The sequence below is a fragment of the Andrographis paniculata genome, unplaced genomic scaffold (genome assembly GCF_009805555.1).
Source record: "Andrographis paniculata isolate CXL003 unplaced genomic scaffold, ASM980555v1 Contig54END, whole genome shotgun sequence".
NCBI classification, from domain to species: domain Eukaryota; kingdom Viridiplantae; phylum Streptophyta; class Magnoliopsida; order Lamiales; family Acanthaceae; genus Andrographis; species Andrographis paniculata.
Window position 1 is genome coordinate 417,626 of NW_026137589.1, and position 72,089 is coordinate 489,714.

Genomic DNA, 72,089 nt, shown 5'->3' on the forward strand with positions numbered 1-72,089 from the left:
TTTTCATCATTTAAAGTCTGATTTTGCTTTAAACAGGGCATTTCATTCTCATTAAATGCTACATCTCGACTAACAAAAGTTTTGAAACCTGGTTTAGTGTTTAACCATAGCCTATATCCCTTAACACCCTCGGGATACCCTAGGAACACACACTTCTCAGCCCTAGGTTCAAGTTTATCATTGAAAACACGTTTGAAAGCAGAACATCCAAATACTTTCAGGTTTGAAAAATCAATTTTCTTTCCACTCCACCTAAATTCGGGACATTCACCCTTTAAAGGCACTGAAGGTGATCTATTAATCAAATAGGCTGTTGTAACTACAGCCTCACCCCAAAAGCTCTTGGATAAACCCGAAGAAGCAAGCAAGCTTCGAACTCTTTCTAATAGAGTTCGGTTCATCCGCTCAGCCACCCCATTTTGTTAAGGTGTATAAGGGGCTGTTTTATGTCGCTTTATTCCATTTTCAATGCAAAAGCTATCAAACCAAGTGTTGCAATATTCTAAGCCATTTTCAGTTCTCAAACACTTAATCTTTTTACCCATTTGATTTTCAATAGAAATTTTCCAATTTTTAAAAATTTCAAACACATCAAACTTCTGTTTCATTAAAAATACCCAAACTTTCCTTGAAAAATCATCAATTATAGTCAAAAAATATCTTCTACCACCATGTGTGGGTTCACTAGACGGTCCTCACACATCTGAGTGAAGATATTCAAGGATATCTTTTGAAAAAATCCTACTTTCAGTGGGTTTTTTAGGAAAAGTAACTCTATGATGCTTTCTATATATGAAATTGTCACAAAATGACACATTTGAGAAATTTTCAGCACCTAAACAACCAGTTTTATGCAAAATCTCCAATCCTCTATTACTTAAATGACCTAATCTCCTATGCCACAACTCAGTGCTGTCATGGACAGCATTCACACAAGCATCAGAATCATAAATAGGCACAACAGTCACAATATAGAGATTATTTCTCAAATCAGTCTTGAAAACTTCTAAAGAACCCTTAGTTATTTTCGTAAAATCCATTCCCCATTTTCCTTCTAGTCCTAAAGAAGATAAACCAGCACAAGAAAGCAAGTTATTCGACAGATTAGGGACATGTCTCACATTGCACAGCTTTAAAACATTTCTAGATTTAAATCTCAGCATAACAGTCCCTATTCCTTTAACACTGTAAACCCTATTATCAGCCATAGTCACATTACAATTTAAAAGGGTTTTATAATCACTGAAAAATTCCTTAAAAGGGGTCATATGATAGGTACAAGCTGAATCTAATAACCATTCATTCTTATTAAAAGCAGTCACATTAGAACATTCAGCAGTAACAACAAACATTTCACCTAAGCCATCATCATGAGAAATCAAATTTACTTGTTAATTTGAAGAAGTATTAATAGGGGCTGTTTCATTTCTATAGTTATTGTTGTTGTTATTCAAGTTTCTATTTTTCTTAGGACAATTCCTAATGAAATGTGAAGTGTTACCACAATTAAAACACCGTTTAACATACTTTGAAGGGGTTTGAGATCTATTCCTAGACTTACTTCTAGACTTCTTCTTATGTTGACTATTGTAGAAGTTATTCCATTGCTTATAGTTATTGGAAAAAGAGCCATTCTTATGCGGTCTATAGGGAGATCTACCCCTAACATGCATCACCTCACCATGTGACTGTTTATTAGCTTACTTAGTTTCAAATGCACTTCTTTACTTTTTAAACCATTTACCACAACATCTAGAGTAATCACATCTCTACCATACTTTATAGCTGATTTTACATCTGAATATGTACTAGGGATTGCATTTAACATGACAATAGAGCTGTAATCATCTATGTTTTTATCCCCTGTAAGTTTTATATCTTGAATTAACTTGGAAAAAATATCTAAATTTTCATCTATTGTCTTTGAAAGGTCTAAGTTGAAGCTAAAGAATTGCTCTAAGAGATGTATCATATTTGGAAGAGAAGTTTTAGTATACATGTTATTTAATTTGTCCCACAAATCCTCAGCTGAACCATAAGATCCTATTTTCCTAATTACATGGTTAGCTAGGTTTAAAATAATGCACGAAGACGTAAGTTCATCCAGCTCAAACCTTTCTTCAAGAGAAAGGTCGGCTGCTTGATCAGGTTCCACGGCTTTTATCAATCTTTGAGTTACAAGGACACTTCTCATCTTTTGTTTCCAAATTGCAAAATCAAATTTTCCATCATAAGGCTGTATGTTAAAATATGCTTGACCAGCCATGATTTTAAAAGGAAAAACAATCTGTTTTATTATTTTTCAAAAAATCACTAGAAAAACATATTGATGGTTTATAAAATCTCAACAAAAAGAACCACCAGATAAGAATGCACCAAGAACAGAGAAAAAAACTGAATATTAACTAATCCAAGGATTAGTTTCTTGATAAAACTAACTTAGGAGCAGTTAATATTACCCAACACACAATCAAATTTGCACAAACTGCTCTAACTAACACTTTAAATGTCACAACAACCTCAAACAGCCACACTTAGCACATAAACAGCGACTTAGCAGACTAAAATTGCCACACTTAGCCACCCCAAAACTGAAATCTCACAAAAACACACAACAAGGTTAGGAATGTTACCCACTCCAAGCTCCGCAACTATTCTTTGACTTTCTTTTCGTAATTCAAAGCCTCCAACTTGTAAAATCCTTGCAACTACGCACTTAATACACAAATTAGTAAAGTTTGGACGAATCAACAACAAGGAACTACACAAATCAACCAAACAAGGATGATTTCAAGTCTTAATCTCCTACAGGGCCTATCTTAGTCGTAATTAAGGAGATCTAAACTTTACAGAAGTGAAAAACACCTTTAAAGATCAGTTTTCACTTTGACAGAAAAGTAAACAACCAAGATTTCGAAAAAACTTGAGATTATTTACACAAAACCTTCGAATTTTAAAGAGAGAACTAGGTGTTCACTCCAGGAACTCGAAAATCACAATTCCAGTAAACTAACAAGCCCTAATAGCTCTGACACCACTTGTAGATGTAATAAAGGACCTAATACTTGTAGTTTATAATTAATCAAACACATATGAAACAAGAAACATCGAATTTTTTATATACTTTCAAAATCGAAGGAGTTCGGACTCAGTTTACCCAACATTCCAACTGTGTAGCAACATATACACACAACCACGACCCAAACCCTATCGACATCCACGGAAACGCACAATCAGCACGAATCTAAACCCAATCGAAAGAAATCTCAAGATTTTAAGCCTAAATCATCGCAGACAACCAAATAACACCACGAACAGTACATTAAGGCAAAATCAAAAAATCAAACCGAAGAACAGCCTTAGAACAGGCTGAATCACAACCACGGGGGACGAATCTCAAGCTTCGATGGCCAATCTCGCCGGAAAGACCAAGCACAGATTGATCGCGATGCGTCGGGGAGGTTAGGGCTTCAGAGAGTATCGCGAGGTGAAGGAATGAAAGAATGAATCACGCTGTCAACCGAACCGGGGAAACACTCATTTATATGAAGACTCCAAACCGGTTCGGGGCGGTCCATTACGGGTCGAATCGCGGGTACAGATTCCAGGTTTCGAAGAGTTGGGTCGGGTTGAAATGTATTATGCACAAAACATCACAAATCTCCACTTTTTTGGGCATTGAAGAAAGTGCTTAAAAGGGTGTCATCCCTGTCCGAGCTCCAACGATTTCAGTCTTTTAACCTGCGGACTTATTATTACAGTTAATGTTCTCAAGTTTTAACAAAACAACCATAAAAAACAAATCAACTGCAAAACTAAACAAAAACAGCCACACAAACAACTACATGATTAAATATATCATGCTGAAAACAGAATGTTAAAACTCAAAAGATACAAGCCTTCAAGTTTCAAGTTTCAAAGATTCTCCTAATCAAAACTATCTATATACACTGTTTTCTTACACAAATTGAATTTTGTTATTGATAAAACTTTAGTTCCCGTGTCCACAGGATTATATTCAGAAGGTATTTTTTCTAGTTTTAAAAAACCCTTAGACACTATATCACGAATGAAACGAAACCTAACATCTATATGTTTGGTTCGATTATGAAAGACTGGGTTTTTACAAAGCTGGATTCCGGATTGACTATCTGAAAAAACTGTTACTTCATTTTTCAAGTAGCCTACTTCATTTAATAAACCTTTTAACCACATACCTTCCTTTAGTGCTTCAGTTATGGCCACATATTCAGATTCTGTCGTAGAAAGACTGGGTTTATTTTTTGTAATTGTACTATGTATCTGACATTACAAATATCCTTCCAATTTACAATATATTACACAAATGTCATTACATTTATATCATACAATACCAATAAGGTTAGTTTAGTCTCTTTACTTTTATTTCTACTACATCTCAATATAATACTAATATGTTTAAAACTTCGTGCAAAAAAATTGATAGATAGATATGAGACCGAGGGAATATATCACAATAATAGCTCTACGTCATCCTGTAAAAGATGACCTGGTGGTGTGGGGAGTGACTTCTGACCGTGAGGTCATAGGTTCAAACCTTGACGCTTCAAGGTCCACCTGCCACACATGGATAACGACTGCGAATTTAAAAATGAATCTGAGTTGATACGATAGTTTGAATATAAATTAATTTTTAATATAATAAAAGATAAATATTTAATTTGGTATATTTTTAAAAAATAATAATTAAATAGTAAAATATTTTGAAAAAAAAAAACGCACAAAAGAGAGCATAGTGGTAGTATAGTTTTGGAATATGATGTATTATAGTACATTTAAATCAAATAAATTGATGCAGGTTGTGTTTGTTTCGCAGATTTCATAAGAATTCTATTGTACACCACTGTTTTACTAAATTAATTGAAAATCCCTACCCTATAACCTATATCCTATAGTCCTGCTCCTCTCGTCAGAAGTTGTCGACGCATTCACGTGTTTCAATTAGGTGGACGAACGTATGGCCAAGGCCATTAAAATCCCTCGTAAGCATTTTCCCCCTTAGGAGTTCGTAATCGGTGAGTTTCATTGGATGGAGGGGTTAAAGAATTCCACGGCGAACATCTGTCAAAGATTTGTTCCATCGGCGTTCTTCCTCTTTCAATTATGTGCCAAAATTTACGGATGGAAATCGGACCTCCTACCTCTTCCGGCAACGAGACTCCTCAGCCATGTCTCGGAGACCGGAATACTTGTGTGGTAGCACTAACCGGGAGGAGATGCGACGGTGCTGAACGGATTTTGATCCGAAGGCAGCAATAGAAAACTCGCGGAGAAATAAATTTAAAAACAGAAATGAAAAGGAGGAGTAAGGGGAGATGAAGAAAAACAAGAAGGAAAGATAAAAGAGAAAGGGAAAATGAAAAGGAGAACCAACAGCAATAAATGTGATTTTTCTTTTTTCTCTTTTTTTTTATTTTAAAATTTTGGTAAGATAATTGTAATAAAGATATTATTAATTGAAAAAATTATTTTTATATATTTATATTTAATATTATATAACATAAAATATCGATAATTCAAAAAATTACAGGTAAATTTTTTATTAAAATAATATTTTAATTAAATATCTTTTAAAAAAACTAATTTTCTTTTTTGGAACATCGAATTATAATATTAAAACTTGTATAGAAATTTAGAAAGGAATCGATAGTTTTTGTAAGTTTCAAAATTTTAATTATTAAATAAATAAATTTGAATTAAATTTTTTTATTAATACAAAATATTTATTATTCAAACATCATATCAAACTTTCAACTCAATTAATTTAAAAATAATATTTTCCAACATAATCATTACAAAATTCAAACCTTCAAACAAACACAATTTAAAAATTCTTATTTCAAAATCTTAAAAAATTCAAACTCAAAATCCAAACCCCTAAACAAAGACACCCGTAGTAAATTGTTTTTAAAACTACATGCTAGTAAAAATATATAATATGTATGTTATTTTATATAAAATAAAATTTTATATAATTGTTATAAAAATATATGAAAGGATCTAAACTTTTATTAACGAAATCGAGTAAAACAAACAAAAATTTTGAACTAGTTTTGATTTTAAAACGCTCAGCCCCAAACCAACCCGGAAACACTAAATCTACACAAAATACAACCAAACTCGCAACGAACACACAAAAAACCAGCCCTAAACCACGACACAAGCCAACTATCCCCCCCACAAGAAAAACAAGGCACAAATAGAACAAAGAAGTGCCTTCAACATTGTAAAGAGCCCTTTGCAGCTCTGAAAAACCATACAGGGGATGAAAAACGTGCTAAGGAACTCTACAGAGGGGAGGAAAGCACCGCCGAGGACCGCCGGAGGAGTAATCGTCGGAGCAGTAGGTTAGAGAGGGAGAGGAGAGGCAGGTTAGAGAGGAAAAACGTTGTATATATAGAGAGAGATTATGATATTATGTCTCGCTTTCTCTCTCTACACAAATATATATATAGGTCAAATATGGATGAACGGCTCAGATCATAACCTTTGATCGGACGGCTAGAGCTCATTCTCAAAATAGACGCGGATCCAAAACAGGTGGGTCGGGTTGAAGGTTCGCGGGCACGTATCAGGGCCGTGGGTCAAGGGCTGGTGTGGATATGCCGTTCTTGGGTGGGGAATTGGGGCCCGACCTTGTGGCAATGGAAGACACAGAGGCGGGCAATATGGCACACTTGGATGGGATAACATCAGATGGCGGTTTGGAAATCATTATTGACAGTTTATATCTTGCATTAACTAAAGACGAAAGTGCTACACACGCTTCTTATAATAACATGTAATATCTTTTTTGTATTAGTTGGATCCTCGAAGAAGAAATAGGGAAGGGGGGCAGCGAGAATGCCACATGGATGGGAAAAAGATCACAAGATGCTTGTATTTACATCGTCGGATGGAAAAAGCATTGTTGGACCTGACGTAAACGAGTACAAGACCGCTATTGGGGTGATTGCGCGCAATCGAGCTCGACTTCCTCTGCATTACCCGATGTTTTCTGAAATACCGGAGACAAAGAGACAGGGTGCATGGATGAGGTTCAGGTGATGTAACCTTCGTTAATTATAAATTCCTTCGATTTATTTAGAGTTCTATTTACTCTCATACTATCTTGTCTGGATGGGGTGATAACCGCCCCACATGTCCTACCAGAGCAACAACGGATTACCAAACTCAGCAGAGAAAGTGGTCTTGGCTGACTTACGGGAGGTTTGGAGGCATTGGAAATACAGCATCAAATCAACTTACTTCAACCCAATCCAGGATGACAACGAAGCATTGAAGAAGGTTCCTTCAAGCCAGATTGTGGCCGATCAATGGACGAAGTTGGTCGAGTTCCGGCAGGACGAAAAGGTTAAGGTATGGAATAGAGACGAACAATAATTTCAATATTATATTGACAGAGTCCTATTTGAGATCTATATAATTTGTATATATGTAGCTGCAATCCAAGAAAAATGCATCTAACGTACAGAAAAGAAGCTTCCCGCATCGTACTGGGCGGAAGTCCTTTACGACTTTCGCTGAGGAGGTACCTTTTATTACAATTAAGAAATCAATCCAAATTTCTTTGTTTCTATGTTATGCTCTATCCGTACGTTTTCCTTTTGTATAGTTGATGGATTTTTCAATGACGCAATGCCTTGTGTTGATGCAGATCAAGGCGAAGGGGAAGGACCCCGACAGTTTAGAGATATGGATATCCAATCGGACACAAGGCAAGGGAACAAACAATCAACAAACCGAAGAGATATTGGTATAATAAATTCATTCCCTACGTTAATACAATTTAGACATTAACTACCTCTATAACTATACGTGCAAGGTCGGCTTCCCTTGATTCTTTTCTTGTAGACATATTTGCAGAATAAGCTAAACAAGATTCCACCCGAAGGGCGGACTCCGGCTGTTCGGGAGACTCTTTACCAACGGGCTCTTGGGGGAAAGACCAAAAAACGCTCAAAGGTTTACAGTGCCGCCAGTTCAGCTCATCCCCGCAGTGAGGCAACTGGTTTAACAGATACTGTAGCATTCTAGCAAGGGTGGGAAGAAATGCAGAGCGGACTTGCAGAGTTGAAGGAAATGATGGCTGAGTTCAAAACCATCAAGGTTGATGTGTATGCATTCATGCAAAGAAACTCCGGAGCAGTTAGTGGCCCATCTGTAAGTATTCTTAATATTCATACTTTCTTTAATTGCATCCCACGAGCTTTGAATGGCTAAAAAATTCACTACAATCCGTTTACTCTTCATAGGCCACAACTCGAATTGATACGGTCTATGTGCTTCTTAGGCCCGTCTCTGAATCACCTATGACGGTATAATTTTGTGAAACCCTAAAGTTAACTAAGTGTCAACTTTAGGCTAACCTTCATTTCCAACCTGTATGCTTCCAACTCTTCTGGAATCTCTATTGTAGGTTGGCACCCGTGTGCTTATATTATCTTGTACCGCAGAGAAGAAAGTTGTTGTTGAGGGACTTCTGCTCAGGTGCCTTTTCTATTCTTTTGAATCCTTCAATATGATGTTCATACTGCATTGTTGATGTTGTGACCGTATAGGTCTCATAGTGCAGTTGATTATGGTTTTATTAAGTATGGACATCTTTAATTTGACATATGTGGCAGTTAAAGTATTGTGTATATATAGGCTGTTATTGTAGGGACAGTGGCCATGTTGGTGTAATGCTGATTCTGTGCTGATCTTATATTTTTGATCGCTGACATGACATTGTTTATGGCTATGCTGTTATTATACTATTTAGGCATACACTATAGTCCCAACACCGATGAATGAATGTTTTATTATTAAGTATTTGTGTAGTCCCGACCTACACACAATAGGTTTTTATGTGATGAAGATCACTAACATATATTTTGATTTATCAGTGGTCGTTACTCTGAACTTGAACTCATCTGCGGGGGTCTGCTTATATTTAGCGCATAAATGATAATTAATCTCCAATGGCATGATACTACAACACATACATGGAGCAGCCCGGGTTTGGGGGTAACCGTAAGGAATTATTAATTATTGAAATTATTATTTTAATATTGTACATGATCAACTGCGTTACGTAGGTTTTATTTGTGGATGGCTGGTTTATAGTTCAAGTTGCAAATGAATTGAAAATTAGAAAGTAGTGTAGTTTGTTGCCTAATTAATGGGTCAAATATCATGTATCGTAGTACATGTCCGAATGTACATACTCGTGGTATATAAGTTGGGAAATATACACTTCAAATAATTTATGACATCCTCCACTACAGTTTAATGTGTTGATATATACGGTGAACTACATACTTTTAAATTGCTCTTGTGAATGTTGTAGGTGACACACTTTCCCTGGTCAAGGTTTTCGTTACATCCGCCGTAGTCCCGGACACACCCCTTATTTTGCCAACAATTGCTGGCGCAACTACCTTTCGCGAGGTGGTCGGTTAAGATCTTATTGAGTGGAACTATAAGGATGTATGGACCGACTTTCACAACTTTCACATATGGCTTCCAAAATTAAAATAATTATTACTTAAACTAAACCTTATTTTGTTTGTAATTGCAGCTCATGCGCCACCCCTGAAGCATATCGACCGGTTCCTTTATGTTTTGTCTCTATTTGCATTATCAATTGCATGTCGTGGATGTGCTTGGATGGTAGGTTCTTATGACTATATGAAATACCTATGGAATAGATGCATAGACATTTGGATGTATCTTTTGTGTGGTAAGAATTGTTGCTATGGATTGATGGATCTCACCACTTGCTTATTACTAGGTTGGATGTTTGAAATGCTTGTGTTTGACGGAACATAATGTCGAAGTGGAGATGTTGCTAGCCTTGTTCGATTGGTTAATTTACTTTGTTGTTTGCTGGAGGACATCGACTAGTAAATATTGTTATGTTAATATCCTATGTTGGGATTTCCTTATAGTGTTTATTGTTTGCAATTATGGCCGATCGTAATATTTATAGCATGGTTGTATAAGAAAGATCATAGCAGGTTTATTTGTTACGCACAAATTCAACTGTTCCACAACAACTTGTTTTTATGAGACGCTATTTTTTCATAACAAAAATGAGAAATGACGTAACAAAATGTTTGTTTTGGTGTTTGTTGTTACAACCGGTTCTGTGACCATAAGAATGGATATTTTTGTTAAGGGTTCAATGACGTAATAAAAAAATGAAATGTTGTAACAAAATGTTGTTCTTTGACGTAACAAATATGAAGGGATATTTTTGTTACGTCCGGTTTCGTCACCATAGGAGAATATATTGTTTATTACGGCTTCAATAACGTAACAAAAAATCGTAACAAAAAGCGTACTCTGACAAGGGATTAGGGTAAAATGTTTTGGTAACGCGAGGCATTGTTGTAACAAATATCGTGACTAAAAGACCTGGCACACGCGTGGGAAGCTCGACTTTTTATTACGAGGAAAAATTTGTAACTAATATTGTAACAAAAAGCTTGCCATAAGAATCGTTGACCAAGAGTAGTAGTTACGAAAATGTGCGTGGCAAAAAACATTCATTTCGCGAGTACACATTACGGATAAAAGTCATCACTAATGCGTAGCAAATACGCAAATTGCACAAAAATTGGCTTTTTGTTACGAATTTCCGGCTGTAGCAGAAAACTGTTTTTTTGGTAGTGTGATGTGTGGGCTGCTAGTTTGGATGTATAGTGTCAAATGGGGTGGACTTAATTTGGATAAAAAAATCCAACAAATCCTCCACTTGATTTTTCGTCCGAGTGGTTGGGGTACATCATCGCCCATATATTACCTGCATAAAAGAAAAGGCATAATGTTAGTCAAAAATATTAACTTAGCCTATCTACTACTCTAAGTAGTACAAGACTAATCAAAAGTATCACAATGTACGTATTTCATACAAAATACAAACTTGTTTGCAGGCAAAACTTTAGTACCCATATCAGATGGATTATACTCAGAAGGAATCTTTTCTAATTTTAAAATTCCTTTAGGTACAATATCACGTATGAAATGAAAACACACGTCAATATGTTTGGTTCTATCATGAAATACAGGGTTTTTACATAATTAGATTCCTAACTGACTATTCGAAAAAAACAGTAAAAACATGTTGTAAATAACCTAATTCACTGATTAATCCTTTTAACCACAATGCTTCTTTTAAAGCTTCAGTTATTGCCACATATTCAGATTTTGTAGTGGATAGTGCTACAATGTGTTGCAATTGAGATTTTCAACTTATACAAGTTCTACACAAAATAAAAACATAGGAAGTAGTACTTTTCCTACCATCTCTATCATTTGCATAATTTTAATCCAAACACAAGACCAAACACAAGACCAACATTTATTATACCAAGTATCTAAAAACTCATTTCAATGCATGTCAATGTTCTGAACCAGGGTTCGACATATACCTACTTAAACAACTAATAGCATAAGCTAAATCTGGCCTAGTGCTAACCGTTAAGTACATTGTAGAACCTATTGCATTAGAATATGGTACATGTTTCATATATTCAAAATCAAATTCCGACTTGGGACATTGATCCCTACTTAACACAAAATTAGAAGCTATAGGAACAGAAACAGATTTAGCATCACTTATAGAAAACTTCTTAAGAATTTTCGAAATATAAGTAGATTGATTCAAAAATAGTCTCAAATGCTTTTTATCCCTAGTGATACACATGCCTAAAATCACTTTGGCATCACCCAACAGTTTCATGTCAAAATTATCACATAAACACTTAGGCACGTGATCAATAAGCTTTAAACATGGACTAATAATAAACATATCATGAACATAAATGAGAAGAAAAACATGTTGGTTTTTAGCAGTCTTAAAATACAAACAATAATCAAATTTGCTTTTAATAAAGTCAATATTTTTCATACAATTATCAAATTTGATATTCCATTGTCTAGGTGATTGTTTTAAACCATACAAAGATTTATTTAACAAACAAACATGATTCATTTTGTTTTTATCAACAAAACCTTTATGTTGTTTCATATAAATCTTCTCATTTAATTCATCATGCAAAAAAGTTGTTTTAACATCAAATTGTTTTAGCTCCCAATCATAAAATGAAACTAGAGCTAACATGACTTTAACAGTGGTAAATTTGACAATAGGGGCAAAAATTTCATTATAATCTATTCCTTCATTTTGGGTAAAACCCTTAGCTACTAATCTAGCCTTAAACCTAATTCCATTATCTTCTTGTTTAACTTTATAAATCCATTACAATCAACAAGGAACAATTAGGAGGTTTAGGAACTAAACACCAAGTTTTATTATCATATAATAAATCCATTTATTCTTTCATTGTTTTTAGCCACTGATTTTTATTTTCAGAATTTATGGCCTCCCTAAATGTCTTAGGTTCATTACCATCTAAATTTCCAAATACACTAAAAGCCAAAGAAGACAAATCAAAATCACCAAGCCTAGTAGGCAACCTAGGGATTCTTCTAACCCTATATCTAATCAATTGGTAATTTTATAACTTATTTTTATTACTATTATCAAAATCAGATTCATTTTTATTTTCAGAAATGCTATTATCATTTTCAATAACAGTTTCATCTCGCACAACAGATTCTACATGAATTTCAGCATCATTTTCCATATTTTCTACCTCACCTATACTAACAATATTATACTCCACCTCATTTAGAATATTACTAGAGTCTAGATTTTCAATATTAATTTCAGATTTATCCAAAACATAGTTTTCATATTTTTACATAGGGCATCTCATTTTCATTGAAAACAACATCTCTACTAATAACAGTTTTAAAACCAGGCCTAAATCTTAATCATAATCTATAACCCTTAACTCCTTCCGGATAATCTGAGAAAACACATTTTTCAACTCTAGGGTCTAATGTGTCATTATTAACACGTATAAAAGCAGAACACCCAAACACCCGAATATTTGAAAAATCAATTTTCCTACCAATCCTCTTAAATTCAGGACAAGCACCATTGAAAGGAATTGATGGTGATCTATTGACTATATAAGCTGTTGTCATAACAGCTTCCCCCCAAAATTTTTTAGACAAACCGGATGAAGCCAAAAGGCTTCTAACTCTCTCCAAGAGAGTCCGGTTCATCCTCTCAGCCACCCCATTCTGCTGGGGTGTATAGGGGGCAGTCCTATGTCTATTTATACCATTTTCTTGACAAGAATCATCAAACTAGGAGTTGAAAAATTCTAAACCATTATCAGTTCTTAGATATTTAATTTTCTTTCCAGTTTGATTTTCAATTTTAATTTTCCAATTTTTGAAAATATCAAACACATCAGATTTATTTTTCATAAGAAATACCCATGTTTTTCTAGAAAAATCATCAATACTGGATAAAAGAATATCTAGACTCACCATATGTGGGCTCACTAGCTGGGCTCCACACATTAGCATATAAATAATCCAACACAGATTTAGATAATTCACGTTTTTCACTAGCGGGATGGGGAAATTGGACCCTAGGTGTTTACCATACACACAATTATCACAAAAATATATTGGATTAAATTTAACATTTTCTAAGGATCCATTTTTATGTAAAATTTCTAATCCTTTATTACTTAAGTGTCCTAATCTCTTATGCCACAAATCACTATTCTTTTTAACAGAAGTGTTTACAGGCATATTAATTGGTTCAGCACAAGTAACATACGGATTATTACGTTTTACAGCTTTAAACACTACTAAAGATCCTATAGTAATTTTCATACAATCATTTCCCCATTTTCCCTCTAATTCTAAATCTGATAAAAACAACACAAAATAGCAGATTATTTGATAAACCAGGAACATGCCTCACATTGTTAGATTTTAGCACAAAACCAGTGTTAAATTTGAAATTTACACTACCAATTCCAAGCACATTAGAAACACTATTTTCAGCCATGGAAACAGTACAATTTTCTAAAATTTTGTATTCACAAAAAATCGATTTTAATGGAGTCATATGGTAAGTGCATCCAGAATCAATAAGTCATTCATTCATAAATACATTGTTCATATTCAAGCAGTCAACAGTAACAGTAAACACATCACCATAATTAACATGTTGTTGGCTACCATTATTATTACTGTTTGTAGTGTTATTATTCTTCTTTTTAGGACACTCACGTATAAAATGGTTAGAATCACTACAATTATAACATCTTTTACCCCATTTATTTGGAGTTCTAAATCTATTTTTTCCTCTACTTTTAGATATATATTTATTTCTATTATTCTCGTTTTTATTACTATTATTACTATTTCTAGAATTACCCTTTTTATTTGATCTAAAAGGAGACCTACCTCTAGTATACAAGACTTCACCCTTATTGGACTTATGAATTTGTAAATCTAATTCTTTAGATTTTAACCCAATTATGACTACATCTAATGTTACAAAATTACGTCCATATTTAATAGCAGATTTCACATCCATGTATAAGTTAGGTATGACATTTAATAAAACTATAGCACTATAATCATCAATATTTTTATCACCAGTAAGTTTTATATCTTGTATTAATTTTGAAAAATTGTCCAGATTTTCATCAAGTGAAGTTTGAGTGTATAGTTCATCCAATTTGTTCCATAATTCCAAAGCAGATTCTTGTTTACCTACTTTTCTAATTACATGATATGCTAAATTTAGTATTATAATAGAGTAAGTCATTTTATCTAACTCAACCCTCCTCTCTAGAGGAACTTGAGCTACATAATCCAGCTCAATTGCTCTAATTATTCTTTGAGTGACTAAAATGCTACTCATTTTTTGTTTCCAAATTGCAAAAAACATTTTCCCATCAAAAGACAGAATATTAAAACTAGAGCTACAGCTAGTTTTTTGTATTAATAAAAAAAAAGATTTTAATTTTCAAAAAAAACCAAATTCTGTTTTTAATTTTATAAAATTATTTATTTTAATTTTCACAAAAAACAGACTATATATGGCAAGCAAATCACACGAAAACAAACAAACACATATTATAACACACAACAGATAATCACAGCAAGCAATTAGGCAATCAAAGAAAATAGGCAAAATAGCAAAAAAAACCCCTGTGGTTTTTCGAAATTGCTGAAAACCACCTCGTGGTTCTAAAACTCCAAAAAAACCTACTTTTGGTTTCCAAAATGTTGCAAAAAATCCCCCCCTCCGTTAGGATATCACACACCTGAAATGCGATTTTTGGTCCATAAAGTGATAAATTTCTGTGTAAAATTACTAAAATACCCTAACGACTTCTTCTTCCTTATTCTTCTTCTCCCTCATTCTTTTTCTTCCTTATTCTTCTTCATTTTTATTGTTATCCATACTTTCAGAATTTAATCTCAATTCATTTTTTTTTATTTAAAATCCGCTAAACACAACCAAATTTGAAACCAATCCCAAATTTATCACAATTAATCGACCGGACATGGATCTTCTTCTATTTTACCAAACCCAGAAATATTTTTTCTTGTGTTTTACAAGACCCAGAAATACTTTTTATTTTGTTTTAGCAAACCCAAAAATTTAAGAAATCAATTTGATATCAAGATTTGAAATCAATCTAAGAAGAAAGAAAGAACCTGTTGTTGGTTGCAACGGCGTACGGAAGAATTGGGGAGAAAAAATAAAGAAGAAAAAAAATTGGGGAAAAAGAGATAGAGAAAGAAGAAAAAAAACCTGCTTGCTTCTGGTTGCAACAACGTACGGAAGAATTGGAGAGAAAAAATAAAGAAGAAAAAAAATTGGAGAAAAAGAAATAGAAAAATAAAAATAAAATTGGAGAAGAAAAAAAAACTGGTGTCCAGCCCCTTCTTCTTCCTCTTCTTCTTTTCCTTCTCTTCTTTCTTCTATTTCTTTTCTTCCTTCCTTCTTCCCTACTCCAGCCGCTTCTGCCCGTCATCTTCTTTCTATTCTTATTCTTTTCCAATTCTTCATTCTTCAAAGAAGAATTGAATGAAGAATTGGAGATGAAGAAGAAGAAAAAAAATTGGGGAAAAAGAAGAAAATAAAGAACCGGGTAGAACTGCGGCGTGAAAAAGAATTAGAGAAGAAGAAAAAAAATGAGGAAAAACATGTGTGAAGAAGAATTTGGGGAAGAAAAGAACATGGAAGAAAGAAGTTGGGGAGAAGAGAAGAAGAATGAACCGAAGAAGAAAGAACAGAAGAAGAGAGAGAAGTAAATTAAAAAATATATAAGTAAGGGTATAACTGTCAAATTTGATAAAATTTAACGTCTGTTAGTCAAATTTAAAGAGGGGGGGAGTGTGCAACATTTTGGAAAGCACAAGTAGGTTTTTTAGAATTTTAGAACCACGGGGGTTTTCAGCGAATTCGTAAAACCACATAGGGATTTTTTGCTATTTTGCCAAGAAAATATATCACCTAACTACTACAACATACACTCGTGACTATTCAACCGAGGTACTCGAGAATCTTTCACAAAGTGAGGATCGGAGTTTAGTAACCTTGGTTTCACAATAACCTTTACAATTTATTTTTGGGCGCAAAAATTAAATGCAGAATTTAAAACAAACAGAAAATAATAAATAATGTGAGTTCATGGGTTACCCTTGTAGCACAACAATAAAAAATAAAAAAAAAAAAAAAAATTATATTCCTACAAAACATTATGAAATTCACATAAAACAAACCTATTATCTTTTGTTGAAAATAGAGGTTAGCCAAAACAGTTTCACAAAAACAGAATACAAACACAATTATGTTTCTCTTCTAACAAATTGTTAGAATCCCTGAAAAAGATCGAATATGACACACTACCGACTAAAAAAAAAAAAAGAACACAAATAAAAAAGGCTTAAAGATTTTGAAGATTTCAAATGTGATTTAGTTTTAAAATATAAAGATCTTCAAAAAATATTTACCAAACTTTTAAGATTTTAAAAAATCTTTTAGATTTTGACTCCCCAATTATAGATCCGCAAGGATCTTTAACAGAACTTTACAAAAAACAAAAGCAATTTAACCCAATTTACACTTATTATTTAAAGAAAGTTTGAAAGCAAAATTCGTTTATAAAAAATAAAACGATTTTGTAACAAATTAACCAAATCTAGACTCAAACTTAACCAAACTACACAGATTTGTAGCGATTCACGATTAACACAAATCGCACTCGACCGAGGCTAGAGAGCACGGATCGAGTGAGATTTTGGCCAGTTTTGAGCTAATCTACAAGGAAAAGAATCAAAACACTTTAAAACAGTTCGATTCAACCAGATCCTTGATAGATCTAACGATTTACAACCAATATTAGATAGATCTACAAAGAAAAAAAATCAAAAACACTTAAAATAGTTCAATTCAACCAGATCCGTTGTAGATCTAAATATATTCAACCGAAAGACCTCAAAACAAAAAGAAAACTCGATTTCGAAAGCTAAAATACACCAAAAAGCTCTAATACCACTTATTATAAAAATATATGAAAGGATCTATACTTTTATTAATGAAATCGAGTAAAACAAACCAAAATTTTGAACTAGTTTTTGTTTTGAAAGGCTCAGCCCCAAACCAACCTGGAAACAATAAATCTACACAAAATACAACCAAACTCGCGACGAACACACACAAAACCAGCCCTAAACCACGACACAAGCCAACTATCACCCCCACAAGAAAACCAAGGCACAAATAGAACAAAGAAGTGCCTTCAACATTGTAAAGAGCCCTTTGCAGCTCTGAACAATCATATAGGGGATGAAAAACGTGCTAAGGAACTCCACGGAGGGGAGGAAAACACCGCCGAGGATCGCCTGAGGAGTAATCATCGGAACAGTAGGTTAGAGACGGAGAGGAGAGGCATGTTAGAGAGGAAAACCGTTGTATAGAGAGAGAGATTATGATATTATGTCTCGCTTTCTCTCTCTACACATATATATAGGTAAGTCAAATATGGATGAACGGCTTAGATCATAACCCTAGATCGGACGGCTGGAGCTCATTCTCAAAATAGACGCGGATTCAAAACATGCGGGTCGGGTTGAAGGTTTGCGGGCATGGATCAGGGCCGCAGGTCAATGGCTGGTGTGGATTTGGGCCAAAGTGATGTGTGGGCTACTTAGTTTGGACGTATAGTGTCAAATGGAGTGGACTTAATTTGGACAAAAAAATCCAATAATAATATTGATAAATAAAAACTTAAAAATTTATATATAATTACTATAAATCCTATTAGAAAAAAACAGTAAAAATGTTATATAGAGATAAAAAGAAAAAAAAATGTATAATTAAATCCACATATTAAAAATGTTGTAAAATAGTAATTTGAAATCAGAATCAATGTATAGCATCAATAATATTAATAATTAATGAAATTTAAAGTTTTACTATTTAAATAAAAACTTTAAAAACAGTCTTGTTAGTCCAATTATTTTTTTTATTTATCACGATTTTCAATATATATAATATATATCATATCATATCACAAAAAGTAATATTCCCTCTGTCCCATATACTGTGTCTGCTACAATGTAGACACCGTATTTTATGAGGGGTGTAATTAGTAGATAATTAAAAATGTATTAGTGAAAATAATTATCCTATAATATAAATAATTATAAATTAAGATTATAACTAATTAGTTTAATTAAAATTTAAAAAAATAAATTAAAAAGTTTAAAATGAGATTAAAGTGTGTAATCATTTTTCAAAAAAGGAAAATGACATGAAATATGGGACGGACAGAAACGACAATGTGGACATGGTATACGGGATGGAGGGAGTATTTAACATAAAGTATTTTTTTATATTACTGAGCGATTCTCTATATTTTACATAAAAAACAAAATAGGAAACAAACAAATATATTTCTCCATAGTCCAATCTTCACTGGTATCTAGAGAAGTATTTTGATGTAAAAAATCAGCGTATCCGTCCTTGGAGTCCCTGTGCAGCCTTTTGAAATTGTTATTAGAAAAAGTATTGCTTCACTAGATTGATGTCTTTCGTAGGTCTAGATAGTACAATAAATATTTTGAAATCAAAGGGTTTGTTTCTTTATGTTTGGTCCAGGGATATTTGATTTAAGATTTGTATATAAATAATATTTGATCTCATTTTTTATAAAAGAAAAATATGTATTTTTTTCCGGGTCAATTCTTCTAAAACTGAAAATGAATATCCTTGACCAACATTATTTTTCTTGGTGAGATTTGATACTGAAATTAGGTTATCAATTCTTGTAAAAAATTCAGGGATCAAGAACTATTGAAACTAAGCAAATAATTAAAGGGAAATAACGAAAATAGACCTCTTTATAGCCCAAAAAAAATAAAAAATAAAATCTAAAATTCCTAAACAGCTCAATTAAAACCTATGGTAAATAATCTAAAAAAGATCATATTAAATTTTTATAGTTGTAGCTTGCATTAATATGCATGAAGCGTTTTAGAAGCAATGTCAAATGCGAGGAGATGTATCGGGACTTGTAGGGATGGTATATCATATATGATTTGTTGGAAAGATATGATGTTGTAAATGGATGGGATTAGATGTATGGCAAAGTCAATTTTAGCAAGCTAGAGTTAATTTAAGTGAATGATGTTAGCATCACGTGCATATGACGTCAATAGGTGTACAAGTGGTAAATATGCAAATAACATTAGCATTCAACCAGACTTGTTTATTTCGGCTTGGGAATGTAGACAATTAATTTCCTTAGCTGAGAGAGTATATGAAGTAGATTTGTACGAGCTAATGGAAAATATTTGGTTATGTTATTTAGTGGGAGAAAAATTAACTTCAATTTATTCCAAAACACAATATACAAAGTATATATACAATAGGGGCAAATATGATATTTTATATGTACATATATATCCCCTATCAAACTCACAAGGTATGTCCTACACAGCAATTTGAGTTTTCATAAGAGAGTGTGGAAATGACCCGGAAAAGAAATTTTTTTTTTAGCTTTGTTGGAGATTGAACACAACATAGCAATTTTAGTAACCACGCGTTGTTTTACAAAATGAAAATTGCTTTCAATGTGTGTTGTGTGCTCATGTAAGACATCATTATGCACAATATGTATGAAACCTTTCATAATAAAAAGTAGTTGATGAGGGCTAGGGCACAAGGATCAAACAATAGCCACTGAAGCCACAAAAGTTTAAACGTAGCCACAAAAGTTTAAACGTAGAATCGGCGAGAGCGTGATACTCGGACTTAGCACTAGACCTAGAGATAGTTGTTTGTTTCTCATTGCATCAAGAAACCAAAGAGTTGGGGTAAGAAGAAACATAAACTAATAGTAGATCGATGGTTAGTGGGATCACCTGCCCATACTATATCAGAGTAACCCTAAAAAATCAAGGACGAGTGAGACGAAAAATATAGACCATGAATAAACGTATTCTTGACATAGCGAAGAATATGAAGCACTACAGAATAATATGTAGTCCATAGGGCAATCATAAACTGACTAACGATATATATGACATGGGCTATGTCATGGTGAGATACTGTGAGATAAATCAAAGATCCAACCAGCTGACGATAAAAAGTCGGATACTCAATAAGAGAGTCATCCTGATGGATGAGGCGATTGTTCATCTCAAGAGATGTGGATGTGATTTTTCTATCAATTAGGCTAGCACGAAATATAAAATCAGATGCATACTTGGCTTGAGACAAAAAGAAGCCATTAGAACTGTCAGAAATCTCAAATTCTGAAAAAATATCAAACTTGACCAAGACTTTTCATCTTAAAGTGCTGACGAAGATAGACTTATAAATCAAAAATACCAAAAATATCATCGCAGTGACGATCATATCATCAACATACAATAACAAAATAATAATTTCAGAAGAACTTCGATGAATAAATAGTGCCAAGTCATGAGTACTAGAAGAGAAACCATACTAAGTAAGGGCAGAATTAAACTTAGTGACCCAAACGCAAGGTGTCTGTTTCAAATCATAAGGATTCTAACGCAATTTATATACCTTTCTGAAAGTCTCAATACCCGGGGGACTCACATAGACATCATTAGTCAAATCTCCATCTAAGAAGGCATTTTTTATATCCAACTAAAGGAGTGACCACCGACCAACGTCAGCAATAGAAAGTAAACACCTTATGGAGGTAAGTCGAGCGATTGGAGCAAAGGTTCCCTCATAGTCAATACTTGAGAGTAGCCATTTTCTACAAGGCAAGCTTTTAGGTATCAATCGAACCATCCGACTGATTCTTAATCTTGTAGATTCACTTGCATCCAATAGGTCGTTTTTCCGGAGGTAAAGTCACAAGATCCTAAGTGCTTATCTTTTTAAGAGTCTGTAGTCATCTGACATAACTTGCCACCACAAAGGGTCAATATTCATCTCCTGAAATGACCCGGGTTTATGGTGAGATAATATTACATAATAACAATAATAATTGAGAAAGTGATTGGGGGCTAACTCTAACGAGTAGAGCGGCAAATAGTGGCAGTAGGGACATCGTCAGAAGGTATGGGCACCAGTTCAGGAGACATAGACGGGTCTGCTAAAAGATACAAGGATGACTGAACTGTTTCAGAAGTAGTAAATGTGAGTAGGACCTGCAAAAGCAGGAAAGAGTAGACATAGATCAAGAGTGAGTAACTGATATGGGGAGTGAGATGGGAGGTTGAATTTGGACACCGAGGTGAACATTTGATGCTCAAAGAATGTGACTGGACAATAGATACGAAGATGTTTAGATACAGAATTCCTACAATGATAACTCTTAAGCTCTACCCTATAGCCCAGGAAGCAATGAGCCTTTTGTCCTAACTTATGGCGTTCGTGAGGTGGGAAAAGGAGAAAACACAACCAAACGAACATAGAAGAGAGTAATCATAGGATTGACTAAAGAGCTTTTCAAAAGGACCGACACCATGAAGAGCATAAGAAACTAACCTATTTATGGTGTAGACGGAAACAAGAGTGGCTTCTCTCCAAAAGTAATCAGGACAAGAGGCAGATAGACAAAATGCATGAACTATATCGAGAATATGACAATGATTACGCTCCACCTGACCATTTTATTGGGATGTGTATGGGCAAGACCACTAAAAAGAAGTACCCTGAGTAGAAAAAAAATGAGAAATATAGAGTTATTATATTCTAAAGCATTATCAGTACGTAATATTTGGATAGTACACAAAAACAAGGTATGAATTATTATATCAAAGTGATATGAATTAACGCAAACTCAGAGAGATATTTCAATCAAGTAAATTTAGGTGAAATAAGAAAAGTCATCAACGAAAATTAAAAAATATTTATACCCATTCAAAGATCTTACCGGTGAAGGCCCTCAATTATCTGAATACACCAAAGAAAGTGATTTTTCAGCAACTAAGAGATTCTGAGAAAAAAAAAAAAAGCAAATTATTGGGAAAATTGTAAAAAATGCCCTGTATGTAGGTCCAATTATCATTTTCGAACATTTTTTTCACTTTCACAATTTAGGACATTATGTGTACTCCGGGCATTATTTTTGCCGTCCGGCGCCGGAAAACCCACGTGAGCGTCATGTGCGCCTTCGTGGCATGGCCGACGCATACTGCTCCATGTCCAATTATGAATACATATTCATTTGTAGACAATAAATTTTTTGCATCTGATATTCAATTGACATCACAATACCCGTCATTTACTAAAGGGTATCACGTGTATTTCAAGTAACTCAATACTATCACTAGTTCCTTTCAATGTTTGTGATTTGAATTGCTAGTGTATCGATTTAGCGTGTTCACTAAATAAGTTAGATCAAATTGTGTACAATTAGTTAAGTACTTTTAGACTTTCGATTATTAGGTCATACTTTTCTGAAGCACATGATCACTTTTATTCTTACTCGGGTGAACAAAAAAGGTCCATTGGCGTTTTGTTAGAGTATTTTCAAAAACATTAAACTTCCTTAATACTTTTTCTAAATAGTGAGACTAGGGTAGTACAATATCTTTGTTGTTTTTTGGAATTTGCATTCCAAGAATTACATCGGCTACTCTCATATACTTTATGTTAAAATTTCAACTCAACATACATTTTTGACATTTTCAATTAAGATAATTTCTTTAGTTATAATTGATCAATCATCTATATATAGACATACCATAAAAAAGAAAGTAGCACGTATTTTTGTTATGTAGATTCCATTAGCACATTCATTAATCTTGAAGCCATTTGATAATATTATATTATCAAACTTCAAAGGTCATGGTAAAAGTGTTTTTCAGCTTGTAAAGGGATTTTGTTCGTTTACATATCATTTTCTTTTAATTTGGAACAACAAATTATTTTGGTTGTTTCATACAAATTTCTTTTAATTCACCATTCAAAAAAGTAGTATTTACATTCATTTGGTGATTCTCAAGGTGCAAAGCAACAATCAAGAAGAGTACTTGAATGGACGTTATTTTGGCTATCAGTGAATAAATATCAAAGAAGTTAAACTCTTCAGTTTGTTTAAAGCCCTTTGTAACTAGTCAAGCTTTATACTTGTCAATAGATTCATCGTCTTTAAGTTTCTTTTATAGAATCCACTTACACCATAGCAGTTTACAACTTTTGGGTAAATCAATTAACATCCAAGTATTGTTTTGCATAATGGATTTTATTTCACTATCAATTGATTCTTTAAAAAATAGAGCATCCGGACTAGATAGGACTACCTTGATCATTCTTGGTTCATTATTCAACATAAGGGTAACAAAATATAAATCAAAGGTTTTCTCAATTCTTGTTCTTTTACTACGTCGAGGTTCAGTAACCTCATAATTAAGATTGATAACCCTTTCTCTTTTTCTTACCTCGTAGTTCTTCGTCAACAGTTTTAGGACTGAGCTCAATATTTTCCTTATACAGGTTAAAGTTTTCAAAGAATATTATATTCCTTGATTTTATTGTAGTGTTTCGTTCATGTTAAAAAATATTTGACTTATGAACTATGAATCAATGGACGCTATTGTTTAGCACATATTCTTTAAATACACAAATCTACTATTCTTAGGCCAATAGTGACTTGCTTAAGAGGTGATACTTTCACTTTTTCTAAACACTCACATACTTTCAAGTATTTGTATGGAGGTCTTTTTGTCTTTCTAAAGCCATAATGAGTTACATCCTTACTCTTACGTGAAAATTTATTCAAAGTATAATTTGCAATTAATATTGTCTCCCCACGAGTTTTGAGATGAATCTGAAGTAATCAACAAAATATTCATTGTTTGTTGTGACACATAAACATCAATAATTATAGACGTCATATAAGTGTGTTTGTATTTTAATGCCACGTGGCATATCAATGACTAATGTTGTAGTACTTTGCTTATAAATAAGCCATCTAATTAAATGAATATGGTTTTTGTCTCCAAAAATTTTGTTATGTTTCGTCTCTCTCTATCTCTCACTCTCTCTTTATAATATATATTTATTAGACACTCTCTCTATAATATATATTTATTAAATTTGTTTGTTTCTTTTATATTGTAAATATACACAAACCATATATATATATATATATATATCACCATACACTTATTTAATTTTATTGTATATACTAATATGGATATACATCTTTACATTAGTATTTATTTTGTTATACATTTTATAACATTATTTCATTTATAGTTTAATTTTTGCATTTAGTGCCACCGTTTGATTGAGATGTATAAGAAACCGTTGTCTGATGAATTATGCTAATTTCATCACATAATTCTTCAAACAGTGCTATATACTTATCACATATGCCACTTTCAACAACATTAATCTTATGGCCAAGTTGATTTTCGGCATCAATTTTGAACTTTTGGAAAGCATTAGTTGCTTTATTATTTTTTTTTTCTTTTAATAGGTAAAGAGAAAAATACCTTATATAATCATTTATAAATGTGATTAAATATATTTTCATCTCCTGTTCGGACAAAGTTCAAATCACACATATCAATGTGAATTAACTTCAATGGATTAATGTATTTTCTGAAGAAAAAAAAAATATACCTTAATCATTTGTACCTCCACATAAATTTCATATATTTGCTTTGAGTTTTTACTTCTTTGATAGTTAGTAGATTCATATTTACTAATTGAATAATAAACTATATTTTTTATTAGCATGTGCTCAACGCACAACCATTGTATTGAATTTAAATAAACCATTAGTAGGATAATCTTTAGCTAAACTATGCTATTTTTTTTATAATCATATCTTACAAATAGCGAACCATAAACGAGTGTGTTTTTTTAGATGTCAGGTATATGCAAGATACCTTCAATGTCAGCTCTTTCTAGGAGGTCATCTTCAGCGCTACGTTACCTCCATCTTTAGCCTCTAAAGTCGCGTGATTTTGTTGGGAACACACAAGAGAAGAGAGAAAAAAAATATAAGACACGAGAATTTTAACGTGGTTCGGTCTCACAACAAACCTACATCTACGATCCCAAAACGGGATAATCCACTAAAATATCTATTAAAATTTTTGCACGGACAAAATTGTAAAACCCTTTTCACCATAACTCACTAAATCTCAATTTCACTCTCTCTAGTTACTAAGGGAAAAAAAGACTTCTTGGCGTATCTTAAAACAAGACCCAAATGGGTCAATTTATAGGAATCAATGCCCCTACTTTTTAATCTATTTTCTTATGTGCGACATTGGAAAGTTACACAACAGATTTTCCATGTGCAACTTTCTTATCAAAATATTCTTTTGACTCTCAACATTATTAGGCTCGTTGAAAGTCACAAAAAATTTTGTGGTACATCTCGATGAAGTGAGAACTTTGATTTGTCTTCTTCTGCTTAGATGTTTTCCATTCTTTTCCCTAAGTGTCCTTTTCCACAGTTAAATTCATAAATTTGGGTTATTTTGCCTTAACGTTGTTCTCTTTAGCTTGAAGTGAATGTGCACTTTTTTTTAAGGCTTTCTGATTAAGTTGCCATTGGCAATATCTATATTTTTGTTCGGCTCTTATCTTCTTCAGTAAGAATTCGGATAATCAAATCTTTGAACTCAACTTCTTTAAGCTCATGTTTTAGCTCAAACTAGAAATTAGTTTCAAAAATAAATATTTAATATGATATTTTAAATAATAAATTAAATAAAAATAAATATTTGATTTGACAAGTTTGAAGAATTGTTTGACAAATAATACTTTCTACATCTCAACTTAAAATACTTATTTTTACAATTTTCATTTATCTCACTCAAAAGTATCTATTTTATATTTTAGTAAAAATAATCATATACTAATATAAATAAAAATACATTTAATTTTTACTTAAATTACAATATACTATTACACATACAAAAATTTTGTACATAAAGTTAAAAATAAAAATATCAAAACATCTTATATATTTCCGCTAACTAATAAAATACTATTATTTTTTAATTTCCTACAAAATCCAAAAGAGTATATTCAAGTGTTATGGAAGGAATACATTTTAAAAGAAAGATAGAACATATTTGTTTACTATTTATAATTTTTTGGTATTTTATCGTAAATTTGGAGAATTGTAAAAGTATGAAAATGATACTTATTTGTTTGTCTCGATTTTTCTGTAATATTTATTATATTACGTATATATATTACTCTTCTCGTTCATATATTATGTTATACTTTTCATTTTCGTCCGTTCCACATTTTATGTTATTTATTATTTTTGGAAAATTATTTTTCATTATAATCATAATTTAAATTTTATTATTTATAAATTTTTTAATTTTTATTAAAATAATAAGTTATTTAATCTTAATCTATAATTATTTGTATTATATTATAATTAATTTTACTAATATATTATTAATTATTTTACTAATTATACTTCTAAATCCCCGTATCTACCGTAAACATGACAACATAATATGAACGGAGGGAGTATATTTTTAGGTAATAGTATTTTTTAAAAAATATATAGTGAAAATAGTGTTTTGTTTCAAGAATTTTAATAGATTTTTACGGTTTAATGTTTATATAATTTTTTTAAAAAAAATATTAAATCAAGTATTAATTTTTTATTTTTATATTTTAATAAAAAAATTAATTTTATACTAAAAAAAATATGATGACAATATTTATTTATTTCAAATTAAATAATTATTTTAAATTAAAATTTTACTATTTAAAATTCATAGTCAAAATCTAAATATCTAAACAAATAATTTAAAAATGATTTGTATCTCACTTCAACTTCAATCTAATAGTCTAACTTACAGTCTAACTTGCCACTGGATGATATAATATCAAATTTGGAATTGTTATTACTCTTCCAGTCGCGATCTAAAGGGGCATTTTGGAGTTTTGTTATAAATTAAGAAAAAAATAATATTTTATTAATTAGTGGAAAACTGTAAAAGGTCTTGATATTTTTGTTTTTGACTTTATGTAAAAATTAATTGTATATGTAATAGTATGTTTGTAATTTAAGTAAAAATTAATGCTATTTTTGTATTAATGTATAATTACTTTTACTAAAATAAAAAATAAATATTTTGGAGTGAAACCGAAAAAAATGATAAAAATTGTACTTTAAGTTGAGATAGAATAATATTTATTTTTTAATAATATCATATCAAATATTCTTTCTTATAAAATATTTCACATAAAATACTTAATTTTTTTTTTAATTTTCAAAATTCTAAAACCTTCGAAAAAAGTATATACTTCCTCCCTCGTCAATATTTATATCCATTTTATCCAATACGAGTTTTAATAAAAATAGATAAAATTATTTTCATTTTGTAGTAAAGAAAAAGAAAATAAAACAAAGTGATATTTTTTTACTAAAAAATAACAATATTTTTTTATGATAAAAAAAAACTATAAGAATAAAATACTTTCTCCTCCGTCCATGATAATATGTTAACGTTACTGTATATACAAAAATTTAGGTAAAGTATAATTAGTAAGTAACTAATGAGTATAATAATAAAAATAATTATATATTAAGATTAAGATAATTAAGGCTGTGTTTGTTTAATTTGGGGGGTTTGGATTTTAGATTGATATTTGAATAGTAAAAATTTTGAATTTGAATAGTTGTATAATGTGATATAAATAGGTACTGATGTGATGTTTTGAATGTAAAATTGATTTTTAATATAATAGAGAAAATTTAAAATTGATATTTGATTTGATGTTTTGGGAAAAGAAATGTGTTAAACAGTAAATATCCCACAAATCCTTCAAATAAATACACCCTAAATAGTTTAATTAAGACGAAGAAAATTAGCTCTCTGTCCTAAATAACTTAGGCAGACGCCAGAATTTAGATAAAATATGATTAGTAAGCAGTTAAAAAAATGTATTCATAAAAATAATTATAATTAAGATTAAGAGAATTATAAATTATAAAATTTAAAATATGATTAAAATGTATAATCATATTTCCAAAATAAAAAATGACAAATTATGTGAGACGAACCAAAAATAGAAAATATGGACAAATCATGAGGGACGAAGGGAACATGCATTATGACATTTAAAATATGATTAAAATGTATAAATATATTTTTGAAATAAGAAATGATAAATTATGAACGAAAAATAGAAAATATGAACAAATCATGTGGAATTAAGAGAGTATGCATTATAAAATTTCAAATGTGATTAAATTGTATAATCATATTTTTTTTAAAAAAAATGACAATTTATGTGGGATATACAGAAATAGAAAATAAAAATAAATTATGTGGAACGTAAGAGAATATAAATTATAAAATTTTAAATGTAATTACTGTTAATAATCATATTTCTAAAAGAAAAATATTATCTGAGATTCCGAAATAAAAAATATAAATATTTTATATTCTCTCCGTCTATTTTGAAATGGTCTTTTGGAGTTTTATAGTAAATTAAAAAATATAATTCTAAGTTTTATTAGTGAGTTGAAGTGTGTAAAAAAATTTGACATTTTTGCCTTATTATTATTATTATTATTATTTTTGTATAATGTAATTGTATGTGTAATAGTATATTTATAATTTAAAAAAAAAATTAAGATATTTGGATAATAGGATTATTTTTATTAAAAAATAAAAAATATACTTTTGAGTGAGAACATAAAAATGTTATTTTGAATTTTGTACTCCCTCTGTCCCGAAATTAAATATCCATTTGTTTTTTGCACGTAATTTTAAAAATATTAGTATTATATTGAAATATAGTAGGAATAAAGTATAAATGACTAAAATAACTTTATTAGTATGTGTGATATAAAGATAATGACATTTGTGTAATATATTGTAAGTTGTAAGGGTATTTGTAATGTTAGGTACATAGTATAGTACAGTTAGTAAAAAATGAAATTGATACTTTGTTATGGACATACTAAAATGAAAAAATGAATATTTTGTTATGTGACGGAGAATGATTAGTATTTTATGATAAGAAGGGGGTAATATTTTATCAATATTAATCATAATTAAGAAATGATTAGACGTATTTGTTTAAGTGTGCCGCGTACGGAGTTGTGGGAGAGTTGAAATAAAAGCGAATGTACTAGTACTACTACTATTTCATTATTAGTTAATTAATTTTAGTTTATTAATTGCATTGGAGTGGGCTTGCCAGCTGTCACACGGCTATATGCGAGCCTGTGCCAGTGGCTATGGCTGCCCTGCCCTGCCCTGCCCGGACTAAAGTACAAACAAAAGCGGATGCCACAGAGAGAGAGAGAGAGAGAGAGAGAGATACAGAAGTAAAAGAAGGTAAATGTGTCGCGTGTGAAACAAAGCGAAAGTTCGTTGAAAGAAAAGCACGGAGAAGAAAAAGTAAAAGATGGTTGCGCAGAAAATATAGAGAGAGAGACAAAGAGAGAGATAAGAGAGAGAGAGAGTGGCGAGAGTTTTGGGGTCCTTTCATTTCCACTTTTTCTGTCTTCCCCAATATTTACCTGCCCGCAGATCTCTCCGTACCCTTTTTTCCGTCTCCAGATTCAGTCTATCGGCCCGTAGAAACGCCGACGAACGGATTGGAGGAGAAGCCTGCTGTTTGAATCTGGGAATTTTGGGGGTTTGGAGCTTCGTTTGTCTGTGTTTGCTTGTTCGGACGATAGAGGCATCAAAAGGCGGCCGCTTGGAAGATGAAACCTGTTGACTCGTGAAGGTGGTTGGTAGTCTACTTCCTCATGTGTGGTTTTTTATTTTGATTTTGATTTTGATTTTGGCTCTTTTTTTTTTCTTAGAAATTTTCATTTCTATGAGACTTGAATTTTTCTATGATAATTTTGACTCCCAAACTGAAAGTTCGTTGTTGGCCTTTGATTGCTCTGGACTGCACTTGGATGAAGCGATGGTGCAGAGGGAAAAAGAACCAGACAACTTGATACCGAATTTCTATTGAATGATTTAGGGCCTGTTTTGATTTGAGGAGAAATCAGGATGACGTCGCTGCAGCTGTAGTTTTGATGTAACACTAACCTAGAAACTGAAGCTTTTCGTGTACATCATTGGAGGCTAGTTGTGTGATGGTAGGCAGAAAATTGCAGGAGTTAACCTCAGATCTACTTGTCGTAGAATCGTGAAAAATACTTTCTATATAATCATGAGATAGTCTGTTATGATAGAATCCATTAATCATCACTTAAAGGATGTGGTGTTCCAATTTTGCGAAGAATCTGCCTTTTATAGAGCACCAGACTAATGGTGTAAATTAGTGGGTTCATCATGTTTGTTTCGAATAAACGCTGTATGATGGTATGTGCATAAGTAGGCCATCTGAAATTTGCACAAATCTGAAAAGGAGACAGAAAAATTTTTCATTATCGAGTTAATCACAATTTTGTGTAAATCTAGCTAGTTATTTAAGCATGATGTTAGTTACCTAATTTTGTTTCTGAGACTGGAGTTTCATTTGTTTCTGTAACTTCACTGAGCTTTTTACTGATTAGTTAATTGAATTTTATCCTTACTTCCACCTAAGTCCTACCAATTATGTAAATAATTTAACTATTGGCTAGAATCTATGCTAGAAGAAAGTGAAATTTCAGGTACTTACTATAAATATACACTTTAGTATTTAACATCTATGTTTATGGATAGTGTTCGAACGTCTTTAGATGAAACAGCTCCATCTGTTCTAGAAGCTAGTGTCTATGAAGGATGCGGGCTAGAAATACTACAAATTACAAGACGAAGCATGAAAGTAATTATGCTGTCACTTTTCTTGGTTGCGAAAATTGTTCAAACATTAATGTCTGGCACATACACTTTACTTATCTACAGTGTCTATTTGATGATTCATTTGTCAAGTGGCAATTTTTTTCTCCTTGTTCTCTCTGTTTTCTGGCTGTAGACAAAACGATGTTAAATAATGTTTTATTTTAGTTAAACAATGCTGTTGAAAAATGGGACATTTGGATAGACACCTTTATTTTTGCATCAATTTGTTGGTAAAACAGCATTAGATTCCTGAGTTTAACATTCTGACGATGGTTATATTTTGTCTTTTGAAGGCATTTACAACGTACTTATCTCCATGCGATGGAAGAAGTGGGGCCCCAAGTAGCTGCTCCTGTTGTAATCCACCAAACAATGGGCCAAAGATATTGCAATGTGCATCCTTTAGCAAAGAAACGGAGCTTGCCTTTCCATTCATCAAATTTTGTTACTCAGAATCCATCGGATAACTGGAACCCTAAGTCATGGGATTGGGACAGTATGAGGTTTATTGCCAGACCATTGCAGTCTGATGGAATCCAAGTGGGAAGTGATGCACAGATTCCACCGGACATGCCAAGGATAAAGGAAGTACATAGTAACTCTTCCAATCATTCAAAACCTGACCATACTGGAAAAGATGATGAGAATCTTCAGTTGAAGCTTGGAGATGGGGCTGGAAGCAGCAGTGTCAATGCTATGGCTTTAGCTGAAGAGATGCCACCTGTGTCAAGGTCCACTAAGAGAGTAAGATCTGGATCGCCTGGTGGTGCTAGTCATCCTGTATGTCAGGTGGATGACTGCAAGGAAGATCTGTCTGCTGCGAAAGACTATCACAGGAGGCACAAAGTGTGTGAAGTTCATAGCAAAGCCAGTAAGGCGATAGTGGGAAAACAGATGCAGAGGTTCTGTCAGCAGTGCAGCAGGTTTGCATAGTCTTCATTTGGTTGAAAAAGCTCTATATATAGCTTTGTGATATACTTTCACCAACACTATATATGGCAGCTTCTAATTTATACGCTCGAATTATGTATATCTCAAGAGAATTTCTGTTCTCACTAGATTGCCAAGCATACTGTTTAACATTATTATCCCATCAGGTTCCACCTCCTTACAGAGTTTGATGAGGGGAAGAGAAGCTGTAGACGTAGACTTGCCGGACATAATAGGAGGAGGAGGAAAACTCAGCCAGAAGACACTACACCACGGGTGCTGATCCCTGGAAGCCCACCCAAGAATACCAAATGTGATGTGGATATCATTAATTTATTGGCAGTGCTAGCTCGTGCACAAGGTATATTTTTAACTAATCCAAAAGGTTAAGCAAAGTACTGCTAGGACATATTTTGAAATTTCTGGTCTAGAAAGGTTGTAGCTGTAGTATTGACCTTGGATCTGCCAAGCTTTTTCTGTAGGAGAATCCCCAATAATTTATCATAAGAACTCATAGGGCATTTGTCTTAAATTTGAATGTATAGTGTAGGGTACATAAGCAGAAAATCGTGTAGATTCAAAAAACCTTCGTCTTAAAGCATTTGTAACATACAAGTCATTTGTAACTTGGGCTTATGCTAGCATGCATATTCTATGTCCGAAAAACATACTCATTGTAGGCATCAAGTATGTGCTAACTACTACTATCTGTAACTGCAGGGAACATTGATGAGAGGAATGGTGCATTAGCATCAGCACCTGAAAAGGATCAGCTTATTCAAATTCTTAATAAAATAAATTCATTGCCTTTACCTGCAAGCTTGGCTGCCAAAATTCCACTCCCAAGAAATGGTAATGGAAGTATACGCAGCACTTCACAATCTGAAAACCTCAACCAAATGAGTGGAAATAATATTTCACCATCAACCAAGGACTTGCTGGACGTTCTTTCAGGGGCACGAGGAGCGCCATCTGCTGATGCACTAGAAATTCAATCTCAACCAAGCACCGAGGGAAGTGACTCTGAGAAGAGCAAGTCACCTTGTTTTGATCAAGTTATGCGTGTCAATTTGCAAGGAGGATCTTTGACTGAATTTCCCCCAGTTGGTGGAGTGAGAAGTAGTTCAAGTTACCATTCTCCTTTGGTAGAGGTAGATGGTGTTGTTCAAGAAACATCCCCCAATCTACATTTACAATTGTGTAGCTCCTCACCTGAAGATAATAGTGCAAGAATACTGCCAATGGTTGGGAATTACCCTTCATCCAACAGTAGTAATCCATCAGGAGAGAGAACACCTGTTTCGTCACCACTTGTGCATGATTTGTTCCCAATGCACAGTTCAAGAGATACAAAGGATGGCCGTTTATCAAATAGTGAAGATGAGCTTGCATTTTCAAAAGCAACCATTAGTAATGGGTGCAGTACATCTCTTCAGCTTTTTGGGGGTACCATCCGGACTAATGAAAATGTTTCAATTCAAAGTTCTCCATACCGTGCTGGATATACATCTTCTGGGTCTGATCATTCACCTTCTAGCCTGAATTCTGATGTTCAGGTAGTTTTTATCATGGCCCTTTTCCCATAGCAAAACTTGCCAATCTATTTATGTTTATCATTTTTTGGTGTCCTTTCTGTCCATTTGAAATCTTTTGGACTAAATTTGGAGTGCTGTTTGTGCTAGGATCGTACTGGTCGAATAAGTTTCAAATTGTTTGACAAGGACCCCAGCCAGTTACCTGGTTCTTTACGTTCTCAGGTTAGGGTTGGTCTTACTGGATGGTCTTGATGATACTTCTTATTAAGCCAAATTTGATGGTGCAATTTTTTGTCCTACCAGGTGTACAATTGGCTTTCAAACAGTCCATCAGAAATGGAAAGCTACATTAAACCTGGATGCATAGTCCTATCCTTGTACTTGTCAATGCCATCTATTGTCTGGGATCAAGTGAGTGTATTTCGGTGCAGTATATATAATTGACTGATATGGCTTTTCATTGACCTCCATGGGCCTGTGTGCTTGCAGCTTGAAGATAACCTTCTAAGTTATGTTAATTCATTAAGCAAAGACATTGATATTGACTTTTGGGGAAGTGGACGATTTTTGGTTTGTACAAACAGTCAAATGGCTTCCCATAACAACGGTAAGTGTGTTGCTTATCTATTATTCTGGCATCAATCCATGGGTGGTACACTTCTTTTACTTGTGACTGTATATCTTTGATTTCTATTCTCACAAAAGCATTAACTCCTCAACCTATATTCTGCAATTGATCTTCAGGAAGAATCCGCCTCTGCAAACCATTGAAAGCCTGGAGTACACCAGAATTAATCTCAGTTTCTCCAGTGGCGGTTGTTGCGGGAGAAGAAACTTCTCTTATATTAAAGGGGAGGAGATTGTCGGTTCCAGGAACCAAGTATGTTGTTGATATTTAAATTAAGCAAACCATTTCAAGATGCTGTTTCGCTATATGATTCATTTTTGGTTGTGCAGGATTCACTGCACTCATGCAGATGGGTTTGATGTAATAGAAGTTAGTGCATCATCTTCGGAAGAAGCTATATGTGACGAGGAGATATGCCTGGGTGGTTTTAAGGTCCATGGGGCAGCATCAATCATACTTGGTCGTTGTTTCATTGAGGTAATACTGTTATAGCAATTTGGCAAGCAATGAATTTGCATTATTCTTTCTGAATGTTGGTTGGGTCAATGGTATCCTTCCTGAACCAGTTTATATTCTGCTTCTGCAGGTTGATAATAATTTCAAAGGATCTTCTTTTCCCATAATTATAGCAGATTATAACATATGCCAAGAATTAAGAAGCCTTGAGCCCCTGTTCCATGTCACTGACGAAATTTGTACTGGTATTCAAACAAGTCATGTTCGCAATGCAGGAAAGCCAAGTTCTAGAGTAGATGCCTTGCATTTCTTGGATGAACTTGGGTGGCTCTTTCAAAGAAAGTGCAAGGCTTCCCTATTTGAGGCTCCGGCTTATAAACTTACTAGGTTTAAGTTTCTTCTTGTATTCTCTGTTGAGCATGATCTTTGTGCTGTGGTCAGAACCCTCCTCGACATTCTACTGGAAATGAACTTGGCTAGAAAAGAATTAGCAGGGCGGTCCTTGGCAATGCTATCGGAAATCCACCTCTTAAATAGGGCTGTGAAAAGGAGGTCTCGGAGTATGGTTGATTTGCTCATTCATTATTCTATTGTTGACGGTGCTGATGATTCTGCAAAGTTCATTTTCAAGCCTGATTTGGCTGGACCTGGCGGTGTCACACCTTTACATTTGGCTGCTTGCACATCCTTGTCGGATGACATCATTGATGCTTTGACAAATGATCCACAAGAGGTAATGCTTATTCTTTATGAGATTCTATTTTATTCTATTCTATTAAAAAATGAGATGAAGTATTGTAGAAAGATTAGATGATGTGATTGGATATAAATTCGATGTGTAGTTTTAGGGTATTTGAGTCAAGATTGTGTTGTATTTGAACACTACCTTGTAGTGTTTTGTTACAGCTGTTAAGTCATTTTTCTTGCCTCGATTTGTAGGTTGGATTGCAGAGTTGGAATTCTGTGCTTGATGCCAACGGTCTTTCTCCCTATGCATACGCCTTGATGAGAAATAACCATTCCTACAATGCCCTTGTTGCCCAGAAGCTAGCAGACCGCAAAAATGCGCAGATCTCTATACCAATTGTTAATGAGATCCAGCAATTCCAGTTGGAGAAGGATAACAAGGAAAAGGAGACGAGTTCTAGCTCAGAGATCCGGAGCGAGCAAAACTTGTGTTGTAAATGTGCAGCTGCTGCGGCGCATGGATATGCCAAAAGGTTTCGAGGAGGAGGGTCACAAGGGTTGCTTCAGCGACCGTACATCCACTCAATGCTGGTGGTGGCTGCTGTATGTGTGTGCGTGTGCGTGTTCCTAAGAGGCCACCCTAACATCGGATGTGTTGCGCCGTTTTCATGGGAGAATCTCGACTTCGGTGCATCTTAGGTGGCTGTTTTGACACACACACACAACATATATCATATCATATATATATACACAAACAACAGATGTTCTATCTATCTATCTATCTATCTATCTATCTATGTATCTAACCAAGATGATGGTGTAGCTTTAGAGAGCAGCAGAAGAGAAGACCCGACCTCGGCGGCATCGATCCCATCCCATCCCGGAATCACCATCAAAAGTCTGAGCGAAATGTTAAGTAGTGTACTACTGTTATCAGATCTGATCAGATCATCAAATATGTATTATTATTCTTATGATTATTATTATGATGATTCTATTTATTATTATTAGCAGTATGGTATTGGATTTGTAGGGGTGAATGAGAGTTTCATTGTAAGATAATAATGGTTAAATAACACCAGTTTGTTGTAGAGAGCGTTTTGCACTTGATTTAGGCCTACAGGCGGCTACAGACATGTTATATTATTATGTTTGCACTTTGGAAGGTATGGCCTAAAATTTGATTTGGAGTAATGGAAAGAAAGGATGAAACAGAAATTTGCAGACAAACTCGTATGGATTGAAATAGCTTACATTACATCCAACTAAAACAGATAGAAAAGAATGATAAATTGAAATCATTTCAACACTTTGACTAATCTCTACTAATCATATCCATTCCTAGAAAACAACTATCTTCATTACAATCTTATTTCATCTCAATTATTAGTTTAGTTTAGTTTACTTTAGTTGAGCAGCTCCACCTCCTTTAATCCAAATCTTACACTTCATTAAACCTCAATTATTTGATTTCTTACAGTGCACTCTTCCCAATTTGAAATTGCTGGCCAGATAATAAATTATGCAAATTACAAAAACAATTTATAGACATGTCATGTGTCCAAATTGGGACACATACAAAAGTACAATATCTTCTAAATATTTCTGCAGACATGCCGGGGAGTAGAGCTCTTAAACGAGCCGAACAAGCTCGAATATCTATTGTTCAAACTCAATTTAAACGTGTTTGCGGTATAAACTTAGATTGATTTGTTAAGAATTCAAGCTAAAATAGTGGTTCGAATTTCGGCTCGTTATGCTCATATTGAAGCTGGAGCTCAATATAGACTTAAACTTAAGCTCGAATTCAGCTTGAATTTTATACCTACTATATATATATATTCGAATATATAAATTAAATATATCATTTTATTTTGAATTTATTATAATAAAATATTTAAATTTTATTAATAAATATAAATAATGATATAAAAAAACTATATAATATATTATATTAATATAGAAATATATAAATATATTATAACCAACAAAATCAAAATATTCATAAAGCTTGCCTCCTTTATTGTTAACAATGAATCTTCCATTATTGAGTCTTTTAGGTTTTTTTTGGGCTCAGCCCACCTTTTGTCTTGTGTGCCCTGATCCATATATATATATATTACTCACCCTCGTATACTTTAGGTCAATTATCATTCCGCTACTTTCGACTTCTTTCGTTCACTCTCGTTGTCACACACAGTGCACCATGCATCCCCACCTTCATCTTCATACATACATTTTCGTACACGCATGAATTGAGCTTCTGGTGTACAAGATTAAAAAAAAGTACCGATGTCAAAGTTGATAATTTAGTTTGCTTCATTTGGTTGTATTCCTCTACTTCACTGTTTTTCACAAATTTTATTTGTGATTATGTAAGAGGTGTGTGTTCCCTTGAAAATACTATACTTCCCTAGTTGATTAACGTGTTATGTTCGATTAGTGGACGAGAACTACTTTAATTAGCCTACTTGTACACCTCCTAAGTGTTTCAAACGATGTTGCCAACAAGCTTGCCTAGCAATAAATTGCATTTTTTGTGTACTTTAATGTTCAATACAAATTTTCCGAAATAGTATATAAATTATTTTATCCTTAGGATGAATTTAATCCAAAAAGTAGGTTAAATAATAGAGAAAGTGTGTTAAATTTGCCTAACATGGAAGAAGAAATATTTTTTTGATTATAATTTAGATTTGCAATTGACTATATAGAGTTATAGAGTAATCTTATAGTTTTCTATTAAAATAAGCATCCAAAATCCGTCTGAAACGAAACACGCCTTTCACTCCCGTTTCAAAATTATCAGTAAAATACTGAGAGCAATATTGAACGAAATGTTTAGCTGCAGACAATTTAAGATATTGAAGGGTATAATGGTCAACAATGTATATGTGCAAATGCAAATGCAGGTGGCAGAGATCCAACGGTGGATCGGATTTGGATATTTTGCCTAATTATCTTCCACCAATTGGCCATCGCCGATTCACTATCACACATGATGCTGCCGCCCAGATTTCCTCCGCAGCGCGGCGGCGGCGGAGGCGAATCCTTGCATTCTCGTAGTCTCGATTCGACGAGGAAGGGCGGCACGCATTCCATCGGTAAGGCATTTATCTGCTTCGACATGAGGTCCTTCCTCGGTACATTGCTGGCCCTCACCGTCGTCATGTTCGTCTGGAAGCCTTACTACGAGAGCCTCCTCTCCGCACGTTATCGCTGCTCCGTCGCATCCTCATCATCGATCTCTGTCGAATCTAGTACTAGTACTGTTGAGCAGGAGCAGGAGCAGGAGCTGGAGCTGGTCAACGACAACGACGACCCCAATAATCGCACCTTCCGATCCTACGGCAGCGCCGCTGATCTCTTCGTCCAATTCGGCGCCTACCGCGGCGGCGCCAACACGTTCACTGTGGTAGGTCTCGCTTCGAAGCCTCTTCACGTCTACGGCAGCCCGTGGTTCAAATGCGGGTGGGAACCCAACGGCGGCGGTTCCTCAATCGCCGGCAAGGCGCACAAGATGCTTCCCGATTGGGGCTACGGCCGCGTCTACACCACCGTCATCGTCAATTGCACGTTCCCCGAGAACCCAAACGCCGACAACCGCGGCGGCAAATTGATGCTCTACGCCTACTACGCAGAGTCCTCCGACAGGCACGAGAAATTGACCTCTCTGGAGGAGCCACCGGGCGCCTACAACGAGTCTGCATACACTCCCCCATACAAATACGACTATGACTACCTCTACTGCGGTTCATCTCTGTACGGAAACCTGAGCTCAGATCGAATCAGAGAGTGGATGGCGTATCACACGTGGTTTTTCGGTCCCCGCTCCCACTTCGTATTCCACAACGCCGGTGGCGTTACGCCGGAGGTGGAGGCCGTGTTGGAGCCGTACGTGAAAGCTGAGAGGGTGACGATGCAGGATGTGAGGGCGCAGGCGGCGTTCGACAGTTACTATTACAATCAGTTCGTGGTGGTGAACGATTGTCTCCACCGCTACCGATTCGCCGCCAACTGGACATTCTTCTTCGATGTGGATGAGTATATCTATATTCCCGACGGAAACACTCTGGAATCAGTTCTCCAAGAGTTCTCCAACAACACGCAGTTTACAATCGACCAGTATCCCATGTCCGCCGTGCTATGCTTGGAGGATTCCGCCCCCGCCCAAGGGTAATTACTCTGTCCTGCTTCTGAATAATTGCTAATTGTTTGTTGTGTTTGTCTTTGGTTATCATCATCAATCCATAAATTATACTTACTTTTGAATTAGTTTGCCGCCATTGATTTTCTCCTTAGTGAATCAATGTGAAATTGTGCATTGATATAAAACTTGCTTCATAAGGAATGATGCATAAATAGATGTAAAATGATGCATTTCTGCTTAAAACTTTTAGGTGAGATGAGCCAAATTGGTGTTAGAGATCATTCTGCAGGTGAAAACATGTATACTTTGGAGGGGTTATGGAGATTAAACTTTGTTTATGGCCTGATTTGGAATGAGCAGGGAGTGGGGTTTTGAGAAGCTTCTATTCAAGGACTCAAGAACACATATCTGGAAAGATCGAAAGTATGCCATACAAGCCAAGAATGCATATGCGACAGGAATACACATGTCAGAGAATGTTGAGGGCGGGACGCTCCACAACACAGAGACTAAAATCCGATACTATCACTACCACAATGCCATCACAGTGCATGATGAGGTCTGCCGCACCTTGCTCCCCATGACGGCCATGAATGCCACAACCTGGCTTGATGCTGTCCCTTATGTTTATGACGACACCATGAAGAAACTCGCCCCCACGATCAAGGAATTCGAGCGGGATTACATGAGAGAAATTAATTAGAAAGCTTCCCGGGATTGAAATCCATTCCTCCAATTTCTGTACATGTAAGTAAGAAGCTCTGCAATTAAATCTTGGATAGATTTCTAGTCAAATTATAATTGACCTTGTTTTCTCTATTGATCCTGATTCAGCATTTGAAGGGTTCACTTGTGGATTGCGATTTTGCATTTATTTGAGAAGAAATAATTGCAAGCTAGGGAGCAGTAAGGTATGGTACCCTGCAGATCAACCTGTATATAAATGTACACTAGAGTAGTTGCAGATCGTGGCTGGAGTTCTAGCTACTTCAATAATTAGTTGTTCCATTTTTGTTTGGATTGGATTATTTCTTCTTTCATAAAGGAAATGTGCGGATCCATGGATAAGTAAGAGCCTCATTTACCTGTTTTTTTCCTATCCTCATTGAACATGGTGTTGAAGCAATGGTTTCAGTGTGTCACCAAAGGGGCGTAGAGGCTAAAAGAAGCTCCTTTCGATGGGCTAAGTAACAGTAGCGAACAGGTGCGCTATCTGTAATTTAAAGCATCATATCTATTGATGAAAGAATGTGCAAAATTTCTATAATTTCATGCATGTTAAGGCACAATACTTACATATGCAGTTTATCCTTTTCAAGTGTTGTTGATATGGTTCATTGGTTCAATGTTTTTGTCACTAGTTTTAGATTAGATTAGATCAGAAACAGTGAGGAAAATTCATAAATTATGTCTTAAAGGAACAAGTTCAACAGTTACACAATTTGTTCAGTAGGGTAGGTCAAGCAATTTATCAAAAAATTTGAGGAATTTGTTCAATAGCAAGTAAAATTGAGAATAACAATAACAAGATTCTTACTTAACAGGGAAGATTGTAACAAACTTTTGTCATAACTATGATACGAATTTGGTTTAGGTATATGCTATAAGCATATCATTAATTAGCAAGTGCTTTATTCAATTAGAGGTGCTGAAAAATGACAATAATGGATATGTTTGTTGCCCTTTTGTTCTGAATTTAATTTTTAGATGCTTTCTTGTTTGTGTGCTGTTTTTTATTAGGAATTAGTGGAGTTTAGGACAATGATAATCATTGTATGTATGTCTGCATATTCACAAGTTACTTGCCTTACATATGACCTTTGGAAAGTTTGTTGGGTGGGTGTATTTTTTGGTGGTTTGGTTTAAAATAGTAAAAAATAAAAACAAAAATAAAAATAATTTTTTGATTCAAAATGTTGGCCCATCGGGTTTGTTTACTTTTGGATTTGGTTTTGTATGATCATCTTGGTTTTGATTTGAATTATTGTTTGGATGCCATGTTTTGCTTTTTTATAAGGAATTGTAAAAAGTTTCGTAATAAACAAAAAAGCTAAATTGCACGAACTCACGTGCTGTGCCAAATACTTTATATTTTTAAAATTGCATCATTCTCATAGTTTAATAAATTGTACCGTATAAATATAACCGCTCCGCCTTCCTTATCTAACAAGATTATGTGTCTCAAAATACAAATGAATTTTAAAATATTTATTTCTAAACCCTCCAGATTATAAATATACTAATTATTCTTATATTTAACTTCAAATAACAATAAATATACTCAAGAAATAGTTTTTTTTTTTTTTTTTATGATTTTAAGAGTTTTTTTTTTTTTAATTATATTTGGAAGCTAAATGCAAGATAAATGAATATATCACTTGCATTTTGAGCACGTGCAAGTCAAGTACTATTAAATAAGGACGGCCGAAGGAGTTAGATGTAGAATTCTTATGAAACCAGTGGGAATTCAATACAATTTTGAAAGTATGAGGTATTTGACACAATTTCGTGAAATCATGTATGAGTTTTGTACAATTTAGCCTAAATAATACTCCCTACGTCCCACATTGGGTGTCTTAGTTACCGTAGACACGAGAATTTAGGATAAATATAATTAGTAAATAATTTAGAATGTATTAGTGAAAATAATTAACATATAATATAAATCATTATAAATTAAGATTAAGATGACTAATTAGTTTAATTAAAATTTTAAAAAAATTGAAATTAGAAAATTTAAAATGAGATTAAAAAGCTTAATATTTTTTTTTTAAAAAAAAAGAAAAGTGACATAAGATAAGACGTGGGATAGACAAAAACAGCAACATGGACATGCTAGGTGGAACGGTGGGAGTATTGTGGTTTTTTTGTAGCTTCAACGCTTTTTGTATTTAACTTGTAAAAAAATTGTTAATAATAAATTATTATTTATTTATATTAAAAATATATTATTAAGTTATAATAATTAATTATGTGAATAATAATAAAAGTTGGGTGTATATTGTAAATATAAAACATTGTTTAAAATAATATATAAAATAGAATATTTAAAAAAAAATTGGAGTAGAAAATAAAGTTGTGAATTAAAGATAAACAACTCTAAAATTGAAATTAAAACTGCATAAATAGAGTTCTTGAAGATGGTCTAAGGAACGATTTTTAAAGAAAAACAAATGATTGATTAGAGAAAAATTTTTATTATTATTATTTTTTAAATAATTAGATTATGGTTGTGGTGTTTTATGTTTTTGAATTTGTTTTATTATTATTATTATTATTTTTTTTTTTTAAAGATGAATAAGGTTGAATAAAAAAATGTATGAAAAATAAATGTTAAATGTGATTTTTTAGGACCGATTATTATGTCTAACTCATATTACAATATACCTTCATAATTTAATTACAAGATAATCGGCCTAAAAGAAATTATTAATTGTCTTCATTTCATTGCTATGTGTATATATATATATATATAGATTTATTTATTGTATGCTTTATTATGCCTCCAAGTCAAAACTTAAACCAATGAGAATGACGCATATAATAAATAATAATTCATCAATTTCTGATTAAGCTTTCAACTTCAAGTAGATGATGTACAAGCTAAAGCTATACTTCATTGAAATTCTTGAATAATCTAGAAACTACAAAGAAAATGCCAACATGGCAAATCGAGTAAAAGTTTCATTTTCAAACCAGAATTATAAGTATATTTTTATTATCACGTTGGCACTAAATTCCAAATAAATTTTAATCTCAAACATTTCTCAAAACTTTCAAAGGTATGATCCATTAATAGTATCTACTTTATATCTAAAGTACACAAAAATACAAGTGTGATCGTTTGTCAGCCTCATCCACAATGATTTACAATTATATTATATTAAAAATCAACTTTATATGAATACGCATGATACAAAATCCAATTTTTTTACAATTCCAATCCCAATCCAAAATTCAAACCTCCCAACAAAAACAGCCTTTATGTATATATAAACATGATAATTCTAATTAATTAGCAATCTACATCAGTAAAACACACACTTAAATAAATTTGAAATCTGTAATATCTTGGCCACTTACTTCTTACTAGATGAATAAATAAAAGTTATTATCCGTATCTATCTGATTTGTTTTTGCTGCGTAACAATTGTCATTAAAATAAATAAATAAATAAATAGAAAGGAAAGTTGTTGATAGTGTAAGTATTACTCACTCCATTTATTTATCATCTTGTCTTATGTGTATTTCCATTTATTTCTTATTTTATATGGAACGTGGAAAGGTTGAGGCCCTGTTTGGCTGCCACAAAATTTCTCGAATCTGCCCTGCCCGTCTCATTGATTCAACTCATTTATTAATTTAGTTTTCACATTTTACGTACGGATTAAATTGTTTACATACTTTCTGTAGTCCCACTCCAAAACGGTTCTTCTTTACCATTTTACAATAAATTAAAAAATATTACTTTTTTAATTTCAGATATCTATGTCTGTTTTACCGTAGATTCGAGAATTCAAGAGATATATAATTAATAAATAATTAAACATAATTATCATATAATAAAAATAATTATAAATTAAAATTAAAATAACTAATTAGTCTAATTAACATTTTTTTAAAAAATTATAAATTAACATTTTAAAAATAAGATTAAAGTATATAATTCTTTTTTTTTTAAAAAAAATAACAAAATAAGTGAGACGAACGAAAATGAAAAGGTACACATGGTAAGTGGAACCGAGGGAGTAATATTTTACTGGTTATTAGAGGTGTACAAGAGTTTTTATATTTTTGTCCATTGACTTTAAATATAAATTAATTGTATGTGTAATCATATATTTATAATTTAAGTATGAATTAAGTGTATGATTACTTAAATTAAAATAAAAAATAAATATTTTTGAGTGACACAAACAAAAATGATAAAAAAGATATTTTGAATTTAAACAAAAAAAATATATACATACGAGAGTTTTTCTTTTGTGTAGCAAGGATAAGTAATCTCTTCGTGAAATAAATTGAAAAAATATATTTCCTCCATCCCAGAAAATGTACCTGACTGGGTGTCGGCACAAGAATTAAGGAATAATAATATTTAATTGAAAGTGGGTATAAAATATAATGTAAAATACTAAAATGGGACCACATTTATTAAATAAAAAAATTGAACAATCATTTGAGACGAACAAAAATAGAAAAACAAGATACTTTTGGAAAGGAGAGAGTATATATTTAATTAATATTACATAAGATTTTTATAATAATGAGAAGGCCCTACCCTACATGTAGATTCAATTGTGTTATGACCTAAAGTGCTTTATCGAATCACTTTATAAATAAAAGAAAGAAAAAAGAATCACTTTTGATTGATGCAATTGGTCTTTAAAGTTAATACTTATTCAGATTTTTAAAGTAAGTACGTACCTAATTGCAAATTTTAATATAAATATTTTGCATATATTTGGATGGCTGAGCTTTACATTAAAAGTGCATTCCAACGTCAAATGGAACTTGTTTAGAGATTTTATTTTATTTTTAATGAAAGAGTTGTTTGATGATTGTTGTGACAAAAAAATTAGTATATTTTTATTAGAAATAAAATATTTGAAATGGTGAAAACTAAATATTTTTTTTGAGATTGTGCTTGGAGTTTAGAAACAATAAAATTTGGAATTTGAAGGAGATTTTGATGTAATGTAAAGTATTGTTTAATTAGATATTTTGTATGAAGAATTAGGCTTGGTCTAAACCAAAAACATTTAGAGAATTTTAAAATTTTGAAATTTTATTGAAATAGTAAACAAACTGTAAAATATATTTGATATAATATTTTTAAAAAATGAATAGCGTCAAAGTTGAAAATTGTTGTTACGTAAACAAAATTTTACTCTCTTAAGACTTTATTAGTATTCAACTTTTTAAAAAAATATTTATCAAATATATATATATATATATATTTCACAAAATATTGTATTAAATACTTCATTCTTTCGTCTACCAAATCTATAAATTTCTTTTTAGAAAAAAAAAATATACATATTCCATTTAGAACAAATAACTTAATTTATAATTTTCAATATAACATTTATTTATAAAAATGTCACAACTACATGCACATTCAATTTATTAAACTTTTTCTCTAACTTTATTAGCTAACTTATATGCTTCTTATCGAATAGATATTGTATGTAGTCCACTAATAGCCCATATATACTCCTATATATATATATTGTAACTAATTTATTAAAATAATATTGTTTCTATTTCCGCAGATATTTTGATATTGCCTTAAATTAATTACTTTTTTTTTTCCAATAATGCTGCCGCCTTGTCTCGTTGCCACCCGTTGGTCACCGGTCGACACCGCCTCCGCCACTCCGAGACCGGATTCAACTCTTGATGAAGCTTAATTCAGGATACGAGTCTGTGCGTGCTTCTTTGCTTCATCGCCATCATTTGCCTTCTTTGAAGACCATGATGAAGGAGTGTTTTTTAGGACACTCGCCTCAAGATGCTTGAGGCTTTTACCCTTGATTCGGTTTTGACAGTTTCCTTCCACACTCATTACCGCAAGGATGCTCGCAAGGATGCCGGCCACCTTAGTTTGATAAGTGTTGTCGTTGCCTGAATTCTAATAATCTCTGTATTCGTTGCCCTAAGATTGAGTGCGCTACTGTCATCGGAAAGGTCACATCCTTCATAATTGTCCAAAGAATCTGAAGACTAGTAAGTCATCTTCTTTTAGCTCTTCCTATGCCATTTGCTTCAATAACTCGATTGACATCTGCATGTTGTCTCCTCACTGTTGCGGCTGTTCGACATTGGCCATTATTATAGTTGGATGTGAAGAATATTTTTCTTAATGGGGATTTTTCTGAGGAAGTCTACACGACTCCTCCAACTAGTTTAGATTTTCCCGGGAGGATATGTAAGTTGCCCCGTGCCCTTTATAGCCTGAAGCAGGCACCCCGAGCTTGGTTTGCCAAGTTTAGCACTACACTCATTCAATATGGTTTTTCTACTTCTTCTTATAAGTCCCCGTTCTTTTTATTCGTTGTTCTTCTGCGGAGATCATCATTATCTTATTTTACGTGGATGATATGGTTATACCTGTGATGACACCTTTAGTGTATACCGATCGTAGACCTATCTCCATCAACACTTTGACATGAAGAGTCTTGGTCAGCTCCGTTACTTTCTCGGTCTTGAGATTTCCGACACTCCAGATGGTATCTATTTATCTTAGGTGAAATATGCCTTTGATCTCATATCTCGTTCGGGTTTGACTGATAGCCAGATTGCATCCACTACTCTCGAGGGGAACTGTCGACTTACTCCTCTCGATGGCACTCCACTTAAGGACTTTTCTCGCTACTGGCAGTTGGTGGGACCCCTGATCTATTTGACAGTCACTCGCCCTGACATAGCTCATGCATTTCATGTTGTTAATCAGTTCATGACTAACCCCCGGACAGTTCACTATCTGATGTGTTGTGCATCATTCGTTGTGTCAAGTGAACACTTTTACATAGTCTTCATTTCTCTGCTGACTTTTCATTGGTTCTTGCTGGTCACTTTGATGCTGCTTGAGTAGATGATTCCACTTATCATCATTTCATCATAGGTTATTGCTTCTTCTTGTGGAATTCTCTTGTTTCTTGGCATAGTAAAAAATAGACACTTGTCTCTCGTTTTACCATGGAGTCCGAATATCGTACCCTTACGGGCTCTACTTCAGAGCTTTTTTGGCTCGTCAGCTTCTCTTTAATCTCGGGGTTCCCAAACTTTCTTCCATTTCCCTCCATTATGATAGTATTAGTGCAATCCAAATATCTCATAATGATGTCTTTCACGAGCGCACCAAGCACATTGAGATTGATTGCCACTTTGTTTGACAACATGTTCGCACAAGTATTGTTCACTTATCTGTTGTCTTTTCTGAGTATCAGACTACGGATATCTTTACGAAGTTCTTTTTCCAGATCGATTCTCTAAATTGTTGAGCAAATTCAAGTTGGTTTTTTACCCTACCACATTTAGTTTGAGGGGGTGTTCGTATATATATTGTACGTAGTCCATTAAGGGCCCATATATACTATATATATGCATATTATAACTCATTTTATTAAAATAATACAATTTCTATTTTTACAAATATTTCAATACTTTCAAAAGTACTTGTACTTTATGTCATATTCAACCAGTATAATATTATATTCATTATAACATAGGATTATTTAGAGATGCCGGGTTTAGAGAGAAGTTTGGTGGAGCATAGGTTACCTATCAAAGCAGGGTTCAAGGCATACAAGCAACCACCTCGACGGATCAGCCGTAAATTGATGCCTCAAATCAAAGAAGAGATTGAGAAGCTCTTGAAGGTAAGGTTTGTTCGGCCATGTAGGTATGCTGAATGGCTAGAAAATATTGTGCCGATAACTAAGAAAAATAGAAAAATTTGGATTTGCATTGATTTTCGTGATCTCAATTTAGCGACTTCCAAGGATGCGTATGTGATGGCCATGGATGACATGTTTATCGATGCAGCCGCTGGGCATCGGATTCTTACTCTCATGGATGGATACTGGTTATAATCAAATTTTCCTTGCTGAAGAGGATATTTTGAAAATAGCTTTTAGGTGTCCTAGGGCATTGGCAATTTACGAATGGATGGTGATGCCTTTTGGGCTAAAAAATGCAGGGGCTACTATCAAAGAGCAATAAATGAAATCTTCCATAATTTAATTGGAGAATCTATGGAGATTTACATTGATGATATGATCGTCAAATCAGAAAATTTTGAGTCATTTATAGGATTTGAAGTCTGCGTTCTACCAGATGAGGAAATACGACTTAAAGATGAATCCGGGTAAATGCGCTTTTGGAGTATCTGCAAGAAACTTTCTGGGTTTTCTGGTGCATAAGAGAGGAATCGATATTGATGCAAACAAAGCCAAGACAATTATGACAATTCGTTATCCTAGGTCGGTCAAAGAGGTTCAAAGTCTAATTGGGAAGGTAAATTATTTGCGAAGATTCATTACCAATGCTACAAGGAAAATTAAGCCAATTACAAAATTGTTACAAGAAAAGGCGTCCGACCTCGTCTGGGGGACCGAACAACCTAATGATTTAGAAACCATCAAAACAGCTTTGGCTGAACCGCCCCTCTTGATGCCTCCAAAAGGGGTCCGGTCCCTTAAGCTCTACTTATCAAATACTCATTGTGTGGTAAGTTGTTTTTTGGCACAAGATTGAGAAGATGGAAAGGATAGGATGATTTATTACTTGAGTAAGACTCTAACTAGGCCTGAGTTGACTTACACCATATCAGAAAAAATGTGTTATTCATTGGTATTTGGATGTACCAAGCTGGAACATTATTTACTCGTAAGATAGAAAAAAGTCATTTCCAAGGTAGATCTGGTCAAGTTGATTTTACAGAGACCAACCATGCAAGGAAAATTAATGAAATGGACAATTAAGTTAGCTCTATTTTTGTTAACATACAAACCGTAGAAGGTTGTCAAGGGACAAGTGGTCGTTGATCTCTTAGCATAGTTCACAGGGGAAAGGCAAGAAGACATGAGGCTTACATCGTACATGGGTACACCTACATGGTCTATGCTCTTTGATGGATCTAGCTCGGGGGAAAGATCGGGTGCTGGTGCGATCCTGGAAGGACCTTATGGTCAGATAATCAAATTACAATTGCAATTGGACGCAATGACCCATAATTATGCCAAATTTGAAGCCTTGATTTTGGGGCAAAAAGCTTTGGTTGCCAAGATGGTCCAGTCCGTTGTAAGACGAGAGGATTCACAACTGGTATTGATGTATTTTTTCAACAATAAAAAGTAAAATCTAAAAATAAGAAAAATATCTTCGAATTTGATACAATTAGTGCCCGAGATTAGAAATTTGTAAACACTGTAGAATACATAAATAAAATAGGAAAATATAAAATACAGACTGAAAAATAAAGTGTTGATCCCCAAAAGCAATTCTTGTGAATTTGATGTCGATTGAAGATGGTTTCTTAGGTCAGGATCAGACCTATTGAAAACCCTTTAAAGAGACGGTTTGAACCGCCATCTGGTCGATTACAGTAACGCTGTCAACCGCCCAAAAAGTTCTCTTCTGTCGACACGTGTGTTAACCGACCCATCAAGTCAAGCCTTCAAAAACTGCTCACCAGTTGAAACTTCCCCTCACTATCAGAAACTGCTCTCTCACCCGACCTGCACATTGGATATTTCCTTACCCGACCTGTTCATGTCCGACCTTAGTGCCCGGCCTTATTACGTCCGACCTGATCCTGCCTCGTCTCCACACCAGACCTTATCATACCCAACCCTGGAACTCAGCCTGATTGCGCCCGACCTCGGTATCCGTCTTTATCGCACCCGACCTTTGAGCTTGACCCGACCAGGTCCGACCTCATTGTCCGTCTTTACTCTGTCTCATTCCTTGCATCCGACCTTGTTATACCTAAGCTCCGTACCCGACCTGATCGCACCCGATTTTTGCACCAGACCTTGTTACTCCTGAGCTCCGTACCCGACCTACTTTTTCCCGAGGCAGTTTCTTCCTTAAAAAAAAAACATCTATATTCGGACTTTTGAAAGCCCATTAAATTTGAATAAATCTTAACCTAATTTGGTAGGCCCATTCTCGAAAAACCCTACTTACCATTTTTTTTATGCTCAACAACTTGCCTCCTCTCGCCGAAACGTCACTCCTTGAACTGCGGGAGACGTGACGTTTAGGGGTTTGCAGAGTGTGATCATTACACTGCTCCGCGTGAAATCGAGGGGTTTATGTAAAACCCTTCCTTCGCCCTCTCAAACCCACGCACTCAGATTTCTAAAAATTCTTCTCTGTTTCTTCATCCAATTGCCTCATCTGAAGCTTTCTTCCTCTTCGTCTTCTTCACCTTGACGCAAATGGCTAACCAATATGTCCCCGCTCTTCCTTTCGATGGGGCTGACCCTTCAGTGCCTTCTATAGCTTCGAGGGTTCTCACCCCTACCATACGCCCTTACTGCACCACCACCGCAGACGCTGAGCGTTTGAGATCCATCATTTCTTAGGTTTCTCCAATCATTGTTAACAATGCTGCGTTCAAGCCAGAACATCTTCTGGACAGTATCAAAACTCACCTTACTGATCCAAAAGACGCTTATCGTAAATGGTATGCGAGGCTTCTCCCCCACTTTGAAGAACAGTGGAAAAACCAAGGGATTGACAAAGCTATCCTCCTCTCAACGCAACCTCCCCATCTTCACGACAAGGCCCTATTGGCGATGGCAGCCTTTTGGCATTCTCAAATGGGTGCTTTTCTTCTCCCTGCGGGTCCTATCGGGCCAACCCTGATGGACGTGGCCATTATCGCACACTTGCCAATCGTAGGCAACGATCCTGTTCTAGTTTCTTTCGGGGGTCGAGAACCATCACCCAACCACACGGGTTGGGCCCTGGCCAAGCTCCCTGAGAAAGAAAGGGGCTGGACTAACTTTGTTAACAAATACCAGGGTGAGGAAGGCACCCCTGTTTCTGAATTGGAACATACGGCCTTCCACATTTTCTGGCTCAGCAGGTATATCTTCTTCCTTTTTTAATCTCTTTCGTATTTTCGAAGTTGGGTATTCTGGTTGAATTCTTTTCTTTTCTTTACACATACATCATTCTTTCCCCTTCTAAACTTGTTCTCTCTACTCAAGTTGATCTGGCTATTCAACTAGCTTGCGGAAAATTTTTTTCGTTGGGTACCCTTTTTTTAGCTAACCTTTTTGAGCGTTTAACCCGAGTGAGCATCCGTCTAACCGATACCAAAAAAACAGACACTGCAGCTTTGGGACCATTCTAGTTTCTAGAACTGTGGCTCCATCTGTATTTCCCCTCTGCAATCTTTGGCCGACTTCCTATTGCTCTAAACCCATACAGGTCCATTGGTTATGCACTAGCTAGATTAACCCCTAATTCCTCCTATCTGTATCCATCCGACCCTGTCATCGCCCAAATTCTAACTGAGGATCGTAGCAATTCCCGCTTCTATGTCTACGAAACTATGATACAATATTCGACTTATCTTTTTTTACTTCATCCCGACACATCTCATCCTTAAACTCATCCCGATCCTCTTCCTCATCCGACCTATTCTTTTTCTTGGGATGTTGCCATGAAACCCCAATCTCTGTTTTCAAGTAAGAGGTCGGACAAGAAAAATTGCAGATTATTTTATACTTACAATTATCAACCCTAATTTTTGGCCCGACAGTTCTGTTGTTGTCAGGGCATACCGGGACCATTGGCCCGTCCTCACCAGATATCCCAAAGTCCAGAAGGACTAGTGATTCCCGAGCTTATCCCGACCTATGTTTCCCATCTCACCGACTATATCACCTCCAACTCATACTTACCTTTCTGCCTAAAACCTTCAGCGACCGAAACTTTCCCTGCTTGGTTGTCGGCCACCTGGTCTTTGATTGCTCCATCGACCGATCAATTGGTTGGGAGACTTGCCCCACCTCCAGTCTTGGCGCTTGGCTCTCCTCGATTGGCTACTGCTCCAAGAAGAAAAGGGCAGGCGTCTGCTGTAGGCGGGTCTGGGGCAAAGAAGCAAAAGCAGAAGGTCACCCCTACCATTGACAGGGAGGCTATCAAAGAATATTTGGCATCTCTACCAGTAGACACCAGCGGGATGCCAAAATATTTGAGGAAACAATTTGGTAAGTCTATTCCCTTATATATGTTATTTTCTGCATAGACCTTTCTTAACTTAAAATCTTTTTTTTCAGAGGGTCCTTCATTGCCGCCGACCACTGTCCCATCTATTTCTCAACCGACTGAACATCAACCGACCATATCTCAGCCGACTGCAGCGCAATCACCCATCAATCTGACTTCGTCTCAATCAACCACCGTCCCGACCACAGACCAACCAACTATGATCCCGACCGCCGGCCAACCGACCTCGGTCCCGACCGCAGACCAAACAACTGTGGTCCCGACTGCAGACCAGCCGACCTTGGTCCTGACCGCAGACCAGCCGACCTTGGTCCCGACCGTAGACCAACCGACTGTGGTCCCGACCGCAGACCAGCCGGCCTCGGTCCCGACCGCAGACCAACCGACTGTGGTCCCGACCGCAGACCAGCCGACCTCGGTCCCGACCGCAGACCAACCAACTGTGGTCGCGGCGACGCCCGATCAACTCGTTGCTTTCCCCGATCAAGTTGCGGAACCATTACAGGTAACTATTAGAATCTTTCCATATTTTTTTTTTTTTTACAGAACCTCTGACACTTGTAATTTATTCCAACCAGGAACCTATTGTAATTGCGGTGGTACCCGAACCTGATCAGGTCGTAGAATTGCCCGACCCGGTCGTGGCACCACCCGACCAAGCTGCTGCCGTGCTACCCTTGCAACCAGCCGCTCAACCAATCGATGAGGTTCCTCATGTTGCTCCTCAACCAGTCCAACCAAACCTACTGCCTCATGATATAGAGGAAATCTCCTCTTCGAAGTCGGGCGAGGCTTCCGTCAATTTTGCCCCAAGGGGTTCGGTTAGTATTCTTCTTTATCCATTTTCTAATTTTCTCCCATCCGTTCTTGCTTAACACTCTTCGTTCAGGAAATGGAACTGGCTATCACTCATCGTCTTCAACCAGGGGATGAGTCGGTTGCCGGCCCGACCACTCGTCATGATGCCTCCGCAATGTTCCAACTCATGGCCCCTTCCGAAGCCACGAACGCCCTAAATCAGGTAAACTTTTAACCTTACATCGTAAAGAGTTCACCATGGCTCCCCAACTTACTATCTTCCTTTTGCTTTAGGCTGCCCAAGAGATGAATATTCTGGCTCAAGTAAACCTCATGACCTCCATCAGAGCTATTGTAGAACGCTGCGCCTACTTGGCTTTTGTCGACTTGAATGTAGCCGACCTCTCGGCACTAGTTCAGGTCGCAATAACTCTGTTGGTTCAGCCCACCTTGGAATCAGGAGCTTCCCCCGTCCTTGACCGGATGATGGCCAGGATCACCGAACTTCAAGCCGAACTGTCTCTGATCCGCCCCCATCATCCGAGGCCACTTCATCTCAGCCGACTGCTGATCCGACCAATCTTGAGGCAAACTTGAAGAAGGTCGATCAGGACCTTAATCTTGCTAAGGCCAAACTGGACGAACTCCGACAAGCGCGGCATACGTTAGCGACTGAGATCTCCCAAAAGACGGAAGAACTTAGACGCCTCCAGGAACAACTGAAGTCCTTGGATGATAGCATCCAGGAAGGGAGTCGTCTGGTTGAGGCACATTGCTTTAATCAAACAAGTCTCTGCGAGCAACTCCAGACAGCTATACAAATGAGACTTGTCCAGAGACACCAGGAAGCTTACCAACGTCGGGCCGTCAAATCAGAACTAAAGTGGACCGATCTCTGGACCGCTTTGAGAGCCCTGCTTTCTTTGTAACCCAACACGACTTGTATAGATTTCCAGACTTAATTTATAAATTTCCTATTTTCAGAACATAGATCCTATGTTCCTTGTGCTTATACTAAGTCAGACATCAAATACAGATCCATATTTTTTGCATATTTAATAAACCACCTAAAATTAGATATCACAATACCTATATAAACTCCTTACCTTTTACTGCAAACGCCAATATTATCTTTCTCATCATAACTCAACATGGTTTCTCCTCGCCTTCGCGTCCCTTCTTCCAACTGGGAAGGTTCTCTTTAACCATTCTTAGTAGGAAAACACCCCATAGGTCATCATGCTGAAGACATGATACAGGTACTAAAGCAACTGGATTTTAAATTTAGGTTCTCCGGCAGAGGCATGAGAACCATTCATCGTACAATCCGACTGATGGAACGTGTATCCACAAGCTATGAGCCCTTCACCGACATACTCATTCGTATATCTGATCTTGATCATCATCTAGACATGATAAACCATCATGTATCTGCCGTTCTCCCATATCTCAGCTGGAATAACATTTTCCACCAACAGAGATCAACACTCTCCAAATTGAGCGTCCTTGCTGAACGAGAGAGTCAGTCACTGCAAGATATGAAAGCCCGGACCGAACAAGATCTCCAAGAAATGCAAGACCAGTGGGAGCGCTACCGCCTGGATTTGGACGACCTCTTGGATGAAGAACCTGAAATAGTTTCTGCGGGTTGGGACGAAACCTCTAACCTCTCTTATGAATAGAGAACCCTTTACTAAAAGGTTCGAACCCTTTGAAGGGTTCTTAAATTTAAAAATAAGAATTAATGACAATGTCCTGAAAAGGCAGGGTAATACCTTTTCAGATACTTAGCATTAATATTCTCATGTATCAGCTTTCCTTCTTGATTTATAATAATAAAAGCTCCATTCCCGATTACTTTATGAATGATGAAAGGACCTTCCCAATTAGGAGACCACTTCCCAAGTTGATCCACCTTCTTATAGGTAAGCAGAATTGTCTTCCTGACTAAATCCCCTTCTGCAAAAACCTTAGGTAACACTCGTTTCCCATAGTATTTCGCCCTAATCTCATTCTGTCTAACCACTTGATCCAAAGCGTTCAATCGATCTGTATCTACCTCCTCCAATTGTCGCAACATCTTTTGTACATACGCCTCATCAATACACACTGTTGTATTGGTCACTCTGGGTGAAGGCACAACAAATTCTGCAGGTAACACGGCATCTTGTCCGAACATTAATTAGTATGGGGAAAATCCAGTAGAAGTATTTCTACTGTTTCGGTGGGCCCACAGTGCCTGAGATAACAAAGTGTGCCATTTCCTTGGATTTTCCTCTACCATTTTCCGGATGATGCCAATAACGATTTTATTTGCCGCTTCGACCAACCCATTCGCCTGTGGGTAGTATGGTGAAGAATGGTGCAACTTGATGTTGAATTCGGCCAAAAACTCAACGAATTTTTCCCCAGTGAACATCAATCCTTGATCGGTTGTAAGCGTGTGCGTAATCCCGAACCGATACACGATATGATTAAGCACAAACTCGATCACCTTTTTCTGCGTTGCATTCTTCAAGGGAACTGCTTCTACCCATTTGGTGAAGTAATCAGTCGCTACCAGAATGAATGAATGTTGTTTTGATGAGGTCGGATGAATTTTCCCAATTACATCCAATGTCCAAGCTTTGAATGGCCAAGGCTTAACCATCGTCTGCAATTCTACTGTTGGCAAATAATTTAATGGACCATGCCTCTGGCATTCTTGGCATCCCTTGCCAAATCTGATACAATCATAAAAAATGTTTGGCCAATCGAATCCCATACGATGGATAGCCCATCGCATACTTAAACCTGCCCGATGCGCACCACATATTCCACCATGAACTTCCTTCATTACTTTGATGGATTCCTCAGGTCCTAGACACCTCAATAGAACTCCTTCAAAGGTTCTTTTATACAGAACTCCTTCAATAAGTTGGAAGCGTAAGGCTTTCAACCGAATACCCACTGGAGTGGCAAAACTTGGTGATTCCAAATACACCATAATTTCTGTTCTCCAATCAACCCCAGAATCGGTGCTACCAATCATTTGCTGGAAAGCATTCTGAGCCAAACTATCAGCCAACCGATTCTCTATTCTTAGTACATGCTCAAAAACTACCTCTGCAATCATGTATAATAGATGGAATACCGCATCTCGGTATCTAAGCAAATGAGGATAATTACAAGCGTACCGTTTCAACACTTGGTTAATGACGAGTTGAGAATCTCCAAAAATTAGGACAGATTGCACTCCTTTAGCAATAAGCGCTTCCAAGCCCAAAATCAGTGCTTCGTATTCCGCAGAGTTATGTGTCATCTCTTCCATTTGAAGCTGTAAATTAATTTTGCTGCCTCCTGGTCCTTCTAGTATTACTCCAGCTCCTGACTTTCCTTTCGAGCGAGAACCATCAAAAAAAATTTTCCAAGGACTGGTGCCTATGTACGCCACTACTTTGTTTTCTGATGATTCATCGCCTGCAAATTCAGCCAACAAATCGGCTACAACTTGCCCTTTCACCGCTTTGATAGGTCGGTGTCGTAATGCGAAAGGAGCCAACGTGATTGCCCATTTCATTAATCTTCCCTGCATGGTTGGTCTGTGCAGAATCAATCTGATCAGATCCATTTTAGAAACCACCTCGGTTTCTCTTGGCAAAATATAATGCTCCAGCCGAGTGCAAGCAAAGACTAAAGAATAGCACATTTTTTCGGGCATACTATAATTCAACTCTGGTCCTGCCAAAGTTTTAATTAAATAATAAATGGCTCTTTCCTTACCATCCTCCCATTCTTGCACCAACAGACTACTCACAACATCAAAACTGTTTGCCACATACAGCCGGAGGGGTCGGTCACCTCTTGGGGGAACCAATACATGTGGATTAATTAATGCCTCCTTGATTTCTTCTAATGCCTTCTGTTGCTCCTGACATCAAGAAAAATCAGCCGTCCTATTCCGCAGCAACTTTGTGATAGGTTTTAATTTCCTTGCAGCATTTGATATAAAACGCCTTAGGTAATTCACCTTTCCCAAAAAACTTTGTACTTCTTTGACCGACCGAGGCGACCGCATTGTCAGAACAGCCTTGGCTTTGTTTGCATCAATTTCTATCCCTTTTTCATGTACTAAAAATCCCAGGAAGTTCCCTGCCGAAACTCCAAAGGCACATTTCGTTGGATTCATTTTCAGGTTGTACTGCTTCATTCGTATAAAAGCATTTTCTAAATCAACCAAATGTGTATCAAAGTTGGTGGACTTAATGATCACATCTTCAATGTACACCTCCATCGACTGCCCGATCAGATCATGAAAGATGGCATTCATCGCCCGTTGGTAAGTTGCTCCAGCATTCTTTAAACCGAATGACATAACTGTCCACTCATAGATCCCTAAAGCTCCTGGGCATCTGAACGCGGTTTTGGGTATATCTTCTTCTGCTAATGAAATTTGATTATACCCTGCGTATCCATCCATCAAACTTAGAATTTGATACCCTGTTGTCGAGTCGATCAACATGTCTGCTATGGGCATGACATACTCATCTTTTGGGGTGGCGAGATTGAGATCTCTAAAATCAATGCATATTCGAATCTTTCCATTTTTCTTGGTTACCGGAACAATATTGGCTAACCATTCTGCATATCGACATGGTCGAATGAATCCAACCTTCAGCATCTTCTCAATTTCTTCTTTGATCTGGGACATCAATTCTGGACTCACTCTCCTCGGTGGTTGCTTATCCTTTTAAACCCTTTCTTAATAGGCAACCTATGTTCTATCAAATTGCGCGCCAATCCGGGCATTTCAGAATAATCCCATGCCAGACATTCCTTATGATCCCGAATTAATGCTACCATTCGCTCCTGTTGGTTTTTTGACAATAAACCACTTACCCTGACCATTTTGGGCATCTGTTTGGTTCCTACATTATATTCAATGAGAGGATCCTGACTTGACAAAGAAGTTTCTGTCTTTTCTAAGAGATCCGGCCAGCGAAAACCTTCTCCCTCGCCAACATTATTGTTGGAACCTTCACTATTATGTAACCTGACCATTAATTGGTTTAAATAAAACTGCCTAATCAGCTTATCACATTTATTTATTTCTTCCATAATTAAACTTAAATAAATAAAAGTTTATTTTGGCTAACAACAGAGCCATAATACAGAAGATTGTTTCTAATGAAACACATAACCCTGTGTAGTGAGCCTACAGCCTTTCCAAGGATACTCGTCTACCACAGTTGTCCGTGAAATCGGTGGTACAAACTCTGAATAAAGAACCGACTCTTCCACACCTTCTGTAGAACCGAATGGATTGGTACTGGCTTCCATGGTGAACACCTGGTCTCCTTCCCAAAACATGATCTGTTGATGGAGAAAAGAAGGCACGCATTTGGAAGCGTGAATTCAGTCACGCCCCAATAAAACCGAATAAGTAGTATTGGCATCTACAACGAAGAATACTGTTGAAATCACCTTTGGCCCGACCTCAATAGGTGCCACCATCATTCCCTCTGGTTTGGTTGGTTGTCCCGTGAAGCTTGTCATCTCAATGTCTACTGGAGACAGGTCGCCGATCCCTTTGCCCAATTTTCTCAGCGTTTTAAGAGGCATGACGTTGAAAACGGCCCCATTATCAATAAAAACTTTGTTAACCGGCTTACCACATATGTGAGCGTTAATATACAGTGGTTTTAAGTGCGGGATTGCTCCTTTTGGTATAGGTGGAAAAACCATAGGTGGGGGTCTGCCAGTCATCGCCGCCCACTCTGGTTCTTCCTCCTCATCGAACTTTGCCCAAATGGGTTTTTCTTCTTCGGCGAACCATCGCATATCTGTCATCCTGACTTCAAACCCGGCGTTATCAAGCTTCACTATCTTGCTGCGCAAAACTTTTGTTTCTTCTGGAGCAAAGGACCCGAAGACTATCTCAGGAGTCTCTTCCTCAGCATCTTCTATTTCAGGATCAATGTTGATCCGCTTGCAGAATTGACATCGAAAACACTTGGCCTTCTTGATAGGCTTGCTGGTCTGCCAGTGCTCCTGTGATCGGTCGCTTGAGCTTTTCCTTTTGGGTGACGATTCCTTCTTCTCCTTCCCCTTATCTACTCGCTTTCCATGCCGAGCCGCATACTTGAGCTTAGCATTACGAATTTGTGTGCGATTCATACCTGGAAATCGAGGATCTATGTCTATTGGCAGAGGCTTTCTGTTCCGGCTCCATTTGTCATGGACTGGTTGTGGTTTGCGTGTTGGTCGGTCTCGTACCACAGCTTTATCTTTCAATTCCACTTTGAAGGACCCATCTTCTTTATCTCATTTCTCCGCCACTCTGAACTTGTCTCCTTGATTGTGTTCCCGCTCTTTGGGTTTACGTTCCTTTTGCTTGGTGTTCTCTTCATCATCACTTTGTTGCTAAACGCTGCCCTTTGGGAATGCGAATTTGCCCCTCTGCTAGCAAAATATCAAAAATTTCGTCTGCCTTAGATGCATCAAAGGTCGGTTGTTCCTTCTCTTCTGTTCCCAGAAGTGGCTTTAGTTTGGAACACACGTACGGCTTACCGCTCACAATTTCAGCCGCCATTTCTTCAATGATGTTTCCCTGGTCATCATCTGGCGCATACATTTTTGTATCGACACTGGCCATCTGTTGGACCCTATCCCGTCTGATATTATGATCTTTTTCCCTAAAAAGAGATTCTAACCTTCCTGCTTTGGAAGCCAAATTGGCCAGGTCCTGAATATCATGGGCTGTCAACACATCCTGAAGTCTGGAATGCATATTCCTGACCACTAAATTGGTCATCTCGCTTTCCTCAATGATTGTCGGGCACCGTCATTTCATTAAACGTATCCGCTCTATAAATTGATACGCAGTCTCTTCTAGCATCTGCCGGATCTATAAGAGATCTGCGAATGAGACCGTTGGGAGCGGATTAAAGAATCTTGCATGGAACGTGGCCTCCAGGGCTTCCCAAGTTTGCAACTGTCCTAGCGGCAGATTAGCGAACCATGAAAAAGCGGTTCTTGTGAGTGATAATCCAAACAGCTGTAATTTGTAAAATGAATTATTGCCCACTTCGCCTAATTGAGCTGTGAAGCTTCCCACATGCTCAATGGTTGATGCTCCGTCTTCTCCTGAAAACGAGTGAAAGTCGGGTGGTCTGTAATTCCTTGGAAGGGGGTGCTCATTAATGATTCTTTCTGGGAATGGCCTCTGATATGCAGGTCTGTTGACTGTCTGAGGATTCATTCCAAAATGCACTCTCAAGACCTGAGAAATGTCTTCCGTATCTGCCCTGGGTGGGACAGGATCAAATACAGGAATGGGATTGTGAGCATGTCCTCCCAATCTTTCCTCTCTGGGGTCGGTTGGTTCAGTCCTAACACCCAGCGGAACATTATTTGGGTATGTGAGAGGAGTTTTTCCCCTGTCAACCCTAGGGGCAGTAGCACTTGGAAAAGTGCTATCTACGTAAGAGGGTCCCGCAAAATTCACCTGTAATCTGGATGGTGATGACTCTAGTGGTGTCTGGATGGGTTGAAGAGTAACCCTTGATAACGCCTGATTTAGCATATTTTCCATAAGGTTTTGTTCCTCCCGCAACACCTGTTGCTCGCGCAACATATTCTGCATAGCCAGATTATGCTAATTGTTCAATTGTTGAACATAGGAAACCCAGTCAGCAGGTGCTTGTGGCGCCTCCCCTGCATTTGGCATGACAGGTGGTGAGACGGTTTCAACCAGCGGTGCCGAGGATGCTTGAGGCTGTGAGCCTGCCATGTGGATCCTTCCGATGATTCGGCCGGACCTCAGTCGTATGAAGTTCTCTGTCGACGTAGGATCAGCAATCTTGCCTTTCTACCACTGTGGTCGTCAATTTGTTGATGTATTTTTCCAACAATAAAAAGTAAAATATGAAAATAAGAAAAATATCTTCGAATTTGATACAATTAGTGCCCGAGATTAGGAATGTCTAAACACTGTAGAATACATAAATAAAATAGGAAAATATAAAATACAGACTGGAAAATAAAGTGGTGATCCCAAAAAGAAATTCTTGTGAATTTGATGTCGATTGAAGATGGTTTCTTAGGTTAGGATCAGACCTATTTAAAACCCTTTAAAGAAACGGTTTGAACCGTCATCTGGTCGGTTACAGTAACCGCTGTCAACCGCCCAAAAAGTTCTTTTATATCGACACGTGTGTTAACCGACCCATCAAGTCAAGCCTTCAAAAACTGCTCACCAGTTGAAACTTCCCCTCACTATCAGAAATAGCTCTCTCACCCGACCTGCACATTGGATACTTCCTTACCCGACCTGTTCATGTCCGACCTCAGTGCCCGGCCTTATTACGCCCGACCTGATCCTGCCTCGTCTCCACACCAGACCTTATCATACCCGACCCTCGAACTCGGCCTGATTGCGCCCGACCTCGGTATCCGTCTTTATCGCACCCGACCTTTGAGCTTGACTCGACCAGGTCCGACCTCATTGTCCGTCCTTACTCTGTCTCATTCCTTGCATCCGACCTTGTTATACCTAAGCTCCGTACCCGACCTGATCGCACCCGATTTTTGCACCAGACCTTGTTACTCCTGAGCTCCGTACCCGACCTGCTTTTTCCCGAGGCAGTTTCTTCCTTAAAAAAAAATATCTATATTCGGACTTTTGAAAGCCCATTAAATTTGAATAAATCTTAACCTAATTTGGTAGGCCTATTCTCGAAAAACCCTACCTACCATTTTTTTATGCTCAACAACTGGTAATCAATCAGGTAACAAAGCGGTATGCTTGCAATTTTCCTCATTTACGACAATATAGAGCTTTGGTATATCGTTTGTTGTCAAGAATTTCAGAAGTTGCTATTTAGTATATCCCTAAGGCAGAGAGTCGATGTGCAGATTATCTGGCTCAAAATTCTTACAAACAGATGTGAGGTTTAGCTATTTGTGGTGTTAGCAAAAAAGCAGACGAGGTGACCGATTAGAGAGTGGATATCATTGCGTATTTGGAAGAGCCAAGTTCGGTTGCACCTATGAGTATTCGGTTAAAGGATTACGATTTACGCTTATTGAAGGAATTTTATACAAGAGGACTTTTGAGGGTTTGTTTTTGAGATGTGTGGGGCCAGAAGAATCATTGGAAGTCATGCGAGAAGTGCATCGTGTGGTGTGCGAAGCTCATCGGGTAGGTTTGAATATGAGATGGAATATACATCGTATGGGATTCTTTTGACCGAAAATATTCGAGGATTGTATTAAGTTTGCGAAAGGGTGTTAGGAATGCCAGAAACATGGGCCATAAAATCATCTGTCAGCTATCAACCTCCAGGCATCGATCAAACCATGGTTGTTCAAAGCATGGACAATGGATTTCATTGGTAAAATCCATCTGGCTTCTTCGAAGCATCACTATTTTATTCTGGTCACGACGGATTACTTCACAAAATAGGTTGAAGCTGTCCCTCTGAAGAATGCAATACAAAAATAGGTAATTGAATTTGTTTTAAATCAGAGCATTTACCGATTTGGTGTTCCGCACACCATCATTACAGATCAGGGTTTGGCTTTTACTGGGGAGAAGTACGTCAATTTTCTATTTAATATTCGGTTGCATCATTCATCTCCATATTTTCCACAAGCTAATGGCCAAGAAGAAGCAACAAATAAGATTATCATTGGTATCATAAATAAAATAATTGGCGAAAATCCAAGAAAATGGCATGCGTTGTTGCCTCAGGTTCTCTGGGCACATTGCAATAGTTGAAGTTCAGCCACGGGATTTTTGCCCTATCAGCTTATGTTCGGACAAGATACAGTATTACCAGCTGAGCTCTATGTACCGTTGTTTCGTATTGCTGAAAGCATGTTGGATTTTGACGGAGAGTATTAACAGGGCATGATGCAGCAATCGGAGGATCTGGGCGTTCATCGCTTTGAGGCAATTGATCATATGGTCAAATAAGGTCAAGTGCAGGCTAGAAAATATAATAAAGAACTCGTTACAAGACTTTTAAAGAGTGAGATCTAGTTTGAAAAACTATTTTACCAACTTACAAAAAGATTGATCAGTCAAGGAAATGGTCCCCTAATTGGGAAGGACCTTTTGTGGTTTTTAAAGAAATTGAAAATTGAGCATTTATTATTATGAATCAAGAAGAAAATATGGTGCATGACAACATTAATGCACATTATCTAAAAAGGTATTATCTTTGCCTTTTCAGGTCACAGTGAATAGTTGTCTTATGAAATTAGTTTGAACTCATCAAGGGTTCAAACCCTTGGAGGGTTTCATTCGTCTTCTGATAGGGTGATGCAAGGGTGTTCTTCTTTCTCCAATTCAGAATCCTCATCCCAATTGGTGGATACTAGTTCTGGTTACTCGTACATGAGGTTTTTAAGACCGGGTCGATATTGCTCTCATTATTCCTGAATCTCTTTCAGGTCCTGTTCAGTTCGGGTTTTCATGTCTTGTAAAGATTGGCTTTCTCGATCTACTAAAATATGTAATCGTGCGAATGATGATCTTTGCTGGCCAAATACATTGTTCTAATTGAGATCATGAAGAATCGCCATGACATGGTGTTCTATCAGATCCATGTGATGGTCAAGGTCAGGAATCCGACTAAGGATATCGCTTAGTGTTTCATATCCAATGGAGACACGTTCCATTAGGAGAATTACACGATGCATGACTCTTCTTTCTTGGGAGAAAATTTGAATTTGAAATCCATTTGTTTAAGTACTTGTATTAGATTTTCAGCATGGCCGCCAACGAGATGTTGCCCTACGAAGAAAGGTTGCAGGTAATTTTCCCAATTGATAGATAAAACTTGAATGCGGGGGGAACTCATCTTTTGGAGAATTTGAAGAATGTTCAGTTAATAACCCATGGACAAGTTTGATTTATTTATGGACGAAAAAAATTGAAGTTCAGTTGTGGTTTTGTGGTGGTTAATTGTGCAAATTATGTTTTGATCCATGAGTATAGGCGTATGTGTTAGGTCAAAACAAATGTTATTTATTAAATAGTAGGTTACAAACGAGACAATAACGCATCCAGGACAGTGCTAAGGTCGCTCTATTTATGTTCGGACCGAGCCGCCCTTCTCTGTTGGAATGCTGTCTTATGTTCATGTATGAGCCTCGAACGGATGGATGCTTGCAGGGCATCACACAAGGTTATTCGACTTTTTCTATAATCAGCAATCAGACACCTCGCTTCTTCAATGCAGTCATCCAAGGCGGTGTGCTCTTTTTGCAGATTGTCCAACTCTCTTTGAAGACGCTCAAGTTCTTTTCTTCTCCTGTTAATGTCCTTGGATAAGGTTCTTTAGGCGTGCAGGAGACTGTTCAACCTCGCGTCGGCCTACTTGAGGTCCTCATTTGTCTTTGATAAGTTTGTTTCAATGGTCTTCGCGTCGGCTGTGGACGGAGGTTAAGAGGAACCGACTGTTGGAGGTCGGATTACTGAAAAGTCGGCTTGAAGTTTGGCTATCTGCTCCATTAGTCGGTGGAGAACTGGAGTAGCCGCCGACTCAACAAAATGTCGATAAACAATTCAATCACGACCTAGGTCAAAGATTAAAGATCTTCAAGCCTCAAGTTAGCAAATGACAGCGTGGCGCAATGAGTCACCACTGGTTGGGCGGCTGTTGGAAGTGATACTCGAGAAATGAAGGACATATCAAGATTACGCTGTAAAAATCAAACAAAATGCTTAATGAAGTTGGATATTCAACAAGAATTGGAAGTTTTGGGAAAGAGAATTACCTGACCCTGAACGGAGGTTGTGTCGGAAAGGGCTAAGACTGGAGGAACTCGTTGGGGCACCCGTAGGGGTAGATCTCAGAGCGCCCAGGCTCCGACACCAGATTCTTCCCCTGTGGGGAGTTGGTTGGGGCTGGCAACTGCTGGTTCGGAGCCCCGTTTGTATGGAAAATAAGGATCATGAAACTGTTCGGACATTGGAAATATTCAAAGGAGAATGTTAACTTACCACTCCTTTCAAGTCTTAGTTGATGGAAGCCTCCCCTGATTCGGAGGATGACAACTCCTCGATGAAAACTCCAGGGCGATTATCAGCCATTGGGGGGTCGACCGCTGAAGATGCAGCCTTAGGTGGGGCGCCCACCGAAGGGCTGACCGCCTAAGAAGCGCCACTGGAGATGCGGCTGCTGGGGGGTTGGTGGCAAGAGGTAGTGGTGTAACCGCGGTAGCAGGAATGTTATGGGATTACCAGATGTGGTCAACAAATTTTTCAGATAGGATTCGGAATATTGACAATCAAGGGACAAGATCATACTTACCGAGTTCGGTTGCGTGACGATTGGGATTCTAGGATCCTCAGTTGGAAGAGGAGTTTCTCTCTCATTCCGTTCTTCTGGCTGACTAATCATTGGCGTTTCCTCCTAAGGGGGAATGAGGATTGGTTCGGGTGTTGGTACCTGTATAAGAGAAGTGTGAGAGTTGGTATCGATTGTTCTAGTCGGTTGAGTTGTTGGTACTGGAGTTAGATGAGAAAGCAAAGTAGGGCCAACTACAAAGAAGGCTTGTCAGACACAAATAAGTGTGAAATTACAAACATATGAAATCGGACTTACTGAAACCGCTTCGGATATGAGGGGGCATCTAGTGTGTGTTAATGGGCAAAGAAGCCACGTAATCTTGGACTGCCTGGCGATCCATCGGTTTGGATGGTTTGGTTTGTACGGTTGTTCTTGTTTTTTTCTGTTTTGGTTTGCTGGGGGTATCATTGGCGGCAACCACCCGTCTTTTGCGCGGCACTAGCACAAGACGAGATAGTACCAGCGCCGGTGTTTGTGTTAGGGTCTTCAACATTTGGTTGGACGATGGGATGAGCAGGGCCCAGGTGGTTGACCACCATTCTCTGGAGGATTCGACGGTTTGAGGTTGGATTTTGAAGGGAAGGTAGGAGTTAGAGGTGATATAGGCAGAAAGCTGGGTCAGATACGGTTGGATGAGTTCGGGAATAACCAAGCCGTCTGGACTTTGGGTTATTAGATGAGGACGGGCTAGCGGACTAAGAAGACCTTGACAACAGCCGAACTGGTGCGCCAGATATTGAGGTCGGTAGTTAAAGATATAAAAGGACTTATTGTTCTTTTTGTCTATTCTTTTGCTAGGAAAAAAAAATCTTGGTTTTAAGGTAGCATCCCAGGAAAAGGGATAGGTTAGACGAGGTAATGGATTCGGGTATGGTAAAGGGTAATAAGTGCCTAGGTAGAACCAGAAGAGTTCAGTAGCATATTGCACTCGACTTTCATAGACATAAAAGCGAGAGTTGCTACGACTGTCGGAAGTGATTTGCTGGATAATGTGGTCGGAAAGTTTTAATTCGGATTGTTTCGGGGCACATGGAGGCAAAGGTCAAACCAAGAGAACGGTCGTTTCCTGGGTTTATGGGTGGTCGGTTGTAGAAGGCGGTTGGGAAATATAATAATATTTGTACAAAAAATTATAATAAATGTAAATATATTTTTAATGTTATAAATAATGATGTTAAATACAAATTGATAAATCGGCGGTGAACGAAAATAGTAATATTTTTTTCCGAAAAATTCAAATATTAAAAATTTAGAATTTGGATGGTAAATAAACAGAGCATAAATTTTAGTCTAAATAAAAGTTTGATTGTTTAATAACATGATAAATAATAAGACACTATTCTTAAGAGAAAAAAAAAACATACTTGCATGGTTTCGTTTTGTATTTTCTATTCTAGTTTGTATTTTCTATTATAGCTTCTATTATGTAATTTACTGATATTTCCTCATTTTGTTTTATATTCCAAAATATCAATTCCATTATTATTTTGTGTTGATAAATAATATTAATAAAATTTAAAAAATTTCGGACATGCGGGCGGGCGCATTCACCCATCCAAAATAATAATAATAGTAAATACAAAGCATGGCCATCCAAACAGAGGCTAGGATGGATTATTCAAGAAATGCTATGATGGAAGAAATTCGCAAATGGACGGCTGAAAATTGACGTGGAGAAGTTCAAGCGCCAGGGCTTACGTAATGCCAACAATGCCTTCCAATATTATTTATTTATTTATTTACGTACGGCCAGTGTCACCCATTTATCAATAAAAATTTAAAACTTTGGTTAAGATTTTGATTTCATTTTAAACACACAATTGAAAAAATTAAATATATAAATATATAGGTAGAGGTTTTTGAAATTTTATAAATTTTTTTAAAAAAATAAAATATTAATATTTGATTAAATATTTTATAAAAGAAAACATGAATTTAATATAATATTTATTTAAAAATGAATACTGTGAAACGAGTAGGAGTGTGTTACGATAAAAACAAATTTAAAAAAAAAATTATTTTGATATATATATATATATATAATGGGGATAGAATATTAAAGGAGAATCCGGAACATCATCCGACCGTCCATCTTAGAGCGATCTGGAAGGATTGAATTGAAAACCCCTTGGGCACGTTTCTATCCATCTCCACATTTATTTATCTTTTCCATCATTCAATACCCAATAATAAATAAATAAATAAAAATAAAAGATTCTTTTATCGATAATGCTATTAATATTTAATAAAATTAAATTACATACGTAGCATAATAATAATCATTCACTCTTATATATGGTATGTAGCATAATAGAAAAATATATTACATATATATATATATATATATATTTGGTTATTCTTCGGATTGATTTAATTTAATTTAATTTAATTAATAATATTATTATGGTTGTAATTTAAAACTACGACCGCCTTATAAATTTCTCCTAAAGTCCCTTTCCTTGTAGTCTTTCCTTTCCCCTTCACCGTCTATGACCAGCCGTCTCTCTCCTCTTCTCCTCCCATCGTCGTCTTCTTCCTTCTTCCTTCGACATTTCCACTTTTGCACCTCTGCTGCTGCGTTCGGTGTTCTGTCTCTCAGGTATGATTGCTTGCTTTCATTGATGTATCGATTTATTTAATATTGTTTTATGGATTGGAGTAGATTGGATTGTGGGGGTTTTCCTGTGGTTTTGTTTCTCTTGGTTTTTCAGTAGTGTAACAGAATGTTGAATAATGTTGGTTTCTGCGTTCGTGTTCAGATTCTTGTTGCGTTTGTTTGAGGCTTTGGAAGGCTGAGTGGTTTTGCGGTATCGAGACTACCTTAGGAGTTAAGAAAGTCGTCATGGTATTTTCATCTGTACTGTTGTTACTGTGCAGTAATGAACAGAGCATACTTTTCTCCCTCAAAAGGAGAGAAAAAGTTGTTTTTAATTTTCTTTGACTGGAATTGTACTCGTTTTGATTTGATAGTGAGAGAGAAAGGGGGGAGGATTTTGTGGTGGTCGAGTGATTAATTGATTGATTGGATTTGGTATGTTAATCAATTGATAGGGCGGATTTTTGCAGGTGAGTCCGATGGAAAACGAGGAGATTGGACCTCCGTGGTTGAAACCAATGCTGAAGGCTGATTACTTCATTCCGTGTGCGTTACATTTGGATTCCAACAAAAGCGAATGCAACTTGTTCTGCTTGGATTGCATGGGGAATTCCTTTTGCTCTTACTGTTTGATTCATCACAGTAGCCATCGAGTTCTTCAGGTCTCATACTCATTCATCCCTTTCTTCGTTACCATTTTGGATGAAGTAAACTTGTTGAATGAACATAGCCATAACTACTAGCTAAATGAGTTGTTGTTTCTTCTGGATTTCGATTACAATTTGGTAAAGATATAAGAGTAATGAATTGCAGATTAGGCGATCTTCGTATCATAACGTGGTGAGGGTGAATGAGATTCAGAAGTATATTGACATATCGTGCATCCAAACGTATGTGATTAACAGCGCCAAGATTGTGTTCCTGAATGAAAGACCTCAGCCCAGACCCGGCAAGGGAGTGACCTACACTTGTGAGATCTGTGCTCGCGGCCTTCCAGATTCCTTTCGATTCTGCTCTCTTGGCTGCAAGGTTAGTCCAGTCCTCTCTTGTTCTTTATCCACATTTGTGCATTTTACCATTAATTCTTAATATTCCTCAACTCAACTGTCTTGTCTTGTTCGTCATCTATATTATAAAAAATAAAAATGGATGTAAATGAGACTGTACGTGTAGCTGTTTCTTGGTCTCCTTCGTTGAATTCTAGAAGCAGCTTTTATATATATATATATGTGTGTGTGTGTGAGTGTGTGAATGTGCACAATTTATCATGATTATTCTTATTTTTGCTAACTTATTTTGACACGTTCGCTTGATCCCTTTGTCCCAATAATTGATTGCTAATTTGTACACATTCAATCAATCTATGAATTATAGTGTCCTAGAACCATTTTGCCTATATGCTCTAACTTAAGTAAAGAATCTAAATTTGGCCTTTAACCAGTCCCCTGTTTTTCATCAAACCATAGTTAAATGGCATGAAGAGAGGCGATCAAGAGCTGACATTTTCCTTAAAGTTCAAACACAATAGGGGAGACTTGCAAGAATGGGATTCAGATGAGTCCTCCACCCCAAGGAAGATCCACAGGGCCAATGCCTTCAGCCGGCTTTCCGATGGGCATACTTTCTCGGCGCACGAGAGGTTCTCAAGCTCGAGCAGCTCCGGCGACGAGGGCGGCCACAATCTCTCCCCGGCAACCCCTCCATTGTTCAATCACGCGAATTCCAGCCGGCGAAAGGGCATCCCGCATCGTGCGCCCTTCTAACTATCATAGTGCAAATTGCAGCCTCAGACTTTGAAGAAAGGTAATGAAAGCATAGGTAAATTATTGTCCTCCATCTTTTAGCTGAAGGGTAAGAAAATGTATACATAGATCAATGCACACACATACATATACATACATACATACATACATACTGTGTATATACTTGGGTTGGGTTGCTAGTGTACATACATACATACATATATCTATACACACATCTTTGCTGAAAAATCTAATTAGTGTTTCTACTTTCGAAGGAATATGAGCTCAATGCAGACAAAAGCTACATATGTTTTCTTTGGGGATAGCATTTTGTAGGCTTTCAGTAGTAGTTTTAATTTATTATTTATTAATGGTAGCAGTATTTGTTTAGTTACATTGGACTGTGTGTCTGGAAATCATTTTGGGTTGCTGAATCATTGCAATACGTGGGAAGGGGGAACAGAATTGGGTCCACAGCCATTGATGGTTTCCTTTTTGAGATGCTCTAATTTAATCAGATTGTTTAGTAGTTTTAGTATTTAATTTAGATTTTTAGTATGTGTGAATTGGGGAAGGGACAAAAGCTGAGCTGAGCAGAGCAGAGCAGTGCAGTGCAGTGCAGTGCAGGTGTGCGGAGGAGGAGGAGTTGGAGGAGGAGTAGATAGATAGACTTGGAAAGTTTTAGTATTTTTTAACTCATTGATGATAATGATGATGCAGACTCTCTCTGAGTTCTCTTTCTCATTTATATATATATATATATTTTTAATAGTGATGATTACGTAATTAGACAAGAATAAGTTTGGAATTTTGGGTGGTGTAGAATGAGGGTGAGGGTGTTGATGTCAGAGAGAGAGAGAGAGAGAGGGGTTAGGGGACACGTAACAGCCCACCATGGACAGGGACTCTGATGTCGACACCTTTCTAGCCCTTCCTTTATTTTATTTTATTTTATTTAATAAATAACCATTTATCTCTTGATGCTTATTCTTTTTAATAATATGCTAGCTACAACTAATCATAATAATAAATTTGTAGTTTGCTAGAATATTAATTAATTAATTAATTATATAGTGTAGGAACAAGTGGAGGGCAGAGGCGTGAGGAATCTGCCAAAGTCTGCGTGATTTTGCCTCTTCACTTGTACTGCATGCATCACTAATTATTTATTTTATTATTTATATTTCTAAGCCCAGCTCGTTTTTGTTTGAATAAGCTAAGTATTAATTAATGTTGGATTTATGAATAGTGATGCACAAAATATCTGAAGAATGTAAACAATAAATGAATTGGAAACACAAGTTCATACAATGAATTCATTGGTAGAAAATACTACTACTCAAAACCCTAAAATCGATGTTCAAATAACTAGTGCCGGATCACACGATTCCCAATATATAAATATTTATAAGCAAAACTACACAAAATTCATGGTAATTTTACAAAATTGTGTCTTACTTGTAAAATTACATATTCCCTCCCTCCTATCTTAAAGTTGATCATCTTGTTTCTCTATTTTATTTTTCTCTTGAGCCGCTGTACCAAATAAATTCTAAGAGAGATATTTAGTGTGGGATTGATACAAGTAAACCGATATTTCATCCCCCAAAAATAACCCAAGACAAGAATCTCACATCACTAATACAAAAAATTATCAATTTTGTAAACGAGATTTTTTCGTTCCTAAATTCTTTTTTTTTTTGTTATTAATGATATTAGAAATGAAATTACGTTAGCTACGTGAACTTTAGGAACATAATTTCGTTACAAATATATATATATATATATTTTTTTAGTGCATATACAAACTCATTTACCAATTTTGTGGCTAAAAAAGAAAAAGGGGAAAAAAAAAAAACACCGCGAATATATCACATAGAAAGAAAATACTATCAAAACCCTAAAATCAACATTCAAATAACTGACGAGCTGTCAATGGCATATGTTGGGCTTTAACACTGGGCCTTGATCATCTTAGGCCCAAACCTACCAAATATATTTTCGCTTCACTATTGTTAAAAATGTTAAAAAAATACTCAACCACTTAAACTGTCCTCAACAATTGAGGATTGCTATAGAAGATAAAATTACATAATTAACATGACATCATTTAAAGAATTTGAGATTGGTACAAGTTCGTACGTTCTATCACGAGTTTCCGACCTTAACCACAATTTTAAAATAAAAGAATTAATTGATCCATAAAATATGTTCACAACTTAAATTCAAAATTCAAAATTTGTTACTTGATTTTGTTAATATATTTTTAA

The 72,089-nt window shown here is 35.9% G+C and overlaps 4 protein-coding genes across 10 annotated transcripts; all 4 read left to right on the plus strand.

The window, feature by feature from the left end:
* Positions 1–7,063: 7,063 nt before the first annotated feature.
* Positions 7,064–9,742, plus strand: LOC127255816 (uncharacterized). The gene is made up of 9 exons (XM_051281559.1): positions 7,064–7,082; positions 7,192–7,398; positions 7,481–7,570; positions 7,697–7,795; positions 7,894–8,202; positions 8,295–8,357; positions 8,459–8,529; positions 9,371–9,510; positions 9,602–9,742. Exons 1-5 carry the CDS (start codon positions 7,068–7,070, stop codon positions 8,074–8,076), a joined length of 594 nt encoding a protein of 197 aa, XP_051137516.1. The 5' UTR covers positions 7,064–7,067; the 3' UTR covers positions 8,077–8,202; positions 8,295–8,357; positions 8,459–8,529; positions 9,371–9,510; positions 9,602–9,742.
* A 19,991-nt stretch (positions 9,743–29,733) lies between these two features.
* LOC127255454 (squamosa promoter-binding-like protein 14) lies at positions 29,734–36,530 on the plus strand. Of its 3 annotated transcripts, XM_051280979.1 has the most exons (12): positions 29,734–30,148; positions 31,497–32,126; positions 32,301–32,494; positions 32,854–33,689; positions 33,816–33,890; positions 33,972–34,079; positions 34,158–34,275; positions 34,413–34,548; positions 34,626–34,773; positions 34,883–35,485; positions 35,692–36,138; positions 36,263–36,530. In XM_051280979.1, the coding sequence occupies exons 2-11, from the start codon at positions 31,525–31,527 to the stop codon at positions 36,136–36,138; spliced, it is 3,267 nt and encodes a 1,088-aa protein (XP_051136936.1). In that variant the 5' UTR covers positions 29,734–30,148; positions 31,497–31,524; the 3' UTR covers positions 36,263–36,530. The 3 variants fall into 3 exon arrangements, with proteins under 3 accessions (XP_051136936.1, XP_051136935.1, XP_051136934.1); XM_051280978.1 differs by having other exon boundaries at positions 29,734–30,155; positions 35,692–36,530; XM_051280977.1 differs by having other exon boundaries at positions 29,734–30,151; positions 35,692–36,530.
* A 1,782-nt stretch (positions 36,531–38,312) lies between these two features.
* Positions 38,313–40,910, plus strand: LOC127255985 (galactan beta-1,4-galactosyltransferase GALS1-like). Of its 2 annotated transcripts, XR_007839751.1 has the most exons (4): positions 38,313–39,615; positions 39,950–40,336; positions 40,424–40,500; positions 40,713–40,910. XR_007839751.1 is itself a non-coding variant. In XM_051281800.1 (3 exons), the coding sequence occupies exons 1-2, from the start codon at positions 38,438–38,440 to the stop codon at positions 40,290–40,292; spliced, it is 1,521 nt and encodes a 506-aa protein (XP_051137757.1). In that variant the 5' UTR covers positions 38,314–38,437; the 3' UTR covers positions 40,293–40,336; positions 40,424–40,657. The 2 variants fall into 2 exon arrangements, 1 of the variants encoding a protein (XP_051137757.1); XM_051281800.1 differs by lacking the exon at positions 40,713–40,910 and having other exon boundaries at positions 38,314–39,615; positions 40,424–40,657.
* A 27,014-nt stretch (positions 40,911–67,924) lies between these two features.
* On the plus strand, positions 67,925–70,798 carry LOC127255731 (protein RGF1 INDUCIBLE TRANSCRIPTION FACTOR 1-like). Of its 4 annotated transcripts, none has more exons than XM_051281434.1 (6): positions 67,927–68,080; positions 68,241–68,326; positions 68,548–68,739; positions 68,891–69,106; positions 69,544–69,880; positions 70,095–70,798. In XM_051281434.1, the coding sequence occupies exons 2-5, from the start codon at positions 68,324–68,326 to the stop codon at positions 69,838–69,840; spliced, it is 708 nt and encodes a 235-aa protein (XP_051137391.1). In that variant the 5' UTR covers positions 67,927–68,080; positions 68,241–68,323; the 3' UTR covers positions 69,841–69,880; positions 70,095–70,798. The 4 variants fall into 4 exon arrangements, with proteins under 4 accessions (XP_051137393.1, XP_051137391.1, XP_051137392.1 ...); XM_051281435.1 differs by having other exon boundaries at positions 70,376–70,798; XM_051281433.1 differs by having other exon boundaries at positions 69,544–70,588.
* The last annotated feature ends 1,291 nt before the right edge of the window (positions 70,799–72,089 follow it).

Bases quoted from the DNA above. Each gene is read 5' to 3' on its own strand.
- LOC127255454 (XM_051280978.1), top strand. From the start codon at position 31,525: ATGGAAGAAGTGGGGCCCCAAGTAGCTGCTCCTGTTGTAATCCACCAA. The intron at 32,495-32,853 runs GTATATTTTTAA...CTGTAACTGCAG, and splicing joins AGTGCTAGCTCGTGCACAAG to GGAACATTGATGAGAGGAAT. The intron at 34,080-34,157 runs GTGAGTGTATTT...GTGTGCTTGCAG, and splicing joins CATCTATTGTCTGGGATCAA to CTTGAAGATAACCTTCTAAG.
- LOC127255816 (XM_051281559.1), top strand. The intron at 7,571-7,696 runs GTACCTTTTATT...GTGTTGATGCAG, and splicing joins TTACGACTTTCGCTGAGGAG to ATCAAGGCGAAGGGGAAGGA. The intron at 7,796-7,893 runs GTATAATAAATT...CTTTTCTTGTAG, and splicing joins AACAAACCGAAGAGATATTG to ACATATTTGCAGAATAAGCT.
- LOC127255731 (XM_051281434.1), top strand. The intron at 68,740-68,890 runs GTCTCATACTCA...AATGAATTGCAG, and splicing joins GTAGCCATCGAGTTCTTCAG to ATTAGGCGATCTTCGTATCA. The intron at 69,107-69,543 runs GTTAGTCCAGTC...ATCAAACCATAG, and splicing joins TCTGCTCTCTTGGCTGCAAG to TTAAATGGCATGAAGAGAGG.
- LOC127255985 (XM_051281800.1), top strand. From the start codon at position 38,438: ATGATGCTGCCGCCCAGATTTCCTCCGCAGCGCGGCGGCGGCGGAGGC. The intron at 39,616-39,949 runs GTAATTACTCTG...TGGAATGAGCAG, and splicing joins GATTCCGCCCCCGCCCAAGG to GGAGTGGGGTTTTGAGAAGC.